The sequence below is a fragment of the Eurosta solidaginis genome, chromosome 4 (genome assembly GCF_040869045.1).
Source record: "Eurosta solidaginis isolate ZX-2024a chromosome 4, ASM4086904v1, whole genome shotgun sequence".
Classification (NCBI taxonomy): Eukaryota; Metazoa; Arthropoda; class Insecta; order Diptera; family Tephritidae; genus Eurosta; species Eurosta solidaginis.
Genome location: NC_090322.1, coordinates 83,369,236 through 83,441,324, shown reverse-complemented (window position 1 = coordinate 83,441,324; position 72,089 = coordinate 83,369,236).

Here is a 72,089-nt window from a genome sequence, read left to right as displayed (position 1 = left end):
GGATAGTTATTAAAACTGTTTAAAGGTTGTCAAACGTTGTTTCTCGTTGTATATCCTTTAATTCTAGAGTTAAATTGATAAATAACGTGTACGAATTTGTTTAACGCATTTGTTTTGGTTACTCGACGTCTCCGTTCTCGTGTAGCCTACATATTGCGTTTTTTTTTTGATTTGCTTACCGGGCTAAAGGTTAGCATGCTTAAAATACGTAAGTCGTTTTGTTCAACAAATTTAAGTAGATAACTCATCAGTTGTTTGCATCAGAGCGACAATTTTTGAGATAGTTATTAAAACTGTTTAAAGGTTGTCAAACGTTGTTTCTCGTTGTATATCCTTTAATTCTATAGTTAAATTGATAAATAACGTGTACGAATTTGTTTAACGCATTTGTTTTGGTTACTCGACGTCTCCGTTCTCGTGTAGCCTACATATTGCGTTTTTTTTTTAATTTGCTTACCGGACTAAAGGTTAGCATGCTTAAAATACGTAAGTCGTTTTGTTCAACAAATTTAAGTAGATAACTCATCAGTTGTTTGCATCAGAGCGACAATTTTTGAGATAGTTATTAAAACTGTTTAAAGGTTGTCAAACGTTGTTTCTCGTTTTATATCCTTTAATTCTAGAGTTAAATTGATAAATAACGTGTAGGAATTTGTTTAACGCATTTGTTTTGGTTACTCGACGTCTCCGTTCTCGTGTGGCCTACATATTGCGTTTTTTTTTTAATTTGCTTACCGGGCTAAAGGTTAGCATGCTTAAAATACGTAAGTCGTTTTGTTCAACAAATTTAAGTAGATAACTCATCAGTTGTTTGCATCAGAGCGACAATTTTTGAGATAGTTATTAAAACTGTTTAAAGGTTGTCAAACGTTGTTTCTCGTTGTATATCCTTTAATTCTAGAGTTAAATTGATAAATAACGTGTACGAATTTGTTTAACGCATTTGTTTTGGTTACTCGACGTCTCCGTTCTCGTGTAGCCTACATATTGCGTTTTTTTTTTTTAATTTGCTTACCGGGCTAAAGGTTAGCATGCTTAAAATACGTAAGTCGTTTTGTTCAACAAATTTAAGTAGATAACTCATCAGTTGTTTGCATCAGAGCGACAATTTTTGAGATAGTTATTAAAACTGTTTAAAGGTTGTCAAACGTTGTTTCTCGTTGTATATCCTTTAATTCTAGAGTTAAATTGATAAATAACGTGTACGAATTTGTTTAACGCATTTGTTTTGGTTACTCGACGTCTCCGTTCTCGTGTAGCCTACATATTGCGTTTTTTTTTTTAATTTGCTTACCGGGCTAAAGGTTAGCATGCTTAAAATACGTAAGTCGTTTTGTTCAACAAATTTAAGTAGATAACTCATCAGTTGTTTGCATCAGAGCGACAATTTTTGAGATAGTTATTAAAACTGTTTAAAGGTTGTCAAACGTTGTTTTTCGTTGTATATCCTTTAATTCTATAGTTAAATTGATAAATAACGTGTACGAATTTGTTTAACGCATTTGTTTTGGTTACTCGACGTCTCCGTTCTCGTGTAGCCTACATATTGCGTTTTTTTTTTATTTTGCTTACCGGACTAAAGGTTAGCATGCTTAAAATACGTAAGTCGTTTTGTTCAACAAATTTAAGTAGATAACTCATCAGTTGTTTGCATCAGAGCGACAATTTTTGAGATAGTTATTAAAACTGTTTAAAGGTTGTCAAACGTTGTTTCTCGTTGTATATCCTTTAATTCTAGAGTTAAATTGATAAATAACGTGTAGGAATTTGTTTAACGCATTTGTTTTGGTTACTCGACGTCTCCGTTCTCGTGTGGCCTACATATTGCGTTTTTTTTTTAATTTGCTTACCGGGCTAAAGGTTAGCATGCTTAAAATACGTAAGTCGTTTTGTTCAACAAATTTAAGTAGATAACTCATCAGTTGTTTGCATCAGAGCGACAATTTTTGAGATAGTTATTAAAACTGTTTAAAGGTTGTCAAACGTTGTTTCTCGTTGTATATCCTTTAATTCTAGAGTTAAATTGATAAATAACGTGTACGAATTTGTTTAACGCATTTGTTTTGGTTACTCGACGTCTCCGTTCTCGTGTAGCCTACATATTGCGTTTTTTTTTTAATTTGCTTACCGGGCTAAAGGTTAGCATGCTTAAAATACGTAAGTCGTTTTGTTCAACAAATTTAAGTAGATAACTCATCAGTTGTTTGCATCAGAGCGACAATTTTTGAGATAGTTATTAAAACTGTTTAAAGGTTGTCAAACGTTGTTTCTCGTTGTATATCCTTTAATTCTAGAGTTAAATTGATAAATAACGTGTACGAATTTGTTTAACGCATTTGTTTTGGTTACTCGACGTCTCCGTTCTCGTGTAGCCTACATATTGCGTTTTTTTTTTAATTTGCTTACCGGGCTAAAGGTTAGCATGCTTAAAATACGTAAGTCGTTTTGTTCAACAAATTTAAGTAGATAACTCATCAGTTGTTTGCATCAGAGCGACAATTTTTGAGATAGTTATTAAAACTGTTTAAAGGTTGTCAAACGTTGTTTCTCGTTGTATATCCTTTAATTCTAGAGTTAAATTGATAAATAACGTGTACGAATTTGTTTAACGCATTTGTTTTGGTTACTCGAAGTCTCCGCTCTCGTGTAGCCTACATATTGCGTTTTTTTTTTAATTTGCTTACCGGGCTAAAAGTTAGCATGCTTAAAATACGTAAGTCGTTTTGTTCAACAAATTTAAGTAGATAACTCATCAGTTGTTTGCATCAGAGCGACAATTTTTGAGATAGTTATTAAAACTGTTTAAAGGTTGTCAAACGTTGTTTCTCGTTGTATATCCTTTAATTCTAGAGTTAAATTGATAAATAACGTGTAGGAATTTGTTTAACGCATTTGTTTTGGTTACTCGACGTCTCCGTTCTCGTGTAGCCTACATATTGCGTTTTTTTTTTTTTATTTGCTTACCGGGCTAAAGGTTAGCATGTTTAAAATACGTAAGTCGTTTTGTTCAACAAATTTAAGTAGATAGCTCATCAGCTGTTTGCATCAGAGCGATAATTTTTGAGATAGTTATTAAAACTGTTTAAAGGTTGTCAAACGTTGTTTCTCGTTGTATATCCTTTAATTCTAGAGTTAAATTGATAAATAACGTGTACGAATTTGTTTAACGCATTTGTTTTGGTTACTCGACGTCTCCGTTCTCGTGTAGCCTACATATTGCGTTTTTTTTTTGATTTGCTTACCGGGCTAAAGGTTAGCATGCTTAAAATACGTAAGTCGTTTTGTTCAACAAATTTAAGTAGATAACTCATCAGTTGTTTGCATCAGAGCGACAATTTTTGAGATAGTTATTAAAACTGTTTAAAGGTTGTCAAACGTTGTTTCTCGTTGTATATCCTTTAATTCTAGAGTTAAATTGATAAATAACGTGTACGAATTTGTTTAACGCATTTGTTTTGGTTACTCGACGTCTCCGTTCTCGTGTAGCCTACATATTGCGTTTTTTTTTAATTTGCTTACCGGGCTAAAGGTTAGCATGCTTAAAATACGTAAGTCGTTTTGTTCAACAAATTTAAGTAGATAACTGATCAGTTGTTTGCATCAGAGCGACAATTTTTGAGATAGTTATTAAAACTGTTTAAAGGTTGTCAAACGTTGTTTCTCGTTGTATATCCTTTAATTCTAGAATTAAATTGATAAATAACGTGTACGAATTTGTTTAACGCATTTGTTTTGGTTACTCGACGTCTCCGTTCTCGTGTAGCCTACATATTGCGTTTTTTTTTTTTAATTTGCTTACCGGGCTAAAGGTTAGCATGCTTAAAATACGTAAGTCGTTTTGTTCAACAAATTTAAGTAGATAACTCATCAGTTGTTTGCATCAGAGCGACAATTTTTTAGATAGTTATTAAAACTGTTTAAAGGTTGTCAAACGTTGTTTCTCGTTGTATATCCTTTAATTCTAGAGTTAAATTGATAAATAACGTGTAGGAATTTGTTTAACGCATTTGTTTTGGTTACTCGACGTCTCCGTTCTCGTGTAGCCTACATATTGCGTTTTTTTTTTTTAATTTGCTTACCGGGCTAAAGGTTAGCATGCTTAAAATACGTAAGTCGTTTTGTTCAACAAATTTAAGTAGATAACTCATCAGTTGTTTGCATCAGAGCGACAATTTTTGAGATAGTTATTAAAACTGTTTAAAGGTTGTCAAACGTTGTTTCTCGTTGTATATCCTTTAATTCTAGAGTTAAATTGATAAATAACGTGTAGGAATTTGTTTAACGCATTTGTTTTGGTTACTCGTCGTCTCCGTTCTCGTGTAGCCTACATATTGCGTTTTTTTTTTAATTTGCTTACCGGGCTAAAGGTTAGCATGCTTAAAATACGTAAGTCGTTTTGTCCAACAAATTTAAGTAGATAACTCATCAGTTGTTTGCATCAGAGCGACAATTTTTGAGATAGTTATTAAAACTGTTTAAAGGTTGTCAAACGTTGTTTCTCGTTGTATATCCTTTAATTCTAGAGTTAAATTGATAAATAACGTGTAGGAATTTGTTTAACGCATTTGTTTTGGTTACTCGACGTCTCCGTTCTCGTGTAGCCTACATATTGCGTTTTTTTTTAATTTGCTTACAGGGCTAAAGGTTAGCATGCTTAAAATACGTAAGTCGTTTTGTTCAACAAATTTAAGTAGATAACTCATCAGTTGTTTGCATCAGAGCGACAATTTTTGAGATAGTTATTAAAACTGTTTAAAGGTTGTAAAACGTTGTTTCTCATTGTATATCCTTTAATTCTAGAGTTAAATTGATAAATAACGTGTACGAATTTGTTTAACGCATTTTTTTTTGGTTACTCGATGTCTCCGCTCTCGTGTAGCCTACATATTGCGTTTTTTTTTTTAATTTGCTTACCGGGCTAAAGGTTAGCATGCTTAAAATACGTAAGTTGTTTTGTTCAACAAATTTAAGTAGATAACTCATCAGTTGTTTGCATCAGAGCGACAATTTTTGAGATAGTTATTAAAACTGTTTAAAGGTTGTCAAACGTTGTTTCTCGTTGTATATCCTTTAATTCTAGAGTTAAATTGATAAATAACGTGTAGGAATTTGTTTAACGCATTTGTTTTGGTTACTCAACGTCTCCGTTCTCGTGTAGCCTACATATTGCGTTTTTTTTTTTAATTTGCTTACCGGGCTAAAGGTTAGCATGTTTAAAATACGTAAGTCGTTTTGTTCAACAAATTTAAGTAGATAACTCATCAGTTGTTTGCATCAGAGCGACAATTTTTGAGATAGTTATTAAAACTGTTTAAAGGTTGTCAAACGTTGTTTCTCGATGTATATCCTTTAATTCTAGAGTTAAATTGATAAATAACGTGAAGGAATTTGTTTAACGCATTTGTTTTGGTTACTCGACGTCTCCGTTCTCGTGTAGCCTACATATTGCGTTTTTTTTTTAATTTGCTTACCGGGCTAAAGGTTAGCATGCTTAAAATACGTAAGTCGTTTTGTTCAACAAATTTAAGTAGATAACTCATCAGTTGTTTGCATCAGAGCGACAATTTTTGAGATAGTTATTAAAACTGTTTAAAGGTTGTCAAACGTTGTTTCTCGTTGTATATCCTTTAATTCTAGAGTTAAATTGATAAATAACATATAGGAATTTGTTTAACGCATTTGTTTTGGTTACTCGAGGTCTCCGTTCTCGTGTAGCCTACATATTGCGTTTTTTTTTTAATTTGCTTACCGGGCTAAAGGTTAGCATGCTTAAAATACGTAAGTCGTTTTGTTCAACTTATTTTAGTAGATAACTCATCAGTTGTTTGCATCAGAGCGACAATTTTTGAGATAGTTATTAAAACTGTTTAAAGGTTGTCAAACGTTGTTTCTCGTTGTATATCCTTTAATTCTAGAGTTAAATTGATAAATAACGTGTAGGAATTTGTTTAACGCATTTGTTTTGGTTACTCGACGTCTCCGTTCTCGTGTAGCCTACATATTGCGTTTTTTTTTTAATTTGCTTACCGGGCTAAAGGTTAGCATGCTTAAAATACGTAAGTCGTTTTGTTCAACAAATTTAAGTAGATAACTCATCAGTTGTTTGCATCAGAGCGACAATTTTTGAGATAGTTATTAAAACTGTTTAAAGGTTGTCAAACGTTGTTTCTCGTTGTATATCCTTTAATTCTAGATTTAAATTGATAAATAACGTGTAGGAATTTGTTTAATGCATTTGTTTTGGTTACTCGTCGTCTCCGTTCTCGTGTAGCCTACATATTGCGTTTTTTTTTTTAATTTGCTTACCGGGCTAAAGGTTAGCATGCTTAAAATACGTAAGTCGTTTTGTTCAACAAATTTAAGTAGATAACTCATCAGTTGTTTGCATCAGAGCGACAATTTTTGAGATAGTTATTAAAACTGTTTAAAGGTTGGCAAACGTTGTTTCTCGTTGTATATCCTTTAATTCTAGAGTTAAATTGATAAATAACGTGTAGGAATTTGTTTAACGCATTTGTTTTGGTTACTCGACGTCTCCGTTCTCGTGTAGCCTACATATTGCGTTTTTTTTTAATTGGCTTACCGGGCTAAAGGTTAGCATGCTTAAAATACGTAAGTCGTTTTGTTCAACAAATTTAAGTAGATAACTCATCAGTTGTTTGCATCAGAGCGACAATTTTTGAGATAGTTATTAAAACTGTTTACAGGTTGTCAAACGTTGTTTCTCGTTGTATATCCTTTAATTCTAGAGTTAAATTGATAAATAACGTGTAGGAATTTGTTTAAAGCATTTGTTTTGGTTACTCGACGTCTCCGTTCTCGTGTAGCCTACATATTGCGTTTTTTTTTTTTAATTTGCTTTCCGGGCTAAAGGTTAGCATGCTTAAAATACGTAAGTCGTTTTGTTCAACAAATTTAAGTAGATAACTCATCAGTTGTTTGCATCAGAGCGACAATTTTTGAGATAGTTATTAAAACTGTTTAAAGGTTGTCAAACGTTGTTTCTCGTTGTATATCCTTTAATTCTAGAGTTAAATTGATAAATAACGTGTACGAATTTGTTTAACGCATTTTTTTTGGTTACTCGACGTCTCCGCTCTCGTGTAGCCTACATATTGCGTTTTTTTTTTAATTTGCTTACCGGGCTAAAGGTTAGCATGCTTAAAATACGTAAGTCGTTTTGTTCAACAAATTTAAGTAGATAACTCATCAGTTGTTTGCATCAGAGCGACAATTTTTGAGATAGTTATTAAAACTGTTTAAAGGTTGTCAAACGTTGTTTCTCGTTGTATATCCTTTAATTCTAGAGTTAAATTGATAAATAACGTGTAGGAATTTGTTTAACGCATTTGTTTTGGTTACTCAACGTCTCCGTTCTCGTGTAGCCTACATATTGCGTTTTCTTACTTTTTAATTTGCTTACCGGGCTAAAGGTTAGCATGCTTAAAATACGTAGGTCGTTTTGTTCAACAAATTTAAGTAGATAACTCATCAGTTGTTTGCATCAGAGCGACAATTTTTGAGATAGTTATTAAAACTGTTTAAAGGTTGTCAAACGTTGTTTCTCGTTGTATATCCTTTAATTCTAGAGTTAAATTGATAAATAACGTGAAGGAATTTGTTTAACGCATTTGTTTTGGTTACTCGACGTCTCCGTTCTCGTGTAGCCTACATATTGCGTTTTTTTTTTTAATTTGCTTACCGGGCTAAAGGTTAGCATGCTTAAAATACGTAAGTCGTTTTGTTCAACAAATTTAAGTAGATAACTCATCAGTTGTTTGCATCAGAGCGACAATTTTTGAGATAGTTATTAAAACTGTTTAAAGGTTGTCAAACGTTGTTTCTCGTTGTATATCCTTTAATTCTAGAGTTAAATTGATAAATAACATGTAGGAATTTGTTTAACGCATTTGTTTTGGTTACTCGACGTCTCCGTTCTCGTGTAGCCTACATATTGCGTTTTTTTTTTTAATTTGCTTACCGGGCTAAAGGTTAGCATGCTTAAAATACGTAAGTCGTTTTGTTCAACAAATTTAAGTAGATAACTCATCGGTTGTTTGCATCAGAGCGACAATTTTTGAGATAGTTATTAAAACTGTTTAAAGGTTGTCAAACGTTGTTTCTCGTTGTATATCCTTTAATTCTAGATTTAAATTGATAAATAACGTGTAGGAATTTGTTTAACGCATTTGTTTTGGTTACTCGACGTCTCCGTTCTCGTGTAGCCTACATATTGCGTTTTTTTTTTAATTTGCTTACCGGGCTAAAGGTTAGCATGCTTAAAATACGTAAGTTGTTTTGTTCAACAAATTTAAGTAGATAACTCATCAGTTGTTTGCATCAGAGCGACAATTTTTGAGATAGTTATTAAAACTGTTTAAAAGTTGTCAAACGTTGTTTCTCGTTGTATATCCTTTAATTCTAGAGTTAAATTGATAAATAACGTGTACGAATTTGTTTAACGCATTTGTTTTGGTTACTCGACGTCTCCGTTCTCGTGTAGCCTACATATTGCGTTTTTTTTTTAATTTGCTTACCGGGCTAAAGGTTAGCATGCTTAAAATACGTAAGTCGTTTTGTTCAACAAATTTAAGTAGATAACTCATCAGTTGTTTGCATCAGAGCGACAATTTTTGAGATAGTTATTAAAACTGTTTAAAGGTTGTCAAACGTTGTTTCTCGTTGTATATCCTTTAATTCTAGAGTTAAATTGATAAATAACGTGTAGGAATTTGTTTAACGCATTTGTTTTGGTTACTCGTCGTCTCCGTTCTCGTGTAGCCTACATATTGCGTTTTTTTTTTTAATTTGCTTACCGGGCTAAAGGTTAGCATGCTTAAAATACGTAAGTCGTTTTGTTCAACAAATTTAAGTAGATAACTCATCAGTTGTTTGCATCAGAGCGACAATTTTTGAGATAGTTATTAAAACTGTTTAAAGGTTGGCAAACGTTGTTTCTCGTTGTATATCCTTTAATTCTAGAGTTAAATTGATAAATAACGTGTAGGAATTTGTTTAACGCATTTGTTTTGGTTACTCGACGTCTCCGTTCTCGTGTAGCCTACATATTGCGTTTTTTTTTAATTTGCTTACCGGGCTAAAGGTTAGCATGCTTAAAATACGTAAGTCGTTTTGTTCAACAAATTTAAGTAGATAACTCATCAGTTGTTTGCATCAGAGCGACAATTTTTGAGATAGTTATTAAAACTGTTTACAGGTTGTCAAACGTTGTTTCTCGTTGTATATCCTTTAATTCTAGAGTTAAATTGATAAATAACGTGTAGGAATTTGTTTAACGCATTTGTTTTGGTTACTCGACGTCTCCGTTCTCGTGTAGCCTACATATTGCGTTTTTTTTTTAATTTGCTTACCGGGCTAAAGGTTAGCATGCTTAAAATACGTAAGTCGTTTTGTTCAACAAATTTAAGTAGATAACTCATCAGTTGTTTGCATCAGAGCGACAATTTTTGAGATAGTTATTAAAACTGTTTAAAGGTTGTCAAACGTTGTTTCTCGTTGTATATCCTTTAATTCTAGAGTTAAATTGATAAATAACGTGTACGAATTTGTTTAACGCATTTTTTTTGGTTACTCGACGTCTCCGCTCTCGTGTAGCCTACATATTGCGTTTTTTTTTTAATTTGCTTACCGGGCTAAAGGTTAGCATGCTTAAAATACGTAAGTCGTTTTGTTCAACAAATTTAAGTAGATAACTCATCAGTTGTTTGCATCAGAGCGACAATTTTTGAGATAGTTATTAAAACTGTTTAAAGGTTGTCAAACGTTGTTTCTCGTTGTATATCCTTTAATTCTAGAGTTAAATTGATAAATAACGTGTAGGAATTTGTTTAACGCATTTGTTTTGGTTACTCAATGTCTCCGTTCTCGTGTAGCCTACATATTGCGTTTTCTTACTTTTTAATTTGCTTACCGGGCTAAAGGTTAGCATGTTTAAAATACGTAAGTCGTTTTGTTCAACAAATTTAAGTAGATAACTCATCAGTTGTTTGCATCAGAGCGACAATTTTTGAGATAGTTATTAAAACTGTTTAAAGGTTGTCAAACGTTATTTCTCGTTGTATATCCTTTAATTCTAGAGTTAAATTGATAAATAACGTGTACGAATTTGTTTAACGCATTTGTTTTGGTTACTCGACGTCTCCGTTCTCGTGTAGCCTACATATTGCGTTTTTTTTTTAATTTGCTTACCGGGCTAAAGGTTAGCATGCTTAAAATACGTAAGTCGTTTTGCTCAACAAATTTAAGTAGATAACTCATCAGTTGTTTGCATCAGAGCGACAATTTTTGAGATAGTTATTAAAACTGTTTAAAGGTTGTCAAACGTTGTTTCTCGTTGTATATCCTTTAATTCTAAAGTTAAATTGATAAATAACGTGCAGAAATTTGTTTAACGCATTTGTTTTGGTTACTCGACGTCTCCGTTCTCGTGTAGCCTACATATTGCGTTTTTTTTTTAATTTGCTTACCGGGCTAAAGGTTAGCATGTTTAAAATACGTAAGTCGTTTTGTTCAACAAATTTGAGTAGATAACTCATCAGTTGTTTGCATCAGAGCGACAATTTTTGAGATAGTTATTAAAACTGTTTAAAGGTTGTCAAACGTTGTTTCTCGTTGTATATCCTTTAATTCTAGAGTTAAATTGATAAATAACGTGCACGAATTTGTTTAACGCATTTGTTTTGGTGACTCGACGTCTCCGTTCTCGTGTAGCCTACATATTGCGTTTTTTTTTTAATTTGCTTACCGGGCTAAAGGTTAGCATGCTTAAAATACGTAAGTCGTTTTGTTCAACAAATTTAAGTAGATAACTCATCAGTTGTTTGCATCAGAGCGACAATTTTTGAGATAGTTATTAAAACTGTTTAAAGGTTGTCAAACGTTGTTTCTCGTTGTATATCCTTTAATTCTAGAGTTAAATTGCTAAATAACGTGTACGAATTTGTTTAACGCATTTGTTTTGGTTACTCGACGTCTCCGTTCTCGTGTAGCCTACATATTGCGTTTTTTTTTTAATTTGCTTACCGGGCTAAAGGTTAGCATGCTTAAAATACGTAAGTCGTTTTGTTCAACAAATTTAAGTAGATAACTCATCAGTTGTTTGCATCAGAGCGACAATTTTTGAGATAGTTATTAAAACTGTTTAAAGGTTGTCAAACGTTGTTTCTCGTTGTATATCCTTTAATTCTATAGTTAAATTGATAAGTAACGTGTACGAATTTGTTTAACGCATTTGTTTTGGTTACTCGACGTCTCCGTTCTCGTGTAGCCTACATATTGCGTTTTTTTTTTTAATTTGCTTACCGGACTAAAGGTTAGCATGCTTAAAATACGTAAGTCGTTTTGTTCAACAAATTTAAGTAGATAACCCATCAGTTGTTTGCATCAGAGCGACAATTTTTGAGATAGTTATTAAAACTGTTTAAAGGTTGTCAAACGTTGTTTCTCGTTGTATATCCTTTAATTCTAGAGTTAAATTGATAAATAACGTGTAGGAATTTGTTTAACGCATTTGTTTTGGTTACTCGACGTCTCCGTTCTCGTGTGGCCTACATATTGCGTTTTTTTTTTAATTTGCTTACCGGGCTAAAGGTTAGCATGCTTAAAATACGTAAGTCGTTTTGTTCAACAAATTTAAGTAGATAACTCATCAGTTGTTTGCATCAGAGCGACAATTTTTGAGATAGTTATTAAAACTGTTTAAAGGTTGTCAAACGTTGTTTCTCGTTGTATATCCTTTAATTCTAGAGCTAAATTGATAAATAACGTGTACGAATTTGTTTAACGCATTTGTTTTGGTTACTCGACGTCTCCGTTCTCGTGTAGCCTACATATTGCGTTTTTTTTTTAATTTGCTTACCGGGCTAAAGGTTAGCATGCTTAAAATACGTAAGTCGTTTTGTTCAACAAATTTAAGTAGATAACTCATCAGTTGTTTGCATCAGAGCGACAATTTTTGAGATAGTTATTAAAACTGTTTAAAGGTTGTCAAACGTTGTTTCTCGTTGTATATCCTTTAATTCTAGAGTTAAATTGATAAATAACGTGTACGAATTTGTTTAACGCATTTGTTTTGGTTACTCGACGTCTCCGTTCTCGTGTAGCCTACATATTGCGTTTTTTTTTTTAATTTGCTTACCGGGCTAAAGGTTAGCATGCTTAAAATACGTAAGTCGTTTTGTTCAACAAATTTAAGTAGATAACTCATCAGTTGTTTGCATCAGAGCGACAATTTTTGAGATAGTTATTAAAACTGTTTAAAGGTTGTCAAACGTTGTTTCTCGTTGTATATCCTTTAATTCTAGAGTTAAATTGATAAATAACGTGTACGAATTTGTTTAACGCATTTGTTTTGGTTACTCGACGTCTCCGCTCTCGTGTAGCCTACATATTGCGTTTTTTTTTTAATTTGCTTACCGGGCTAAAGGTTAGCATGCTTAAAATACGTAAGTCGTTTTGTTCAACAAATTTAAGTAGATAACTCATCAGTTGTTTGCATCAGAGCGACAATTTTTGAGATAGTTATTAAAACTGTTTAAAGGTTGTCAAACGTTGTTTCTCGTTGTATATACTTTAATTCTAGAGTTAAATTGATAAATAACGTGTAGGAATTTGTTTAACGCATTTGTTTTGGTTACTCGACGTCTCCGTTCTCGTGTAGCCTACATATTGTGTTTTTTTTTTATTTGCTTACCGGGCTAAAGGTTAGCATGTTTAAAATACGTAAGTCGTTTTGTTCAACAAATTTAAGTAGATAACTCATCAGCTGTTTGCATCAGAGCGATAATTTTTGAGATAGTTATTAAAACTGTTTAAAGGTTGTCAAACGTTGTTTCTCGTTGTATATCCTTTAATTCTAGAGTTAAATTGATAAATAACGTGTACGAATTTGTTTAACGCATTTGTTTTGGTTACTCGACGTCTCCGTTCTCGTGTAGCCTACATATTGCGTTTTTTTTTTGATTTGCTTACCGGGCTAAAGGTTAGCATGCTTAAAATACGTAAGTCGTTTTGTTCAACAAATTTAAGTAGATAACTCATCAGTTGTTTGCATCAGAGCGACAATTTTTGAGATAGTTATTAAAACTGTTTAAAGGTTGTCAAACGTTGTTTCTCGTTGTATATCCTTTAATTCTAGAGTTAAATTGATAAATAACGTGTACGAATTTGTTTAACGCATTTGTTTTGGTTACTCGACGTCTCCGTTCTCGTGTAGCCTACATATTGCGTTTTTTTTTTAATTTGCTTACCGGGCTAAAGGTTAGCATGCTTAAAATACGTAAGTCGTTTTGTTCAACAAATTTAAGTAGATAACTCATCAGTTGTTTGCATCAGAGCGACAATTTTTGAGATAGTTATTAAAACTGTTTAAAGGTTGTCAAACGTTGTTTCTCGTTGTATATCCTTTAATTCTAGAGTTAAATTGATAAATAACGTGTACGAATTTGTTTAACGCATTTGTTTTGGTTACTCGACGTCTCCGTTCTCGTGTAGCCTACATATTGCGTTTTTTTTTAATTTGCTTACCGGGCTAAAGGTTAGCATGCTTAAAATACGTAAGTCGTTTTGTTCAACAAATTTAAGTAGATAACTGATCAGTTGTTTGCATCAGAGCGACAATTTTTGAGATAGTTATTAAAACTGTTTAAAGGTTGTCAAACGTTGTTTCTCGTTGTATATCCTTTAATTCTAGAATTAAATTGATAAAGAACGTGTACGAATTTGTTTAACGCATTTGTTTTGGTTACTCGACGTCTCCGTTCTCGTGTAGCCTACATATTGCGTTTTTTTTTTAATTTGCTTACGGGGCTAAAGGTTAGCATGCTTAAAATACGTAAGTCGTTTTGTTCAACAAATTTAAGTAGATAACTCATCAGTTCTTTGCATCAGAGCGACCATTTTTGAGATAGTTATTAAAACTGTTTAAAGGTTGTCAAACGTTGTTTCTCGTTGTATATCCTTTAATTCTAGAGTTAAATTGATAAATAACGTGTAGGAATTTGTTTAACGCATTTGTTTTGGTTACTCGACGTCTCCGTTCTCGTGTAGCCTACATATTGCGTTTTTTTTTTTTAATTTGCTTACCGGGCTAAAGGTTAGCATGCTTAAAATACGTAAGTCGTTTTGTTCAACAAATTTAAGTAGATAACTCATCAGTTGTTTGCATCAGAGCGACAATTTTTGAGATAGTTATTAAAACTGTTTAAAGGTTGTCAAACGTTGTTTCTCGTTGTATATCCTTTAATTCTAGAGTTAAATTGATAAATAACGTGTAGGAATTTGTTTAACGCATTTGTTTTGGTTACTCGTCGTCTCCGTTCTCGTGTAGCCTACATATTGCGTTTTTTTTTTAATTTGCTTACCGGGCTAAAGGTTAGCATGCTTAAAATACGTAAGTCGTTTTGTCCAACAAATTTAAGTAGATAACTCATCAGTTGTTTGCATCAGAGCGACAATTTTTGAGATAGTTATTAAAACTGTTTAAAGGTTGTCAAACGTTGTTTCTCGTTGTATATCCTTTAATTCTAGAGTTAAATTGATAAATAACGTGTAGGAATTTGTTTAACGCATTTGTTTTGGTTACTCGACGTCTCCGTTCTCGTGTAGCCTACATATTGCGTTTTTTTTTAATTTGCTTACAGGGCTAAAGGTTAGCATGCTTAAAATACGTAAGTCGTTTTGTTCAACAAATTTAAGTAGATAACTCATCAGTTGTTTGCATCAGAGCGACAATTTTTGAGATAGTTATTAAAACTGTTTAAAGGTTGTAAAACGTTGTTTCTCATTGTATATCCTTTAATTCTAGAGTTAAATTGATAAATAACGTGTACGAATTTGTTTAACGCATTTTTTTTGGTTACTCGACGTCTCCGCTCTCGTGTAGCCTACATATTGCGTTTTTTTTTTAATTTGCTTACCGGGCTAAAGGTTAGCATGCTTAAAATACGTAAGTCGTTTTGTTCAACAAATTTAAGTAGATAACTCATCAGTTGTTTGCATCAGAGCGACAATTTTTGAGATAGTTATTAAAACTGTTTAAAGGTTGTCAAACGTTGTTTCTCGTTGTATATCTTTTAATTCTAGAGTTAAATTGATAAATAACGTGTAGGAATTTGTTTAACGCATTTGTTTTGGTTACTCAACGTCTCCGTTCTCGTGTAGCCTACATATTGCGTTTTTTTTTTTAATTTGCTTACCGGGCTAAAGGTTAGCATGTTTAAAATACGTAAGTCGTTTTGTTCAACAAATTTAAGTAGATAACTCATCAGTTGTTTGCATCAGAGCGACAATTTTTGAGATAGTTATTAAAACTGTTTAAAGGTTGTCAAACGTTGTTTCTCAATGTATATCCTTTAATTCTAGAGTTAAATTGATAAATAACGTGAAGGAATTTGTTTAACGCATTTGTTTTGGTTACTCGACGTCTCCGTTCTCGTGTAGCCTACATATTGCGTTTTTTTTTTTAATTTGCTTACCGGGCTAAAGGTTAGCATGCTTAAAATACGTAAGTCGTTTTGTTCAACAAATTTAAGTAGATAACTCATCAGTTGTTTGCATCAGAGCGACAATTTTTGAGATAGTTATTAAAACTGTTTAAAGGTTGTCAAACGTTGTTTCTCGTTGTATATCCTTTAATTCTAGAGTTAAATTGATAAATAACATGTAGGAATTTGTTTAACGCATTTGTTTTGGTTACTCGACGTCTCCGTTCTCGTGTAGCCTACATATTGCGTTTTTTTTTTTAATTTGCTTACCGGGCTAAAGGTTAGCATGCTTAAAATACGTAAGTCGTTTTGTTCAACAAATTTAAGTAGATAACTCATCAGTTGTTTGCATCAGAGCGACAATTTTTGAGATAGTTATTAAAACTGTTTAAAGGTTGTCAAACGTTGTTTCTCGTTGTATATCCTTTAATTCTAGAGTTAAATTGATAAATAACGTGTAGGAATTTGTTTAACGCATTTGTTTTGGCTACTCGACGTCTCCGTTCTCGTGTAGCCTACATATTGCGTTTTTTTTTTAATTTGCTTACCGGGCTAAAGGTTAGCATGCTTAAAATACGTAAGTCGTTTTGTTCAACAAATTTAAGTAGATAACTCATCAGTTGTTTGCATCAGAGCGACAATTTTTGAGATAGTTATTAAAACTGTTTAAAGGTTGTCAAACGTTGTTTCTCGTTGTATATCCTTTAATTCTAGAGTTAAATTGATAAATAACGTGTAGGAATTTGTTTAACGCATTTGTTTTGGTTACTCGTCGTCTCCGTTCTCGTGTAGCCTACATATTGCGTTTTTTTTTTTAATTTGCTTACCGGGCTAAAGGTTAGCATGCTTAAAATACGTAAGTCGTTTTGTTCAACAAATTTAAATAGATAACTCATCAGTTGTTTGCATCAGAGCGACAATTTTTGAGATAGTTATTAAAACTGTTTAAAGGTTGGCAAACGTTGTTTCTCGTTGTATATCCTTTAATTCTAGAGTTAAATTGATAAATAACGTGTAGGAATTTGTTTAACGCATTTGTTTTGGTTACTCGACGTCTCCGTTCTCGTGTAGCCTACATATTGCGTTTTTTTTAATTTGCTTACCGGGCTAAAAGTTAGCATGCTTAAAATACGTAAGTCGTTTTGTTCAACAAATTTAAGTAGATAACTCATCAGTTGTTTGCATCAGAGCGACAATTTTTGAGATAGTTATTAAAACTGTTTACAGGTTGTCAAACGTTGTTTCTCGTTGTATATCCTTTAATTCTAGAGTTAAATTGATAAATAACGTGTAGGAATTTGTTTAACGCATTTCTTTTGGTTACTCGACGTCTCCGTTCTCGTGTAGCCTACATATTGCGTTTTTTTTTTTAATTTGCTTACCGGGCTAAAGGTTAGCATGCTTAAAATACGTAAGTCGTTTTGTTCAACAAATTTAAGTAGATAACTCATCAGTTGTTTGCATCAGAGCGACAATTTTTGAGATAGTTATTAAAACTGTTTAAAGGTTGTCAAACGTTGTTTCTCGTTGTATATCCTTTAATTCTAGAGTTAAATTGATAAATAACGTGTACGAATTTGTTTAACGCATTTTTTTTGGTTACTCGACGTCTCCGCTCTCGTGTAGCCTACATATTGCGTTTTTTTTTTAATTTGCTTACCGGGCTAAAGGTTAGCATGCTTAAAATACGTAAGTCGTTTTGTTCAACAAATTTAAGTAGATAACTCATCAGTTGTTTGCATCAGAGCGACAATTTTTGAGATAGTTATTAAAACTGTTTAAAGGTTGTCAAACGTTGTTTCTCATTGTATATCCTTTAATTCTAGAGTTAAATTGATAAATAACGTGTAGGAATTTGTTTAACGCATTTGTTTTGGTTACTCAACGTCTCCGTTCTCGTGTAGCCTACATATTGCGTTTTCTTACTTTTTAATTTGCTTACCGGGCTAAAGGTTAGCATGTTTAAAATACGTAAGTCGTTTTGTTCAACAAATTTAAGTAGATAACTCATCAGTTGTTTGCATCAGAGCGACAATTTTTAAGATAGTTATTAAAACTGTTTAAAGGTTGTCAAACGTTGTTTCTCGTTGTATATCCTTTAATTCTAGAGTTAAATTGATAAATAACGTGAAGGAATTTGTTTAACGCATTTGTTTTGGTTACTCGACGTCTCCGTTCTCGTGTAGCCTACATATTGCGTTTTTTTTTTTAATTTGCTTACCGGGCTAAAGGTTAGCATGCTTAAAATACGTAAGTCGTTTTGTTCAACAAATTTAAGTAGATAACTCATCAGTTGTTTGCATCAGAGCGACAATTTTTGAGATAGTTATTAAAACTGTTTAAAGGTTGTCAAACGTTGTTTCTCGTTGTATATTCTTTAATTCTAGAGCTAAATTGATAAATAACATGTAGGAATTTGTTTAACGCATTTGTTTTGGTTACTCGACGTCTCCGTTCTCGTGTAGCCTACATATTGCGTTTTTTTTTTTTAATTTGCTTACCGGGCTAAAGGTTAGCATGCTTAAAATACGTAAGTCGTTTTGTTCAACAAATTTAAGTAGATAACTCATCGGTTGTTTGCATCAGAGCGACAATTTTTGAGATAGTTATTAAAACTGTTTAAAGGTTGTCAAACGTTGTTTCTCGTTGTATATCCTTTAATTCTAGAGTTAAATTGATAAATAACGTGTACGAATTTGTTTAACGCATTTGTTTTGGTTACTCGACGTCTCCGTTCTCGTGTAGCCTACATATTGCGTTTTTTTTTTAATTTGCTTACCGGGCTAAAGGTTAGCATGCTTAAAATACGTAAGTCGTTTTGTTCAACAAATTTAAGTAGATAACTCATCAGTTGTTTGCATCAGAGCGACAATTTTTGAGATAGTTATTAAAACTGTTTAAAGGTTGTCAAACGTTGTTTCTCGTTGTATATCCTTTAATTCTAGAGTTAAATTGATAAATAACGTGTAGGAATTTGTTTAACGCATTTGTTTTGGTTACTCGTCGTCTCCGTTCTCGTGTAGCCTACATATTGCGTTTTTTTTTTTTAATTTGCTTACCGGGCTAAAGGTTAGCATGCTTAAAATACGTAAGTCGTTTTGTTCAACAAATTTAAGTAGATAACTCATCAGTTGTTTGCATCAGAGCGACAATTTTTGAGATAGTTATTAAAACTGTTTAAAGGTTGGCAAATGTTGTTTCTCGTTGTATATCCTTTAATTCTAGAGTTAAATTGATAAATAACGTGTAGGAATTTGTTTAACGCATTTGTTTTGGTTACTCGACGTCTCCGTTCTCGTGTAGCCTACATATTGCGTTTTTTTTTAATTTGCTTACCGGGCTAAAGGTTAGCATGCTTAAAATACGTAAGTCGTTTTGTTCAACAAATTTAAGTAGATAACTCATCAGTTGTTTGCATCAGAGCGACAATTTTTGAGATAGTTATTAAAACTGTTTAAAGGTTGTCAAACGTTGTTTCTCGTTGTATATCCTTTAATTCTAGAGTTAAATTGATAAAAAACGTGTACGAATTTGTTTAACGCATTTTTTTTGGTTACTCGACGTCTCCGCTCTCGTGTAGCCTACATATTGCGTTTTTTTTTTAATTTGCTTACCGGGCTAAAGGTTAGCATGCTTAAAATACGTAAGTCGTTTTGTTCAACAAATTTAAGTAGATAACTCATCAGTTGTTTGCATCAGAGCGACAATTTTTGAGATAGTTATTAAAACTGTTTAAAGGTTGTCAAACGTTGTTTCTCGTTGTATATCCTTTAATTCTAGAGTTAAATTGATAAATAACGTGTAGGAATTTGTTTAACGCATTTGTTTTGGTTACTCAACGTCTCCGTTCTCGTGTAGCCTACATATTGCGTTTTCTTACTTTTTAATTTGCTTACCGGGCTAAAGGTTAGCATGTTTAAAATACGTAAGTCGTTTTGTTCAACAAATTTAAGTAGATAACTCATCAGTTGTTTGCATCAGAGCGACAATTTTTGAGATAGTTATTAAAACTGTTTAAAGGTTGTCAAACGTTGTTTCTCGTTGTATATCCTTTAATTCTAGAGTTAAATTGATAAATAACGTGAAGGAATTTGTTTAACGCATTTGTTTTGGTTACTCGACGTCTCCGTTCTCGTGTAGCCTACATATTGGGTTTTTTTTTTTTTTAATTTGCTTACCGGGCTAAAGGTTAGCATGCTTAAAATACGTAAGTCGTTTTGTTCAACAAATTTAAGTAGATAACTCATCAGTTGTTTGCATCAGAGCGACAATTTTTGAGATAGTTATTAAAACTGTTTAAAGGTTATCAAACGTTGTTTCTCGTTGTATATCCTTTAATTCTAGAGTTAAATTGATAAATAACATGTAGGAATTTGTTTAACGCATTTGTTTTGGTTACTCGACGTCTCCGTTCTCGTGTAGCCTACATATTGCGTTTTTTTTTTTAATTTGCTTACCGGGCTAAAGGTTAGCATGCTTAAAATACGTAAGTCGTTTTGTTCAACAAATTTAAGTAGATAACTCATCAGTTGTTTGCATCAGAGCGACAATTTTTGAGATAGTTATTAAAACTGTTTAAAGGTTGTCAAACGTTGTTTCTCGTTGTATATCCTTTAATTCTAGATTTAAATTGATAAATAACGTTTAGGAATTTGTTTAACGCATTTATTTTGGTTACTCGACGTCTCCGTTCTCGTGTAGCCTACATATTGCGTTTTTTTTTTAATTTGCTTACCGGGCTAAAGGTTAGCATGCTTAAAATACGTAAGTCGTTTTGTTCAACAAATTTAAGTAGATAACTCATCAGTTGTTTGCATCAGAGCGACAATTTTTGAGATAGTTATTAAAACTGTTTAAAGGTTGTCAAACGTTGTTTCTCGTTGTATATCCTTTAATTCTAGAGTTAAATTGATAAATAACATGTACGAATTTGTTTAACGCATTTGTTTTGGTTACTCGACGTCTCCGTTCTCGTGTAGCCTACATATTGCGTTTTTTTTTTAATTTGCTTACCGGGCTAAAGGTTAGCATGCTTAAAATACGTAAGTCGTTTTGTTCAACAAATTTAAGTAGATAACTCATCAGTTGTTTGCATCAGAGCGACAATTTTTGAGATAGTTATTAAAACTGTTTAAAGGTTGTCAAACGTTGTTTCTCGTTGTATATCCTTTAATTCTAGAGTTAAATTGATAAATAACGTGTAGGAATTTGTTTAACGCATTTGTTTTGGTTACTCGACGTCTCCGTTCTCGTGTAGCCTACATATTGCGTTTTTTTTTTTATTTGCTTACCGGGCTAAAGGTTAGCATGCTTAAAATACGTAAGTCGTTTTGTTCAACAAATTTAAGTAGATAACTCATCAGTTGTTTGCATCAGAGGGACAATTTTTGAGATAGTTATTAAAACTATTTAAAGGTTGTCAAACGTTGTTTCTCGTTGTATATCCTTTAATTCTAGAGTTAAATTGATAAATAACGTGTAGGAATTTGTTTAACGCATTTGTTTTGGTTACTCGACGTCTCCGTTCTCCTGTAGCCTACATATTGCGTTTTTTTTTTTAATTTGCTTACCGGGCTAAAGGTTAGCATGCTTAAAATACGTAAGTCGTTTTGTTCAACAAATTTAAGTAGATAATTCATCAGTTGTTTGCATCAGAGCGACAATTTTTGAGATAGTTATTAAAACTGTTTAAAGGTTGTCAAACGTTGTTTCTCGTTGTATATCCTTTAATTCTAGAGTTAAATTGATAAATAACGTGTAGGAATTTGTTTAACGCATTTGTTTTGGTTACTCGACGTCTCCGTTCTCGTGTAGCCTACATATTGCGTTTTTTTTTTAAATTTGCTTACCGGGCTAAAGGTTAGCATGCTTAAAATACGTAAGTCGTTTTGTTCAACAAATTTAAGTAGATAACTCATCAGTTGTTTGCATCAGAGCGACAATTTTTGAGATAGTTATTAAAACTGTTTAAAGGTTGTCAAACGTTGTTTCTCGTTGTATATCCTTTAATTCTAGATTTAAATTGATAAATAACGTGTAGGAATTTGTTTAACGCATTTGTTTTGGTTACTCGACGTCTCCGTTCTCGTGTAGCCTACATATTGCGTTTTTTTTTTAATTTGCTTACCGGGCTAAAGGTTAGCATGCTTAAAATACGTAAGTCGTTTTGTTCAACAAATTTAAGTAGATAACTCATCAGTTGTTTGCATCAGAGCGACAATTTTTGAGATAGTTATTAAAACTGTTTAAAGGTTGTCAAACGTTGTTTCTCGTTGTATATCCTTTAATTCTAGAGTTAAATTGATAAATAACGTGTACGAATTTGTTTAACGCATTTGTTTTGGTTACTCGACGTCTCCGTTCTCGTGTAGCCTACATATTTCGTTTTTTTTTTAATTTGCTTACCGGGCTAAAGGTTAGCATGCTTAAAATACGTAAGTCGTTTTGTTCAACAAATTTAAGTAGATAACTCATCAGTTGTTTGCATCAGAGCGACAATTTTTGAGATAGTTATTAAAACTGTTTAAAGGTTGTCAAACGTTGTTTCTCGTTGTATATCCTTTAATTCTAGAGTTAAATTGATAAATAACATGTCCGAATTTGTTTAACGCATTTGTTTTGGTTACTCGACGTCTCCGTTCTCGTGTAGCCTACATATTGCGTTTTTTTTTTTTAATTTGCTTACCGGGCTAAAGGTTAGCATGCCTAAAATACGTAAGTCGTTTTGTTCAGAGCGACAATTTTTGAGATAGTTATTAAAACTGTTTAAAGGTTGTCGAACGTTGTTTCTCGTTGTATATCCTTTAATTCTAGAGTTAAATTGATAAATAACGTGTAGGAATTTGTTTAACGCATTTGTTTTGGTTACTCGACGTCTCCGTTCTCGTGTAGCCTACATATTGCGTTTTTTTTTTTAATTTGCTTACCGGGCTAAAGGTTAGCATGCTTAAAATACGTAAGTCGTTTTGTTCAACAAATTTAAGTAGATAACTCATCAGTTGTTTGCATCAGAGCGACAATTTTTGAGATAGTTATTAAAACTATTTAAAGGTTGTCAAACGTTGTTTCTCGTTGTATATCCTTTAATTCTAGAGTTAAATTGATAAATAACGTGTAGGAATTTGTTTAACGCATTTGTTTTGGTTACTCGACGTCTCCGTTCTCCTGTAGCCTACATATTGCGTTTTTTTTTTTTTTTTTTAATTTGCTTACCGGGCTAAAGGTTAGCATGCTTAAAATACGTAAGTCGTTTTGTTCAACAAATTTAAGTAGATAACTCATCAGTTGTTTGCATCAGAGCGACAATTTTTGAGATAGTTATTAAAACTGTTTAAAGGTTGTCAAACGTTGTTTCTCGTTGTATATCCTTTAATTCTAGACTTAAATTGATAAATAACGTGTAGGAATTTGTTTAACGCATTTATTTTGGTTACTCGACGTCTCCGTTCTCGTGTAGCCTACATATTGCGTTTTTTTTTTTAATTTGCTTACCGGGCTAAAGGTTAGCATGCTTAAAATACGTAAGTCGTTTTGTTCAACAAATTTAAGTAGATAACTCATCAGTTGTTTGCATCAGAGCGACAATTTTTGAAATAGTTATTAAAACTGTTTAAAGGTTTTCAAACGTTGTTTCTCGTTGTATATCCTTTAATTCTAGAGTTAAATTGATAAATAACGTGTACGAATTTGTTTAACGCATTTGTTTTGGTTACTCGACGTCTCCGCTCTCGTGTAGCCTACATATTGCGTTTTTTTTTTAATTTGCTTACCGGGCTAAAGGTTAGCATGCTTAAAATACGTAAGTCGTTTTGTTCAACAAATTTAAGTAGATAACTCATCAGTTGTTTGCATCAGAGCGACAATTTTTGAGATAGTTATTAAAACTGTTTAAAGGTTGTCAAACGTTGTTTCTCGTTGTATATCCTTTAATTCTAGAGTTAAATTGATAAATAACGTGTAGGAATTTGTTTAACGCATTTGTTTTGGTTACTCGACGTCTCCGTTCTCGTGTAGCCTACATATTGCGTTTTTTTTTAATTTGCTTACCGGGCTAAAGGTTAGCATGTTTAAAATACGTAAGTCGTTTTGTTCAACAAATTTAAGTAGATAACTCATCAGTTGTTTGCATCAGAGCGACAATTTTTGAGATAGTTATTAAAACTGTTTAAAGGTTGTCAAACGTTGTTTCTCGTTGTATATCCTTTAATTCTAGAGTTAAATTGATAAATAACGTGTACGAATTTGTTTAACGCATTTGTTTTGGTTACTCGACGTCTCCGTTCTCGTGTAGCCTACATATTGCGTTTTTTTTTTAATTTGCTTACCGGGCTAAAGGTTAGCATGCTTAAAATACGTAAGTCGTTTTGTTCAACAAATTTAAGTAGATAACTCATCAGTTGTTTGCATCAGAGCGACAATTTTTGAGATAGTTATTAAAACTGTTTAAAGGTTGTCAAACGTTGTTTCTCGTTGTATATCCTTTAATTCTAGAGTTAAATTGATAAATAACGTGTACGAATTTGTTTAACGCATTTGTTTTGGTTACTCGACGTCTCCGTTCTCGTGTAGCCTACATATTGCGTTTTTTTTTTTTAATTTGCTTACCGGGCTAAAGGTTAGCATGCTTAAAATACGTAAGTCGTTTTGTTCAACAAATTTAAGTAGATAACTCATCAGTTGTTTGCATCAGAGCGACAATTTTTGAGATAGTTATTAAAACTGTTTAAAGGTTGTCAAACGTTGTTTCTCGTTGTATATCCTTTAATTCTAGAGTTAAATTGATAAATAACGTGCACGAATTTGTTTAACGCATTTGTTTTGGTTACTCGACGTCTCCGTTCTCGTGTAGCCTACATATTGCGTTTTTTTTTTAATTTGCTTACCGGGCTAAAGGTTAGCATGCTTAAAATACGTAAGTCGTTTTGTTCAACAAATTTAAGTAGATAACTCATCAGTTGTTTGCATCAGAGCGACAATTTTTGAGATAGTTATTAAAACTGTTTAAAGGTTGTCAAACGTCGTTTCTCGTTGTATATCCTTTAATTCTAGAGTTAAATTGATAAATAACGTGTAGGAATTTGTTTAACGCATTTGTTTTGGTTACTCGACGTCTCCGTTCTCGTGTAGCCTACATATTGCGTTTTTTTTTTAATTTGCTTACCGGGCTAAAGGTTAGCATGCTTAAAATACGTAAGTCGTTTTGTTCAACAAATTTGAGTAGATAACTCATCAGTTGTTTGCATCAGAGCGACAATTTTTGAGATAGTTATTAAAACTGTTTAAAGGTTGTCAAACGTTGTTTCTCGTTGTATATCCTTTAATTCTAGAGTTAAATTGATAAATAACGTGTACGAATTTGTTTAACGCATTTCTTTTGGTTACTCGACATCTCCGTTCTCTTGTAGCCTACATATTGCGCTTTTTTTTAATTTGCTTACCGGGCTAAAGGTTAGCATGCTTAAAATACGTAAGTCGTTTTGTTCAACAAATTTAAGTAGATAACTCATCAGTTGTTTGCATCAGAGCGACAATTTTTGAGATAGTTATTAAAACTGTTTAAAGGTTGTCAAACGTTGTTTCTCGTTGTATATCCTTTAATTCTAGAGTTAAATTGATAAATAACGTGTACGAATTTGTTTAACGCATTTGTTTTGGTTACTCGACGTCTCCGTTCTCGTGTAGCCTACATATTGCGTTTTTTTTTTTAATTTGCTTACCGGGCTAAAGGTTAGCATGCTTAAAATACGTAAGTCGTTTTGTTCAACAAATTTAAGTAGATAACTCATCAGTTGTTTGCATCAGAGCGACAATTTTTGAGATAGTTATTAAAACTGTTTAAAGGTTGTCAAACGTTGTTTCTCGTTGTATATCCTTTAATTCTACAGTTAAATTGATAAATAACGTGTACGAATTTGTTTAACGCATTTGTTTTGGTTACTCGACGTCTCCGTCCTCGTGTAGCCTACATATTGCGTTTTTTTTTAATTTGCTTATCGGGCTAAAGGTTTGCATGCTTAAAATACGTAAGTCGTTTTGTTCAACAAATTTAAGTAGATAACTCATCAGTTGTTTGCATCAGAGCGACAATTTTTGAGATAGTTATTAAAACTGTTTAAAGGTTGTCAAACGTTGTTTCTCGTTGTATATCCTTTAATTCTAGAGTTAAATTGATAAATAACGTGTAGGAATTTGTTTAACGCATTTGATTTGGTTACTCGACGTCTCCGTTCTCGTGTAGCCTACATATTGCGTTTTTTTTTTAATTTGCTTACCGGGCTAAAGGTTAGCATGCTTAAAATACGTAAGTCGTTTTGTTCAACAAATTTGAGTAGATAACTCAGCAGTTGTTTCCATCAGAGCGACAATTTTTGAGATAGTTATTAAAACTATTTAAAGGTTGTCAAACGTTGTTACTCGTTGTATATCCTTTAATTCTAGAGTTAAATTGATAAATAACGTGTAGGAATTTGTTTAACGCATTTGTTTTGGTTACTCGACGTCTCCGTTCTCGTGTAGCCTACATATTGCGTTTTTTTTTAATTTGCTTACCAGGCTAAAGGTTAGCATACTTAAAATACGTAAGTCGTTTTGTTCAACAAATTTGAGTAGATAACTCAGCAGTTGTTTCCATCAGAGCGACAATTTTTGAGATAGTTATTAAAACTATTTAAAGGTTGTCAAACGTTGTTTCTCGTTGTATATCCTTTAATTCTGGAGTTAAATTGATAAATAACGTGTAGGAATTTGTTTAACGCATTTGTTTTAGTTACTCGACGTCTCCGTTCTCGTGTAGCCTACATATTGCGTTTTTTTTTTTAAATTTGCTTACCGGGCTAAAGGTTAGCATGCTTAAAATACGTAAGTCGTTTTGTTCAACAAATTTAAGTAGATAACTCATCAGTTGTTTGCATCAGAGCGACAATTTTTGAGATAGTTATTAAAACTGTTTAAAGGTTGTCAAACGTTGTTTCTCGTTGTATATCCTTTAATTCTAGAGTTAAATTGATAAATAACGTGTACGAATTTGTTTGACGCATTTGTTTTGGTTACTCGACGTCTCCGTTCTCGTGTAGCCTACATATTGCGTTTTTTTTTTAAATTTGCTTACCGGGCTAAAGGTTAGCATGCTTAAAATACGTAAGTCGTTTTGTTCAACAAATTTAAGTAGATAACTCATCAGTTGTTTGCATCAGAGCGACAATTTTTGAGATAGTTATTTAAACTGTTTAAAGGTTCTCAAACGTTGTTTCTCGTTGTATATCCTTTAATTCTAGAGTTAAATTGATAAATAACGTGTAGGAATTTGTTTAGCGCATTTGTTTTGGTTACTCGACGTCTCCGTTCTCGTGTAGCCTACATATTGCATTTTTTTTTTTAATTTGCTTACCGGGCTAAAGGTTAGCATGCTTAAAATACGTAAGTCGTTTTGTTCAACAAATTTAACTCATCAGTTGTTTGCATCAGAGCGACAATTTTTGAGATAGTTATTTAAACTGTTTAAAGGTTGTCAAACGTTGTTTCTCGTTGTATATCCTTTAATTCTAAAGTTAAATTGATAAATAACGTGTACGAATTTGTTTAACGCATTTGTTTTGTTTACTCGACGTCTCCGTTCTCGTGTAGCCTACATATTGCGTTTTTTTTTTTAATTTGCTTACCGGGCTAAAGGTTAGCATGTTTAAAATACGTAAGTCGTTTTGTTCAACAAATTTGAGTATATAACTCATCAGTTGTTTGCATCAGAGCGACAATTTTTGAGATAGTTATTAAAACTGTTTAAAGGTTGTCAAACGTTGTTTCTCGTTGTATATCCTTTAATTCTAGAGTTAAATTGATAAATAACGTGTACGAATTTGTTTAACGCATTTGTTTTGGTAATCGACGTCTCCGTTCTCGTGTAGCCTACATATTGCGTTTTTTTTTAATTTGCTTACCGGGCTAAAGGTTAGCATGTTTAAAATACGTAAGTCGTTTTGTTCAACAAATTGGAGTAGATAACTCATCAGTTGTTTGCATCAGAGCGACAATTTTTGAGATAGTTATTAAAACTGTTTAAAGGTTGTCAAACGTTGTTTCTCGTTGTATATCCTTTAATTCTAGAGTTAAATTGATAAATAACGTGCACGAATTTGTTTAACGCATTTGTTTTGGTGACTCGACGTCTCCGTTCTCGTGTAGCCTACATATTGCGTTTTTTTTTTTAAATTTGCTTACCGGGCTAAAGGTTAGCATGCTTAAAATACGTAAGTCGTTTTGTTCAACAAATTTAAGTAGATAACTCATCAGTTGTTTGCATCAGAGCGACAATTTTTGAGATAGTTATTAAAACTGTTTAAAGGTTGTCAAACGTTGTTTCTCGTTGTATATCCTCAACAAATTTAAGTAGATAACTCTTCAGTTGTTTGCATCAGAGCGGCAATTTTTGAGATAGTTATTAAAACTGTTTAAAGGTTGTCAAACTTTGTTTCTCGTTGTATATCCTTTAATTCTAGAGTTAAATTGATAAATAACGTGTAGGAATTTGTTTAACGCATTTGTTTTGGTTACTCGACGTCTCCGTTCTCGTGTAGCCTACATATTGCGTTTTTTTTTTAATTTGCTTACCGGGCTAAAGGTTAGCATGCTTAAAATACGTAAGTCGTTTTGTTCAACAAATTTAAGTAGATAATTCATCAGTTGTTTGCATCAGAGCGACAATTTTTGAGATAGTTATTAAAACTGTTTAAAGGTTGTCAAACGTTGTTTCTCGTTGTATATCCTTTAATTCTAGAGTTAAATTGATAAATAACGTGTAGGAATTTGTTTAACGCATTTGTTTTGGTGACTCGACGTCTCCGTTCTCGTGTAGCCTACATATTGCGTTTTTTTTTTAATTTGCTTACCGGGCTAAAGGTTAGCATGCTTAAAATACGTAAGTCGTTTTGTTCAACAAATTTAAGTAGATAACTCATCAGTTGTTTGCATCAGAGCGACAATTTTTGAGATAGTTATTAAAACTGTTTAAAGGTTGTCAAACGTTGTTTCTCGTTGTATATCCTTTAATTCTAGAGTTAAATTGATAAATAACGTGTACGAATTTGTTTAACGCATTTGTTTTGGTTACTCGACGTCTCCGCTCTCGTGTAGCCTACATATTGCGTTTTTTTTTTAATTTGCTTACCGGTCTAAAGGTTAGCATGTTTAAAATACGTAAGTCGTTTTGTTCAACAAATTTAAGTAGATAACTCATCAGTTGTTTGCATCAGAGCGACAATTTTTGAGATAGTTATTAAAACTGTTTAAAGGTTGTCAAACGTTGTTTCTCGTTGTATATCCTTTAATTGTAGAGTTAAATTGATAAATAACGTGCAGGAATTTGTTTAACGCATTTGTTTTGGTTACTCGACGTCTCCGTTCTCGTGTAGCCTACATATTGCGTTTTTTTTTTAATTTGCTTAACGGGCTAAAGGTTAGCATGTTTAAAATACGTAAGTCGTTTTGTTCAACAAATTTAAGTAGATAACTCATCAGTTGTTTGCATCAGAGCGACAATTTTTGAGATAGTTATTAAAACTGTTTAAAGGTTGTCAAACGTTGTTTCTCGTTGTATATCCTTTAATTCTAGAGTTAAATTGATAAATAACGTGTACGAATTTGTTTAACGCATTTGTTTTAGTTACTCGACGTCTCCGTTCTCGTGTAGCCTACATATTGCGTTTTTTTTTTAATATGCTTACCGGGCTAAAGGTTAGCATGCTTAAAATACGTAAGTCGTTTTGTTCAACAAATTTGAGTAGATAACTCAGCAGTTGTTTGCATCAGAGCGACAATTTTTGAGATAGTTATTAAAACTGTTTAATGGTTGTCAAACGTTGTTTCTCGTTGTATATCCTTTAATTCTAGAGTTACATTGATAAATAACGTGCACGAATTTGTTTAACGCATTTGTTTTGGTTACTCGACGTCTCCGTTCTCGTGTAGCCTACATATTGCGTTTTTTTTTTAATTTGCTTACCGGGCTAAAGGTTAGCATGCTTAAAATACGTAAGTCGTTTTGTTCAACAAATTTGAGTAGATAACTCATCAGTTGTTTGCATCAGAGCGACAATTTTTGAGATAGTTATTAAAACTGTTTAAAGGTTGTCAAACGTTGTTTCTCGTTGTATATCCTTTAATTCTAGAGTTAAATTGATAAATAGCGTGTAGGAATTTGTTTAACGCATTTGTTTTGGTTACTCGACGTCTCCGTTCTCGTGTAGCCTACATATTGCGTTTTTTTTTAATTTGCTTACCGGGCTAAAGGTTAGCATGCTTAAAATACGTAAGTCGTTTTGTTCAACAAATTTAAGTAGATAACTCATCAGTTGTTTGCATCAGAGCGACAATTTTTGAGATAGTTATTAAAACTGTTTAAAGGTTGTCAAACGTTGTTTCTCGTTGTATATCCTTTAATTCTAGAGTTAAATTGATAAATAACGTGTACGAATTTGTTTAACGCATTTGTTTTGGTTACTCGACGTCTCCGCTCTCGTGTAGCCTACATATTGCGTTTTTTTTTAATTTGCTTACCGGTCTAAAGGTTAGCATGTTTAAAATACGTAAGTCGTTTTGTTCAACAAATTTAAGTAGATAACTCATCAGTTGTTTGCATCAGAGCGATAATTTTTGAGATAGTTATTAAAACTGTTTAAAGGTTGTCAAACGTTGTTTCTCGTTGTATATCCTTTAATTCTAGAGTTAAATTGATAAATAACGTACACGAATTTGTTCAACGCATTTGTTTTGGTGACTCGACGTCTCCGTTCTCGTGTAGCCGACATATTGCGTTTTTTTTTTAATTTGCTTACCGGGCTAAAGGTTAGCATGCTTAAAATACGTAAGTCGTTTTGTTCAACAAATTTAAGTAGATAACTCATCAGTTGTTTGCATCAGAGCGACAATTTTTGAGATAGTTATTAAAACTGTTTAAAGGTTGTCAAACGTTGTTTCTCGTTGTATATCCTTTAATTCTAGAGTTAAATTGATAAATAACGCGTACGAATTTGTTTAACGCATTTGTTTTGGTTACTCGACGTATCCGCTGTCGTGTAGCCTACATATTGCGTTTTTTTTTTTAATTTGCTTACCGGGCTAAAGGTTAGCATGCTTAAAATACGTAAGTCGTTTTGTTCAAAAAATTTAAGTAGATAACTCATCAGTTGTTTGCATCAGAGCGACAATTTTTGAGATAGTAATTAAAACTGTTTAAAGGTTGTCAAACGTTGTTTCTCGTTGTATATCCTTTAATTCTAGAGTTAAATTGATAAATAACGTGTACGAATTTGTTTAACGCATTTGTTTTGGTTACCCGACGTCTCCGTTCTCGTGTAGCCTACATATTGCGTTTTTTTTTTTTAATTTGCTTACCGGGCTAAAGGTTAGCATGCTTAAAATACGTAAGTCGTTTTGTTCAACAAATTTAAGTAGATAACTCATCAGTTGTTTGCATCAGAGCGACAATTTTTGAGATAGTTATTAAAACTGTTTAAAGGTTGTCAAACGTTGTTTCTCGTTGTATATCCTTTAATTCTAGAGTTAAATTGACAAATAACGTGTACGAATTTGTTTAACGCATTTGTTTTGGTTACTCGACGTCTCCGTTCTCGTGTAGCCTACATATTGCGTTTTTTTTTTTAATTTGCTTACCGGGCTAAAGGTTAGCATGCTTAAAATGCGTAAGTCGTTTTGTTCAAAAAATTTAAGTAGATAACTCATCAGTTGTCTGCATCAGAGCGACAATTTTTGAGATAGTAATTAAAACTGTTTAAAGGTTGTCAAACGTTGTTTCTCGTTGTATATCCTTTAATTCTAGAGTTAAATTGATAAATAACGTGTACGAATTTGTTTAACGCATTTGTTTTGGTTACCCGACGTCTACGTTCTCGTGTAGCCTACATATTGCGTTTTTTTTTTTTATTTGCTTACCGGGCTAAAGGTTAGCATGCTTAAAATACGTAAGTCGTTTTGTTCAACAAATTTAAGTAGATAACTCATCAGTTGTTTGCATCAGAGCGACAATTTTTGAGATAGTTATTAAAACTGTTTAAAGGTTGTCAAACGTTGTTTCTCGTTGTATATCCTTTAATTCTAGAGTTAAATTGATAAATAACGTGCACGAATTTGTTCAACGCATTTGTTTTGGTGACTCGACGTCTCCGTTCTCGTGTAGCCGACATATTGCGTTTTTTTTTTTAATTTGCTTACCGGGCTAAAGGTTAGCATGCTTAAAATACGTAAGTCGTTTTGTTCAACAAATTTAAGTAGATAACTCATCAGTTGTTTGCATCAGAGCGACAATTTTTGAGATAGTTATTAAAACTGTTTAAAGGTTGTCAAACGTTGTTTCTCGTTGTATATCCTTTAATTCTAGAGTTAAATTGATAAATAACGTGTAGGAATTTGTTTAACGTATTTGTTTTGGTTACTCGACGTCTCCGTTCTCGTGTAGCCTACATATTGCGTTTTTTTTTTTTTAATTTGCTTACCGGGCTAAAGGTTAGCATGCTTAAAATACGTAAGTCGTTTTGTTCAACAAATTTAAGTAGATAACTCATCAGTTGTTTGCATCAGAGCGACAATTTTTGAGATAGTTATTAAAACTGTTTAAAGGTTGTCAAACGTTGTTTCTCGTTGTATATCCTTTAATTCTAGAGTTAAATTGATAAATAGCGTGTAGGAATTTGTTTAACGCATTTGTTTTGGTTACTCGACGTCTCCGCTCTCGTGTAGCCTACATATTGCGTTTTTTTTTAATTTGCTTACCGGTCTAAAGGTTAGCATGTTTAAAATACGTAAGTCGTTTTGTTCAACAAATTTAAGTAGATAACTCATCAGTTGTTTGCATCAGAGCGACAATTTTTGAGATAGTTATTAAAACTGTTTAAAGGTTGTCAAACGTTGTTTCTCGTTGTATATCCTTTAATTCTAGAGTTAAATTGATAAATAACGTACACGAATTTGTTCAACGCATTTGTTTTGGTGACTCGACGTCTCCGTTCTCGTGTAGCCGACATATTGCGTTTTTTTTTTAATTTGCTTACCGGGCTAAAGGTTAGCATGCTTAAAATACGTAAGTCGTTTTGTTCAACAAATTTAAGTAGATAACTCATCAGTTGTTTGCATCAGAGCGACAATTTTTGAGATAGTTATTAAAACTGTTTAAAGGTTGTCAAACGTTGTTTCTCGTTGTATATCCTTTAATTCTAGAGTTAAATTGATAAATAACGTGTAGGAATTTGTTTAACGTATTTGTTTTGGTTACTCGACGTCTCCGTTCTCGTGTAGCCTACATATTGCGTTTTTTTTTTTTTAATTTGCTTACCGGGCTAAAGGTTAGCATGCTTAAAATACGTAAGTCGTTTTGTTCAACAAATTTAAGTAGATAACTCATCAGTTGTTTGCATCAGAGCGACAATTTTTGAGATAGTTATTAAAACTGTTTAAAGGTTGTCAAACGTTGTTTCTCGTTGTATATCCTTTAATTCTAGAGTTAAATTGATAAATAACGTGTACGAATTTGTTTAACGCATTTGTTTTGGTTACTCGACGTCTCCGCTCTCGTGTAGCCTACATATTGCGTTTTTTTTTAATTTGCTTACCGGTCTAAAGGTTAGCATGTTTAAAATACGTAAGTCGTTTTGTTCAACAAATTTAAGTAGATAACTCATCAGTTGTTTGCATCAGAGCGATAATTTTTGAGATAGTTATTAAAACTGTTTAAAGGTTGTCAAACGTTGTTTCTCGTTGTATATCCTTTAATTCTAGAGTTAAATTGATAAATAACGTACACGAATTTGTTCAACGCATTTGTTTTGGTGACTCGACGTCTCCGTTCTCGTGTAGCCGACATATTGCGTTTTTTTTTTAATTTGCTTACCGGGCTAAAGGTTAGCATGCTTAAAATACGTAAGTCGTTTTGTTCAACAAATTTAAGTAGATAACTCATCAGTTGTTTGCATCAGAGCGACAATTTTTGAGATAGTTATTAAAACTGTTTAAAGGTTGTCAAACGTTGTTTCTCGTTGTATATCCTTTAATTCTAGAGTTAAATTGATAAATAACGCGTACGAATTTGTTTAACGCATTTGTTTTGGTTACTCGACGTATCCGCTGTCGTGTAGCCTACATATTGCGTTTTTTTTTTTTAATTTGCTTACCGGGCTAAAGGTTAGCATGCTTAAAATACGTAAGTCGTTTTGTTCAAAAATTTTAAGTAGATAACTCATCAGTTGTTTGCATCAGAGCGACAATTTTTGAGATAGTAATTAAAACTGTTTAAAGGTTGTCAAACGTTGTTTCTCGTTGTATATCCTTTAATTCTAGAGTTAAATTGATAAATAACGTGTACGAATTTGTTTAACGCATTTGTTTTGGTTACCCGACGTCTCCGTTCTCGTGTAGCCTACATATTGCGTTTTTTTTTTTTAATTTGCTTACCGGGCTAAAGGTTAGCATGCTTAAAATACGTAAGTCGTTTTGTTCAACAAATTTAAGTAGATAACTCATCAGTTGTTTGCATCAGAGCGACAATTTTTGAGATAGTTATTAAAACTGTTTAAAGGTTGTCAAACGTTGTTTCTCGTTGTATATCCTTTAATTCTAGAGTTAAATTGACAAATAACGTGTACGAATTTGTTTAACGCATTTGTTTTGGTTACTCGACGTCTCCGTTCTCGTGTAGCCTACATATTGCGTTTTTTTTTTAATTTGCTTACCGGGCTAAAGGTTAGCATGCTTAAAATGCGTAAGTCGTTTTGTTCAAAAAATTTAAGTAGATAACTCATCAGTTGTCTGCATCAGAGCGACAATTTTTGAGATAGTAATTAAAACTGTTTAAAGGTTGTCAAACGTTGTTTCTCGTTGTATATCCTTTAATTCTAGAGTTAAATTGATAAATAACGTGTACGAATTTGTTTAACGCATTTGTTTTGGTTACCCGACGTCTACGTTCTCGTGTAGCCTACATATTGCGTTTTTTTTTTAATTTGCTTACCGGGCTAAAGGTTAGCATGCTTAAAATACGTAAGTCGTTTTGTTCAACAAATTTAAGTAGATAACTCATCAGTTGTTTGCATCAGAGCGACAATTTTTGAGATAGTTATTAAAACTGTTTAAAGGTTGTCAAACGTTGTTTCTCGTTGTATATCCTTTAATTCTAGAGTTAAATTGATAAATAACGTGCACGAATTTGTTCAACGCATTTGTTTTGGTGACTCGACGTCTCCGTTCTCGTGTAGCCGACATATTGCGTTTTTTTTTTAATTTGCTTACCGGGCTAAAGGTTAGCATGCTTAAAATACGTAAGTCGTTTTGTTCAACAAATTTAAGTAGATAACTCATCAGTTGTTTGCATCAGAGCGACAATTTTTGAGATAGTTATTAAAACTGTTTAAAGGTTGTCAAACGTTGTTTCTCGTTGTATATCCTTTAATTCTAGAGTTAAATTGATAAATAACCTGTAGGAATTTGTTTAACGTATTTGTTTTGGTTACTCGACGTCTCCGTTCTCGTGTAGCCTACATATTGCGTTTTTTTTTTTTAATTTGCTTACCGGGCTAAAGGTTAGCATGCTTAAAATACGTAAGTCGTTTTGTTCAACAAATTTAAGTAGATAACTCATCAGTTGTTTGCATCAGAGCGACAATTTTTGAGATAGTTATTAAAACTGTTTAAAGGTTGTCAAACGTTGTTTCTCGTTGTATATCCTTTAATACTAGAGTTAAAGTGATAAATAACGTGTAGGAATTTGTTTAACGCATTTGTTTTGGTTACTCAACGTCTCCGTTCTCGTGTAGCCTACATTTTGCGTTTTTTTTTTTAATTTGCTTACCGGGCTAAAGGTTAGCATGCTTAAAATACGTAAGTCGTTTTGGTCAACAAATTTAAGTAGATAACTCATCAGTTGTTTGCATCAGAGCGACAATTTTTGAGATAGTTATTAAAACTGTTTAAAGGTTGTCAAACGTTGTTTCTCGTTGTATATCCTTTAATTCTAGAGTTAAATTGATAAATAACGTGTAGGAATTTGTTTAACGCATTTGTTTTGGTTACTCGACGTCTCCGTTCTCGTGTAGCCTACATATTGCGTTTTTTTTTTAATTTACTTACCGGGCTAAAGGTTAGCATGCTTAAAATACGTAAGTCGTTTTGTTCAACAAATTTAAGTAGATAACTCATCAGTTGTTTGCATCAGAGCGACAATTTTTGAGATAGTTATTAAAACTGTTTAAAGGTTGTCAAACGTTGTTTCTCGTTGTATATCCTTTAATTCTAGAGTTAAATTGATAAATAACGTGCACGAATTTGTTTAACGCATTTGTTTTGGTTACTCGACGTCTCCGTTCTCGTGTAGCCTACATATTGCGTTTTTTTTTTTAATTTGCTTACCGGGCTAAAGGTCAGCATGTTTAAAATACGTAAGTCGTTTTGTTCAACAAATTTAAGTAGATAACTCATCAGTTGTTTGCATCAGAGCGACAATTTTTGAGATAGTTATTAAAACTGTTTAAAGGTTGTCAAACGTTGTTTCTCGTTGTATATCCTTTAATTCTAGAGTTAAATTGATAAATAACGTGTACGAATTTGTTTAACGCATTTGTTTTGGTTACTCGACGTATCCGCTGTCGTGTAGCCTACATATTGCGTTTTTTTTTTAATTTGCTTACCGGGCTAAAGGTTAGCATGCTTAAAATACGTAAGTCGTTTTGTTCAAAAAATTTAAGTAGATAACTCATCAGTTGTTTGCATCAGAGCGACAATTTTTGAGATAGTAATTAAAACTGTTTAAAGGTTGTCAAACGTTGTTTCTCGTTGTATATCCTTTTATTCTAGAGTTAAATTGATAAATAACGTGTACGAATTTGTTTAACGCATTTGTTTTGGTTACTCGACGTCTCCGTTCTCGTGTAGCCTACATATTGCGTTTTTTTTTTTTTAATTTGCTTACCGGGCTAAAGGTTAGCATGCTTAAAATACGTAAGTCGTTTTGTTCAACAAATTTAAGTAGATAACTCATCAGTTGTTTGCATCAGAGCGACAATTTTTGAGATAGTTATTAAAACTGTTTAAAGGTTGTCAAACGTTGTTTCTCGTTGTATATCCTTTAATTCTAGAGTTAAATTGACAAATAACGTGTACGAATTTGTTTAACGCATTTGTTTTGGTTACTCGACGTCTCCGTTCTCGTGTAGCCTACATATTGCGTTTTTTTTTAATTTGCTTACCGGGCTAAAGGTTAGCATGCTTAAAATACGTAAGTCGTTTTGTTCAACAAATTTAAGTAGATAACTCATCAGTTGTTTGCATCAGAGCGAAAATTTTTGAGATAGTTATTAAAACTGTTTAAAGGTTGTCAAACGTTGTTTCTCGTTGTATATCCTTTAATTCTAGAGTTAAATTGATAAATAACGTGTAGGAATTTGTTTAACGTATTTGTTTTGGTTACTCGACGTCTCCGTTCTCGTGTAGCCTACATATTGCGTTTTTTTTTTTTAATTTGCTTACCGGGCTAAAGGTTAGCATGCTTAAAATACGTAAGTCGTTTTGTTCAACAAATTTAAGTAGATAACTCATCAGTTGTTTGCATCAGAGCGACAATTTTTGAGATAGTTATTAAAACTGTTTAAAGGTTGTCAAACGTTGTTTCTCGTTGTATATCCTTTAATTCTAGAGTTAAATTGATAAATAACGTGTAGGAATTTGTTTAACGCATTTGTTTTGGTTACTCAACGTCTCCGTTCTCGTGTAGCCTACATTTTGCGTTTTTTTTTTAATTTGCTTACCGGGCTAAAGGTTAGCATGCTTAAAATACGTAAGTCGTTTTGGTCAACAAATTTAAGTAGATAACTCATCAGTTGTTTGCATCAGAGCGACAATTTTTGAGATAGTTATTAAAACTGTTTAAAGGTTGTCAAACGTTGTTTCTCGTTAAATATCCTTTAATTCTAGAGTTAAATTGATAAATAACGTGTAGGAATTTGTTTAACGCATTTGTTTTGGTTACTCGACGTCTCCGTTCTCGTGTAGCCTACATATTGCGTTTTTTTTTTTAATTTGCTTACCGGGCTAAAGGTTAGCATGCTTAAAATACGTAAGTCGTTTTGTTCAACAAATTTAAGTAGATAACTCATCAGTTGTTTGCATCAGAGCGACAATTTTTGAGATAGTTATTAAAACTGTTTAAAGGTTGTCAAACGTTGTTTCTCGTTGTATATCCTTTAATTCTAGAGTTAAATTGATAAATAACGTGCACGAATTTGTTTAACGCATTTGTTTTGGTTACTCGACGTCTCCGTTCTCGTGTAGCCTACATATTGAGTTTTTTTTTTAATTTGCTTACCGGGCTAAAGGTCAGCATGTTTAAAATACGTAAGTCGTTTTGTTCAACAAATTTAAGTAGATAACACATCAGTTGTTTGCATCAGAGCGACAATTTTTGAGATAGTTATTAAAACTGTTTAAAGGTTGTCAAACGTTGTTTCTCGTTGTATTTCCGGGCTAAAGGTTAGCATGCTTAAAATACGTAAGTCGTTTTGTTCAACAAATTTAAGTAGATAACTCATCGGTTGTTTGCATCAGAGCGACAATTTTTGAGATAGTTATTAAAACTGTTTAAAGGTTGTCAAACGTTGTTTCTCGTTGTATATCCTTTAATTCTAGAGTTAGATTGATAAATAACGTGCACGAATTTGTTTAACGCATTTGTTTTGGTTACTCGATGTCTCCGTTCTCGTGTAGCCTACATATTGCGTTTTTTTTTTAATTTGCTTACCGGGCTAAAGGTTAGCATGTTTAAAATACGTAAGTCGTTTTGTTCAACAAATTTAAGTAGATAACTCATCAGTTGTTTGCATCAGAGCGACAATTTTTGAGATAGTTATTAAAACTGTTTAAAGGTTGTCAAACGTTGTTTATAGTTGTATTTCCTTTAATTCTAGTGTTAAATTGATAAATAACGTGTAGGAATTTGTTTAACGCATTTGTTTTGGTTACTCGACGTCTCCGTTCTCGTGTAGCCTACATATTGCGTTTTTTTTTTTAATTTGCTTACCGGGCTAAAGGTTAGCATGCTTAAAATACGTAAGTCGTTTTGTTCAACAAATTTAAGTAGATAACTCATCAGTTGTTTGCATCAGAGCGACAATTTTTGAGATAGTTATTAAAACTGTTTAAAGGTTGTCAAACGTTGTTTTTCGTTGTATATCCTTTAATTCTAGAGTTAAATTGATAAATAACGTGTACGAATTTGTTTAACGCATTTGTTTTGGTTACTCGACGTCTCCGTTCTCGTGTAGCCTATATATTGCGTTTTTTTTTAATTTGCTTACCGGGCTAAAGGTTAGCATGCTTAAAATACGTAAGTCGTTTTGTTCAACAAATTTAAGTAGATAACTCATCAGTTGTTTGCATCAGAGCGACAATTTTTGAGATAGTTATTAAAACTGTTTAAAGGTTTTCAAACGTTGTTTTTCGTTGTATATCCTTTAATTCTAGAGTTAAATTGATAAATAACGTGTACGAATTTGTTTAACGCATTTGTTTTGGTTACTCGACGTCTCCGTTCTCGTGTAGCCTACATATTGCGTTTTTTTTTTAATTTGCTTACCGGGCTAAAGGTTAGCATGCTTAAAATACGTAAGTCGTTTTGTTCAACAAATTTAAGTAGATAACTCATCAGTTGTTTGCATCAGAGCGACAATTTTTGAGATAGTTATTAAAACTGTTTAAAGGTTGTCAAACGTTGTTTCTCGTTGTATATCCTTTATTTCTAGAGTTAAATTGATAAATAACGTGTAGGAATTTGTTTAACGCATTTGTTTTGGTTACTCGACGTCTCCGTTCTCGTGTAGCCTACATATTGCGTTTTTTTTTTAATTTGCTTACCGGGCTAAAGGTTAGCATGCTTAAAATACGTAAGTCGTTTTGTTCAACAAATTTAAGTAGATAACTCATCAGTTGTTTGCATCAGAGCGACAATTTTTGAGATAGTTATTAAAACTGTTTAAAGGTTGTCAAACGTTGTTTCTCGTTGTGTATCCTTTAATTCTAGAGTTAAATTGATAATTAACGTGCACGAATTTGTTTAACGCATTTGTTTTGGTTACTCGACGTCTCCGTTCTCGTGTAGCCTACATATTGCGTTTTTTTTTTAATTTGCTTACCGGGCTAAAGGTTAGCATGTTTAAAATACGTAAGTCGTTTTGTTCAACAAATTTAAGTAGATAACTCATCAGTTGTTTGCATCAGAGCGACAATTTTTGAGATAGTTATTAAAACTGTTTAAAGGTTGTCAAACGTTGTTTTTCGTTGTATATCCTTTAATTCTAGAGTTAAATTGATAAATAACGTGTACGAATTTGTTTAAAGCATTTGTTTTGGTTACTCGACGTCTCCGTTCTCGTGTAGCCTATATATTGCGTTTTTTTTTTAATTTGCTTACCGGGCTAAAGGTTAGCATGCTTAAAATACGTAAGTCGTTTTGTTCAACAAATTTAAGTAGATAACTCATCAGTTGTTTGCATCAGAGCGACAATTTTTGAGATAGTTATTAAAACTGTTTAAAGGTTGTCAAACGTTGTTTCTCGTTGTATATCCTTTAATTCTAGAGTTAAATTGATAAATAACGTGTAGGAATTTGTTTAACGCATTTGTTTTGGTTACTCGACGTCTCCGTTCTCGTGTAGCCTACATATTGCGTTTTTTTTTAATTTGCTTACCGGGCTAAAGGTTAGCATGTTTAAAATACGTAAGTCGTTTTGTTCAACAAATTTAAGTAGATAACTCATCAGTTGTTTGCATCAGAGCGACAATTTTTGAGATAGTTATTAAAACTGTTTAAAGGTTGTCAAACGTTGTTTTTCGTTGTATATCCTTTAATTCTAGAGTTAAATTGATAAATAACGTGTACGAATTTGTTTAAAGCATTTGTTTTGGTTACTCGACGTCTCCGTTCTCGTGTAGCCTATATATTGCGTTTTTTTTTAATTTGCTTACCGGGCTAAAGGTTAGCATGCTTAAAATACGTAAGTCGTTTTGTTCAACAAATTTAAGTAGATAACTCATCAGTTGTTTGCATCAGAGCGACAATTTTTGAGATAGTTATTAAAACTGTTTAAAGGTTGTCAAACGTTGTTTCTCGTTGTATATCCTTTAATTCTAGAGTTAAATTGATAAATAACGTGTAGGAATTTGTTTAACGCATTTGTTTTGGTTACTCGACGTCTCCGTTCTCGTGTAGCCTACATATTGCGTTTTTTTTTTAATTTGCTTACCGGGCTAAAGGTTAGCATGCTTAAAATACGTAAGTCGTTTTGTTCAACAAATTTAAGTAGATAACTCATCAGTTGTTTGCATCAGAGCGACAATTTTTGAGATAGTTATTAAAACTTTTAAAGGTTGTCAAACGTTGTTTCTCGTTGTATATCCTTTAATTCTAGAGTTAAATTGATAAATAACGTGTAGGAATTTGTTTAACGCATTTGTTTTGGTTACTCGACGTCTCCGTTCTCGTGTAGCCTACATATTGCGTTTTTTTTTAATTTGCTTACCGGGCTAAAGGTTAGCATGTTTAAAATACGTAAGTCGTTTTGTTCAACAAATTTAAGTAGATAACTCATCAGTTGTTTGCATTAGAGCGAAAATTTTTGAGATAGTTATTAAAACTGTTTAAAGGTTGTCAAACGTTGTTTCTCGTTGTATATCCTTTAATTCTAGAGTTAAATTGATAAATAACGTGTAGGAATTTGTTTAACGCATTTGTTTTGGTTACTCGACGTCTCCGTTCTCGTGTAGCCTACATATTGCGTTTTTTTTTTTAATTTGCTTACCGGGCTAAAGGTTAGCATGTTTAAAATACGTAAGTCGTTTTGTTCACAAATTTAAGTAGATAACTCATCAGTTGTTTGCATCAGAGCGACAATTTTTGAGATAGTTATTAAAACTGTTTAAAGGTTGTCAAACCTTGTTTCTCGTTGTATATCCTTTAATTCTAGAGTTAAATTGATAAATAACGTGTACGAATTTGTTTAACGCATTTGTTTTGGTTACTCGACGTCTCCGTTCTCGTGTAGCCTACATATTGCGTTTTTTTTCTTAATTTGCTTACCGGGCTAAAGGTTAGCATGTTTAAAATACGTAAGTCGTTTTGTTCAACAAATTTAAGTAGATAACTCATCAGTTGTTTGCATCAGAGCGACAATTTTTGAGATAGTTATTAAAACTGTTTAAAGGTTGTCAAACGTTGTTTCTCGTTGTATATCCTTTAATTCTAGAGTTAAATTGATAAATAACGTGTACGAATTTGTTTAACGCATTTGTTTTGGTTACTCGACGTCTCCGCTCTCGTGTAGCCTACATATTGCGTTTTTTTTTAATTTGCTTACCGGGCTAAAGGTTAGCATGTTTAAAATACGTAAGTCGTTTTGTTCAACAAATTTAAGTAGATAACTCATCAGTTGTTTGCATCAGAGCGACAATTTTTGAGATAGTTATTAAAACTGTTTAAAGGTTGTCAAACGTTGTTTCTCGTTGTATATCCTTTAATTCTAGAGTTAAATTGATAAATAACGTGTACGAATTTGTTTAACGCATTTGTTTTGGTTACTCGACGTCTCCGTTCTCGTGGAGCCTACATATTGCGTTTTTTTTTTAATTTGCTTACCGGGCTAAAGGTTAGCATGTTTAAAATACGTAAGTCGTTTTGTTCAACAAATTTAAGTAGATAACTCATCAGTTGTTTGCATCAGAGCGACAATTTTTGAGATAGTTATTAAAACTGTTTAAAGGTTGTCAAACGTTGTTTCTCGTTGTATATCCTTTAATTCTAGAGTTAAATTGATAAATAACGTGTAGGTATTTGTTTAACGCATTTATTTTGGTTACTCGACATCTCCGTTCTCGTGTAGCCTACATATAGCGTTTTTTTTTTAATTTGCTTACCGGGCTAAAGGTTAGCATGCTTAAAATACGTAACTCGTTTTGTTCAACAAATTTAAGTAGATAACTCATCAGTTGTTTGCATCAGAGCGACAATTTTTGAGATAGTTATTAAAACTGTTTAAAGGTTGTCAAACGTTGTTTCTCGTTGTATATCCTTTAATTCTAGAGTTAAATTGATAAATAACGTGTACGAATTTGTTTAACGCATTTGTTTTGGTTACTCGACGTCTCCGTTCTCGTGTAGCCTACATATTGCGTTTTTTTTTTAATTTGCTTACCGGGCTAAAGGTTAGCATGCTTAAAATACGTAACTCGTTTTGTTCAACAAATTTAAGTAGATAACTCATCAGTTGTTTGCATCAGAGCGACAATTTTTGAGATAGTTATTAAAACTGTTTAAAGGTTGTCAAACGTTGTTTCTCGTTGTATATCCTTTAATTCTAGAGTTAAATTGATAAATAACGTGTACGAATTTGTTTAACCCATTTGTTTTGGTTACTCGACGTCTCCGTTCTCGTGTAGCCTACATATTGCGTTTTTTTTTTAAGCTTACCGGGCTAAAGGTTAGCATGTTTAAAATACGTAAGTCGTTTTGTTCAACAAATTTAAGTAGATAACTCATCAGTTGTTTGCATCAGAGCGACAATTTTTGAGATAGTTATTAAAACTGTTTAAAGGTTGTCAAACGTTGTTTCTCGTTGTATATCCTTTAATTCTAGAGTTAAATTGATAAATAACGTGTACGAATTTGTTTAACGCATTTGTTTTGGTTACTCGACGTCTCCGTTCTCGTGTAGCCTACATATTGCGTTTTTTTTTTTTAATTTGCTTACCGGGCTAAAGGTTAGCATGCTTAAAATACGTAACTCGTTTTGTTCAACAAATTTAAGTAGATAACTCATCAGTTGTTTGCATCAGAGCGACAATTTTTGAGATAGTTATTAAAACTGTTTAAAGGTTGTCAAACGTTGTTTCTCGTTGTATTTCCTTTAATTCTAGAGTTAAATTGATAAATAACGTGTAGGAATTTGTTTAACGCATTTATTTTGGTTACTCGACGTCTCCGTTCTCGTGTAGCCTACATATTGCGTTTTTTTTTTTTAATTTGCTTACCGGGCTAAAGGTTAGCATGCTTAAAATACGTAAGTCGTTTTGTTCAACAAATTTAAGTAGATAACTCATCAGTTGTTTGCATCAGAGCGAAAATTTTTGAGATAGTTATTAAAACTGTTTAAAGGTTGTCAAACGTTGTTTCTCGTTGTATATCCTTTAATTCTAGAGTTAAATTGATAAATAACGTGTAGGTATTTGTTTAACGCATTTATTTTGGTTACTCGACATCTCCGTTCTCGTGTAGCCTACATATTGCGTTTTTTTTTAATTTGCTTACCGGGCTAAAGGTTAGCATGCTTAAAATACGTAAGTCGTTTTGTTCAACAAATTTAAGTAGATAACTCATCAGTTGTTTGCATCAGAGCGACAATTTTTGAGATAGTTATTAAAACTGTTTAAAGGTTGTCAAACGTTGTTTTTCGTTGTATATCCTTTAATTCTAGAGTTAAATTGATAAATAACGTGTACGAATTTGTTTAACGCATTTGTTTTGGTTACTCGACGTCTCCGTTCTGGTGTAGCCTACATATTGCGTTTTTTTTTTTTAATTTGCTTACCGGGCTAAAGCTTAGCATGCTTAAAATACGTAAGTCGTTTTGTTCAACAAATTTAAGTAGATAACTCATCAGTTGTTTGCATCAGAGCGACAATTTTTGAGATAGTTATTAAAACTGTTTAAAGGTTGTCAAACGTTGTTTCTCGTTGTATATCCTTTAATTCTAGAGTTAAATTGATAAATAACGTGTAGGAATTTGTTTAACGCATTTGTTTTGGTTACTCGACGTCTCCGTTCTCGTGTAGCCTACATATTGCGTTTTTTTTTTAATTTGCTTACCGGGCTAAAGGTTAGCATGTTTAAAATACGTAAGTCGTTTTGTTCAACAAATTTAAGTAGATAACTCATCAGTTGTTTGCATTAGAGCGAAAATTTTTGAGATAGTTATTAAAACTGTTTAAAGGTTGTCAAACGTTGTTTCTCGTTGTATATCCTTTAATTCTAGAGTTAAATTGATAAATAACGTGTAGGAATTTGTTTAACGCATTTGTTTTGGTTACTCGACGTCTCCGTTCTCGTGTAGCCTACATATTGCGTTTTTTTTTTTTAATTTGCTTACCGGGCTAAAGGTTAGCATGTTTAAAATACGTAAGTCGTTTTGTTCAACAAATTTAAGTAGATAACTCATCAGTTGTTTGCATCAGAGCGACAATTTTTGAGATAGTTATTAAAACTGTTTAAAGGTTGTCAAACGTTGTTTCTCGTTGTATATCCTTTAATTCTAGAGTTAAATTGATAAATAACGTGTACGAATTTGTTTAACGCATTTGTTTTGGTTACTCGACGTCTCCGTTCTCGTGTAGCCTACATATTGCGTTTTTTTTTTAATTTGCTTACCGGGCTAAAGGTTAGCATGTTTAAAATACGTAAGTCGTTTTGTTCAACAAATTTAAGTAGATAACTCATCAGTTGTTTGCATCAGAGCGACAATTTTTGAGATAGTTATTAAAACTGTTTAAAGGTTGTCAAACGTTGTTTCTCGTTGTATATCCTTTAATTCTAGAGTTAAATTGATAAATAACGTGTACGAATTTGTTTAACGCATTTGTTTTGGTTACTCGACGTCTCCGCTCTCGTGTAGCCTACATATTGCGTTTTTTTTTAATTTGCTTACCGGGCTAAAGGTTAGCATGTTTAAAATACGTAAGTCGTTTTGTTCAACAAATTTAAGTAGATAACTCATCAGTTGTTTGCATCAGAGCGACAATTTTTGAGATAGTTATTAAAACTGTTTAAAGGTTGTCAAACGTTGTTTCTCGTTGTATATCCTTTAATTCTAGAGTTAAATTGATAAATAACGTGTACGAATTTGTTTAACGCATTTGTTTTGGTTACTCGACGTCTCCGTTCTCGTGTAGCCTACATATTGCGTTTTTTTTTAATTTAATTACCGGGCTAAAGGTTAGCATGCTTAAAATACGTAACTCGTTTTGTTCAACAAATTTAAGTAGATAACTCATCAGTTGTGTGCATCAGAGCGACAATTTTTTAGATAGTTATTAAAACTGTTTAAAGGTTGTCAAACGTTGTTTCTCGTTGTATATCCTTTAATTCTAGAGTTAAATTGATAAATAACGTGTACGAATTTGTTTAACGCATTTGTTTTGGTTACTCGACGTCTCCGTTCTCGTGTAGCCTACATATTGCGTTTTTTTTTTTAATTTGCTTACCGGGCTAAAGGTTAGCATGTTTAAAATACGTAAGTCGTTTTGTTCAACAAATTTAAGTAGATAACTCATCAGTTGTTTGCATTAGAGCGAAAATTTTTGAGATAGTTATTAAAACTGTTTAAAGGTTGTCAAACGTTGTTTCTCGTTGTATATCCTTTAATTCTAGAGTTAAATTGATAAATAACGTGTAGGAATTTGTTTAACGCATTTGTTTTGGTTACTCGACGTCTCCGTTCTCGTGTAGCCTACATATTGCGTTTTTTTTTTTTAATTTGCTTACCGGGCTAAAGGTTAGCATGTTTAAAATACGTAAGTCGTTTTGTTCAACAAATTTAAGTAGATAACTCATCAGTTGTTTGCATCAGAGCGACAATTTTTGAGATAGTTATTAAAACTGTTTAAAGGTTGTCAAACGTTGTTTCTCGTTGTATATCCTTTAATTCTAGAGTTAAATTGATAAATAACGTGTACGAATTTGTTTAACGCATTTGTTTTGGTTACTCGACGTCTCCGTTCTCGTGTAGCCTACATATTGCGTTTTTTTTTTTAATTTGCTTACCGGGCTAAAGGTTAGCATGTTTAAAATACGTAAGTCGTTTTGTTCAACAAATTTAAGTAGATAACTCATCAGTTGTTTGCATCAGAGCGACAATTTTTGAGATAGTTATTAAAACTGTTTAAAGGTTGTCAAACGTTGTTTCTCGTTGTATATCCTTTAATTCTAGAGTTAAATTGATAAATAACGTGTACGAATTTGTTTAACGCATTTGTTTTGGTTACTCGACGTCTCCGCTCTCGTGTAGCCTACATATTGCGTTTTTTTTTAATTTGCTTACCGGGCTAAAGGTTAGCATGTTTAAAATACGTAAGTCGTTTTGTTCAACAAATTTAAGTAGATAACTCATCAGTTGTTTGCATCAGAGCGACAATTTTTGAGATAGTTATTAAAACTGTTTAAAGGTTGTCAAACGTTGTTTCTCGTTGTATATCCTTTAATTCTAGAGTTAAATTGATAAATAACGTGTACGAATTTGTTTAACGCATTTGTTTTGGTTACTCGACGTCTCCGTTCTCGTGTAGCCTACATATTGCGTTTTTTTTTTAATTTGCTTACCGGGCTAAAGGTTAGCATGCTTAAAATACGTAACTCGTTTTGTTCAACAAATTTAAGTAGATAACTCATCAGTTGTTTGCATCAGAGCGACAATTTTTGAGATAGTTATTAAAACTGTTTAAAGGTTGTCAAACGTTGTTTCTCGTTGTATATCCTTTAATTCTAGAGTTAAATTGATAAATAACGTGTACGAATTTGTTTAACGCATTTGTTTTGGTTACTCGACGTCTCCGTTCTCGTGTAGCCTACATATTGCGTTTTTTTTTTTAATTTGCTTACCGGGCTAAAGGTTAGCATGCTTAAAATACGTAAGTCGTTTTGTTCAACAAATTTAAGTAGAAAACTCATCAGTTGTTTGCATCAGAGCGACAATTTTTGAGATAGTTATTAAAACTATTTAAAGGTTGTCAAACGTTGTTTCTCGTTGTATATCCTTTAATTCTAGAGTTAAATTGATAAATAACGTGCACGAATTTGTTTAACGCATTTGTTTTGGTTACTCGACGTCTCCGTTCTCGTGTAGCCTACATATTGCGTTTTTTTTTTATTTGCTTACCGGGCTAAATGTTAGCATGCTTAAAATACGTAAGTCGTTTTGTTCAACAAATTTAAGTAGATAACTCATCAGTTGTTTGCATCAGAGCGACAATTTTTGAGATAGTTATTAAAACTGTTTAAAGGTTGTCAAACGTTGTTTCTCGTTGTATATCCTTTAATTCTAGAGTTAAATTGATAAATAACGTGTAGGAATTTGTTTAACGCATGTGTTTTGGTTACTCGACGTCTCCGTTCTCGTGTAGCCTACATATTGCGTTTTTTTTTTAATTTGCTTACCGGGCTAAAGGTTAGCATGCTTAAAATACGTAAGTCGTTTTGTTCAACTAAGTTAAGTAGATAACTCATCAGTTGTTTGCATCAGAGCGACAATTTTTGAGATAGTTATTAAAACTGTTTAAAGGATGTCAAACGTTGTTTCTCGTTGTATATCCTTTAATTCTAGAGTTAAATTGATAAATAACGTGTAGGAATTTGTTTAACGCATTTGTTTTGGTTACTCGACGTCTCCGTTATCGTGTAGCCTACATATTGCGTTTTTTTTTTTAATTTGCTTACCGGGCTAAAGGTTAGCATGCTTAAAATACGTAAGTCGTTTTGTTCAACAAATTTGAGTAGATAACTCAGCAGTTGTTTCCATCAGAGCGACAATTTTGAGATAGTTATTAAAACTATTTAAAGGTTGTCAAACGTTGTTACTCGTTGTATATCCTTTAATTCTAGAGTTAAATTGATAAATAACGTGTAGGAATTTGTTTAACGCATTTGTTTTGGTTACTCGACGTCTCCGTTCTCGTGTAGCCTACATATTACGTTTTTTTTTTTAATTTGCTTACCGGGCTAAAGGTTAGCATACTTAAAATACGTAAGTCGTTTTGTTCAACAAATTTGAGTAGATAACTCAGCAGTTGTTTCCATCAGAGCGACAATTTTTGAGATAGTTATTAAAACTATTTAAAGGTTGTCAAACGTTGTTTCTCGTTGTATATCCTTTAATTCTGGAGTTAAATTGATAAATAACGTGTAGGAATTTGTTTAACGCATTTGTTTTAGTTACTCGACGTCTCCGTTCTCGTGTAGCCTACATATTGCGTTTTTTTTTTAAATTTGCTTACCGGGCTAAAGGTTAGCATGCTTAAAATACGTAAGTCGTTTTGTTCAACAAATTTAAGTAGATAACTCATCAGTTGTTTGCATCAGAGCGACAATTTTTGAGATAGTTATTAAAACTGTTTAAAGGTTGTCAAACGTTGTTTCTCGTTGTATATCCTTTAATTCTAAAGTTAAATTGATAAATAACGTGTACGAATTTGTTTAACGCATTTGTTTTGGTTACTCGACGTCTCCGTTCTCGTGTAGCCTACATATTGCGTTTTTTTTTTAATTTGCTTACCGGGCTAAAGGTTAGCATGCTTAAAATACGTAACTCGTTTTGTTCAACAAATTTAAGTAGATAACTCATCAGTTGTTTGCATCAGAGCGACAATTTTTGAGATAGTTATTAAAACTGTTTAAAGGTTGTCAAACGTTGTTTCTCGTTGTATATCCTTTAATTCTAGAGTTAAATTGATAAATAACGTGTACGAATTTGTTTAACGCATTTGTTTTGGTTACTCGACGTCTCCGTTCTCGTGTAGCCTACATATTGCGTTTTTTTTTTAATTTGCTTACCGGGCTAAAGGTTAGCATGCTTAAAATACGTAAGTCATTTTGTTCAACAAATTTAAGTAGATAACTCATCAGTTGTTTGCATCAGAGCGACAATTTTTGAGATAGTTATTAAAACTATTTAAAGGTTGTCAAACGTTGTTTCTCGTTGTATATCCTTTAATTCTAGAGTTAAATTGATAAATAACGTGCACGAATTTGTTTAACGCATTTGTTTTGGTTACTCGACGTCTCCGTTCTCGTGTAGCCTACATATTGCGTTTTTTTTTTATTTGCTTACCGGGCTAAAGGTTAGCATGCTTAAAATACGTAAGTCGTTTTGTTCAACAAATTTAAGTAGATAACTCATCAGTTGTTTGCATCAGAGCGACAATTTTTGAGATAGTTATTAAAACTGTTTAAAGGTTGTCAAACGTTGTTTCTCGTTGTATATCCTTTAATTCTAGAGTTAAATTGATAAATAACGTGTAGGAATTTGTTTAACGCATTTGTTTTGGTTACTCGACGTCTCCGTTCTCGTGTAGCCTACATATTGCGTTTTTTTTTTAATTTGCTTACCGGGCTAAAGGTTAGCATGCTTAAAATACGTAAGTCGTTTTGTTCAACAAATTTAAGTAGATAACTCATCAGTTGTTTGCATCAGAGCGACAATTTTTGAGATAGTTATTAAAACTGTTTAAAGGTTGTCAAACGTTGTTTCTCGTTGTATATCCTTTAATTCTAGAGTTAAATTGATAAATAACGTGTACGAATTTGTTTAACGCATTTGTTTTGGTTACTCGACGTCTCCGTTCTCGTGTAGCCTACATATTGCGTTTATTTTTTAATTTGCTTACCGGGCTAAAGGTTAGCATGCTTAAAATACGTAAGTCGTTTTGTTCAACAAATTTAAGTAGATAACTCATCAGTTGTTTGCATCAGAGCGACAATTTTTGAGATAGCTATTTAAACTGTTTAAAGGTTGTCAAACGTTGTTTCTCGTTGTATATCCTTTAATTCTAGAGTTCAATTGATAAATAACGTGTAGGAATTTGTTTAACTCATTTGTTTTGGTTACTCGACGTCTCCGTTCTCGTGTAGCCTACATATTGCATTTTTTTTAAATTTGCTTACCGGGCTAAAGGTTAGCATGCTTAAAATACGTAAGTCGTTTTGTTCAACAAATTTAAGTAGATAACTCATCAGTTGTTTGCATCAGAGCGACAATTTTTGAGATAGCTATTTAAACTGTTTAAAGGTTGTCAAACGTTGTTTCTCGTTGTATATCCTTTAATTCTAGAGTTCAATTGATAAATAACGTGTAGGAATTTGTTTAACTCATTTGTTTTGGTTACTCGACGTCTCCGTTCTCGTGTAGCCTACATATTGCATTTTTTTTTAAATTTGCTTACCGGGCTAAAGGTTAGCATGCTTAAAATACGTAAGTCGTTTTGTTCAACAAATTTAAGTAGATAACTCATCAGTTGTTTGCATCAGAGCGACAATTTTCGAGATAGTTATTAAAACTGTTTAAAGGTTGTCAAACGTTGTTTCTCGTTGTATATCCTTTAATTCTAGAGTTAAATTGATAAATAACGTGTAGGAATTTGTTCAACGCATTTGTTTTGGTTACTCGACGTCTCCGTTCTCGTGTAGCCTACATATTGCGTTTTTTTTTTAATTTGCTTACCGGGCTAAAGGTTAGCATGTTTAAAATACGTAAGTCGTTTTGTTCAACAAATTTAAGTAGATAACTCATCAGTTGTTTGCATCAGAACGACAATTTTTGAGATAGTTATTAAAACTGTTTAAAGGTTGTCAAACGTTGTTTCTCGTTGTATATCCTTTAATTCTAAAGTTAGATTGATAAATAACGTGTACGAATTTGTTTAACGCATTTGTTTTGGTTACTCGACGTCTCCGTTCTCGTGTAGCCTACATATTGCGTTTTTTTTTTTAATTTGCTTACCGGGCTAAAGGTTAGCATGCTTAAAATACGTAAGTCGTTTTGTTCAACAAATTTAAGTAGATAACTCATCAGTTGTTTGCATCAGAGCGACAATTTTTGAGATAGTTATTAAAACTGTTTAAAGGTTGTCAAACGTTGTTTCTCGTTGTATATCCTTTAATTCTAGAGTTAAATTGATAAATAACGTGTACGAATTTGTTTAACGCATTTGTTTTGGTTACTCGACGTCTCCGTTCTCGTGTAGCCTACATATTGCGTTTATTTTTTAATTTGCTTACCGGGCTAAAGGTTAGCATGCTTAAAATACGTAAGTCGTTTTGTTCAACAAATCTAAGTAGATAACTCATCAGTTGTTTGCATCAGAGCGACAATTTTTGAGATAGTTATTAAAACTGTTTAAAGGTTGTCAAACGTTGTTTCTCGTTGTATATCCTTTAATTCTAGAGTTAAATTGATAAATAACGTGTAGGAATTTGTTTAACGCATTTGTTTTGGTTACTCGACGTCTCCGTTCTCGTGTAGCCTACATATTACGTTTTTTTTTTTAATTTGCTTACCGGGCTAAAGGTTAGCATACTTAAAATACGTAAGTCGTTTTGTTCAACAAATTTGAGTAGATAACTCAGCAGTTGTTTCCATCAGAGCGACAATTTTTGAGATAGTTATTAAAACTATTTAAAGGTTGTCAAACGTTGTTTCTCGTTGTATATCCTTTAATTCTGGAGTTAAATTGATAAATAACGTGTAGGAATTTGTTTAACGCATTTGTTTTAGTTACTCGACGTCTCCGTTCTCGTTCTCGACGTCTCCGTTCTCGTGTAGCCTACATATTGCGTTTTTTTTTTTTAATTTGCTTACTGGGCTAAAGGTTAGCATGCTTAAAATACGTAAGTCGTTTTGTTCAACAAATTTAAGTAGATAACTCATCAGTTGTTTGCATCAGAGCGACAATTTTTGAGATAGTTATTAAAACTGTTTAAAGGTTGTCAAACGTTGTTTCTCGTTGTATATCCTTTAATTCTAGAGTTAAATTGATAAATAACGTGTACGAATTTGTTTAACGCATTTGTTTTGGTTACTCGACGTCTCCGTTCTCGTGTAGCCTACATATTGCGTTTATTTTTTAATTTGCTTACCGGGCTAAAGGTTAGCATGCTTAAAATACGTAAGTCGTTTTGTTCAACAAATTTAAGTAGATAACTCATCAGTTGTTTGCATCAGAGCGACAATTTTTGAGATAGCTATTTAAACTGTTTAAAGGTTGTCAAACGTTGTTTCTCGTTGTATATCCTTTAATTCTAGAGTTCAATTGATAAATAACGTGTAGGAATTTGTTTAACTCATTTGTTTTGGTTACTCGACGTCTCCGTTCTCGTGTAGCCTACATATTGCATTTTTTTTAAATTTGCTTACCGGGCTAAAGGTTAGCATGCTTAAAATACGTAAGTCGTTTTGTTCAACAAATTTAAGTAGATAACTCATCAGTTGTTTGCATCAGAGCGACAATTTTTGAGATAGCTATTTAAACTGTTTAAAGGTTGTCAAACGTTGTTTCTCGTTGTATATCCTTTAATTCTAGAGTTCAATTGATAAATAACGTGTAGGAATTTGTTTAACTCATTTGTTTTGGTTACTCGACGTCTCCGTTCTCGTGTAGCCTACATATTGCATTTTTTTTTAAATTTGCTTACCGGGCTAAAGGTTAGCATGCTTAAAATACGTAAGTCGTTTTGTTCAACAAATTTAAGTAGATAACTCATCAGTTGTTTGCATCAGAGCGACAATTTTCGAGATAGTTATTAAAACTGTTTAAAGGTTGTCAAACGTTGTTTCTCGTTGTATATCCTTTAATTCTAGAGTTAAATTGATAAATAACGTGTAGGAATTTGTTCAACGCATTTGTTTTGGTTACTCGACGTCTCCGTTCTCGTGTAGCCTACATATTGCGTTTTTTTTTTAATTTGCTTACCGGGCTAAAGGTTAGCATGTTTAAAATACGTAAGTCGTTTTGTTCAACAAATTTAAGTAGATAACTCATCAGTTGTTTGCATCAGAACGACAATTTTTGAGATAGTTATTAAAACTGTTTAAAGGTTGTCAAACGTTGTTTCTCGTTGTATATCCTTTAATTCTAAAGTTAGATTGATAAATAACGTGTACGAATTTGTTTAACGCATTTGTTTTGGTTACTCGACGTCTCCGTTCTCGTGTAGCCTACATATTGCGTTTTTTTTTTAATTTGCTTACCGGGCTAAAGGTTAGCATGCTTAAAATACGTAAGTCGTTTTGTTCAACAAATTTAAGTAGATAACTCATCAGTTGTTTGCATCAGAGCGACAATTTTTGAGATAGTTATTAAAACTGTTTAAAGGTTGTCAAACGTTGTTTCTCGTTGTATATCCTTTAATTCTAGAGTTAAATTGATAAATAACGTGTACGAATTTGTTTAACGCATTTGTTTTGGTTACTCGACGTCTCCGTTCTCGTGTAGCCTACATATTGCGTTTATTTTTTAATTTGCTTACCGGGCTAAAGGTTAGCATGCTTAAAATACGTAAGTCGTTTTGTTCAACAAATTTAAGTAGATAACTCATCAGTTGTTTGCATCAGAGCGACAATTTTTGAGATAGTTATTAAAACTGTTTAAAGGTTGTCAAACGTTGTTTCTCGTTGTATATCCTTTAATTCTAGAGTTAAATTGATAAATAACGTGTAGGAATTTGTTTAACGCATTTGTTTTGGTTACTCGACGTCTCCGTTCTCGTGTAGCCTACATATTACGTTTTTTTTTTTAATTTGCTTACCGGGCTAAAGGTTAGCATACTTAAAATACGTAAGTCGTTTTGTTCAACAAATTTGAGTAGATAACTCAGCAGTTGTTTCCATCAGAGCGACAATTTTTGAGATAGTTATTAAAACTATTTAAAGGTTGTCAAACGTTGTTTCTCGTTGTATATCCTTTAATTCTGGAGTTAAATTGATAAATAACGTGTAGGAATTTGTTTAACGCATTTGTTTTAGTTACTCGACGTCTCCGTTCTCGTTCTCGACGTCTCCGTTCTCGTGTAGCCTACATATTGCGTTTTTTTTTTTTAATTTGCTTACTGGGCTAAAGGTTAGCATGCTTAAAATACGTAAGTCGTTTTGTTCAACAAATTTAAGTAGATAACTCATCAGTTGTTTGCATCAGAGCGACAATTTTTGAGATAGTTATTAAAACTGTTTAAAGGTTGTCAAACGTTGTTTCTCGTTGTATATCCTTTAATTCTAGAGTTAAATTGATAAATAACGTGTACGAATTTGTTTAACGCATTTGTTTTGGTTACTCGACGTCTCCGTTCTCGTGTAGCCTACATATTGCGTTTTTTTTATAATTTGCTTACCGGGCTAAAGGTTAGCATGTTTAAAATACGTAAGTCGTTTTGTTCAACAAATTTAAGTAGATAACTCATCAGTTGTTTGCATCAGAGCGACAATTTTTGAGATAGTTATTAAAACTGTTTAAAGGTTGTCAAACGTTGTTTCTCGTTGTATATCCTTTAATTCTAGAGTTAAATTGATAAATAACGTGTACGAATTTGTTTAACGCATTTGTTTTGGTAATCGACGTCTCCGTTCTCGTGTAGCTTACATATTGCGTTTTTTTTTTAATTTGCTTACCGGGCTAAAGGTTAGCATGCTTAAAATACGTAAGTCGTATTGTTCAACAAATTTAAGTAGATAACTCATCAGTTGTTTGCATCAGAGCGACAATTTTTGAGATAGTTATTAAAACTGTTTAAAGGTTGTCAAACGTTGTTTCTCGTTGTATATCCTTTAATTCTAGAGTTAAATTGATAAATAACGTGTAAGAATTTGTTTAACGCATTTGTTTTGGTTACTCGACGTCTCCGCTCTCGTGTAGCCTACATATTGCGTTTTTTTTTAATTTGCTTACCGGGCTAAAGGTTAGCATGCTTAAAATACGTAAGTCGTTTTGTTCAACAAATTTAAGTAGATAACTCATCAGTTGTTTGCATCAGAGCGACAATTTTTGAGATAGTTATTAAAACTGTTTAAAGGTTGTCAAACGTTGTTTCTCGTTGTATATCCTTTAATTCTAGAGTTAAATGGATAAATAACGTGTACGAATTTGTTTAACGCATTTGTTTTGGTAATCGACGTCTCCGTTCTCGTGTAGCCTACATATTGCGTTTTTTTTTTTAATTTGCTTACCGGGCTAAAGGTTAGCATGTTTAAAATACGTAAGTCGTTTTGTTCAACAAATTTGAGTAGATAACTCATCAGTTGTTTGCATCAGAGCGACAATTTTTGAGATAGTTATTAAAACTGTTTAAAGGTTGTCAAACGTTGTTTCTCGTTGTATATCCTTTAATTCTAGAGTTAAATGGATAAATAACGTGTACGAATTTGTTTAACGCATTTGTTTTGGTAATCGACGTCTCCGTTCTCGTGTAGCCTACATATTGCGTTTTTTTTTTAATTTGCTTACCGGGCTAAAGGTTAGCATGTTTAAAATACGTAAGTCGTTTTGTTCAACAAATTTGAGTAGATAACTCATCAGTTGTTTGCATCAGAGCGACAATTTTTGAGATAGTTATTAAAACTGTTTAAAGGTTGTCAAACGTTGTTTCTCGTTGTATATCCTTTAATTCTAGAGTTAAATTGATAAATAACGTGCACGAATTTGTTTAACGCATTTGTTTTGGTGACTCGACGTCTCCGTTCTCGTGTAGCCTACATATAGCGTTTTTTTTTTAATTTGCTTACCGGGCAAAAGGTTAGCATGCTTAAAATACGTAAGTCGTTTTGTTCAACAAATTTAAGTAGATAACTCATCAGTTGTTTGCATCAGAGCGACAATTTTTGAGATAGTTATTAAAACTGTTTAAAGGTTGTCAAACGTTGTTTCTCGTTGTATATCCTTTAATTCTAGAGTTAAATTTATAAATAACGTGTAGGAATTTGTTTATCGCATTTGTTTTGGTTACTCGACGTCTCCGTTCTCGTGTAGCCTACATATTGCGTTTTTTTTTTTTAATTTGCTTACCGGGCTAAAGGTTAGCATGCTTAAAATACGTAAGGCGTTTTGTTCAACAAATTTAAGTAGATAACTCATCAGTTGTTTGCATCAGAGCGACAATTTTTGAGATAGTTATTAAAACTGTTTAAAGGTTGTCAAACGTTGTTTCTCGTTGTATATCCTTTAATTCTAGAGTTAAATTGATAAATAACGTGTAGGAATTTGTTTAACTCATTTGTTTTGGTTACTCGACGTCTCCGTTCTCGTGTAGCCTACATATTGCATTTTTTTTTAAATTTGCTTACCGGGCTAAAGGTTAGCATGCTTAAAATACGTAAGTCGTTTTGTTCAACAAATTTAAGTAGATAACTCATCAGTTGTTTGCATCAGAGCGACAATTTTTGAGATAGTTATTAAAACTGTTTAAAGGTTGTCAAACGTTGTTTCTCGTTGTATATCCTTTAATTCTAGAGTTAAATTGATAAATAACGTGTAGGAATTTGTTTAACGCATTTGTTTTGGTTACTCGACGTCTCCGTTCTCGTGTAGCCTACATATTGCGTTTTTATACTCAGTTGAGCAGAGCTCACAGAGTATATTAAGTTTGATTGGATAACGGTTGGTTGTACATATATAAAGGAATCGAGATAGATATAGACTTCCATATATCAAAATAATCAGGATCGAAAAAAAATTTGATTGAGCCATGTCCGTCCGTTAACACGATAACTTGAGTAAATTTTGAGGTATCTTGATGAAATTTGGTATGTAGGTTCCTGAGCACTCATCTCAGATCGCTATTTAAAATGAACGATATCGGACTATAACCACGCCTACTTTTTCGATATCGAAAATATCGAAAAACCGAAAAAGTGCGATAATTCATTACAAAAGACCGATAACGCGACGAAACTTGGTAGATGAGTTGAACTTATGACGCAAAATAGAAAATTAGTAAAATCTTGGACAATGGGCGTGGCACCGCCCACTTTTAAAAGAAGGTAATTTAAAACTTTTGCAAGTTGTAATTTGGCAGTCTTTGAAGATATCATGATGAAATTTGGCAGGAACGTTACTTTTATTACTATATGTACGCTTAATAAAAATTAGCAAAATCGGAGAAGGACCACGCCCACTTTTAAAAAAAATGTTTTTTAAAAGTAAAATTTTAACAAAAAATTTAATATCTTTACAGTATATAAGTAAATTATGTCAAGATTCAACTCCAGTAATGATATGGTGCAACAAAATACAAAAATAAAAGAAAATTTAAAAATGGGCGTGGCTCCGCCCTTTTTCATTTAATTTGTCTAGGATACTTTTAACGCCATAAGTCGAACAAAAATTAACCAATCCTTTTGAAATTTGGTAGGGGCATAGATTTTATGGCGTTAACTGTTTTCTGTGAAAATGGGCGAAATCGGTTGATGCCACGCCCAGTTTTTATACACAGTCGTCCGTCTGTCCTTCCGCATGGCCGTTAACACGATAACTTGAGCAAAAATCGATATATCTTTACTAAACTCAGTTCACGTACTTATCTGAACTCACTTTATCTTGGTATGAAAAATGAGCGAAATCCGACTATGACCACGCCCACTTTTTCCATATCGAAAATTACGAAAAATGAAAAAAATGCCATAATTCTATACCAAATACGAAAAAAGGGATGAAATATGGTAAGGTAATTGGATTGTTTTATTGACGCGAAATATAACTTTAGAAAAAACTTTATAAAATGATTGTGACACCTACCATATTAAGTAGAAGAAAATGAAAAAGTTCTGCAGGGCGAAATAAAAAACCCTTAAAATCTTGGCAGGTATTACATATATAAATAAATTAGCGGTATCCAACAGATGATGTTCTGGGTCACCCTGGTCCACATTTTGGTCGATATCTGGAAAACGCCTTCACATATACAACTACCACCACTCCCTTTTAAAACTCTCATTAATCCTTTAATTTGATACCCATATCGTAGAAACTCATTCTAGAGTCACCCCTGGTCCAGCTTTATGGCGATATTTCGAAAAGGCGAACACCTATAGAACAAGGGAACACTCCCTTTTAAAAATACTCATTAACACCTTTCATTTGATACCCATATCGTACAAACAAAGTCTAGAGTCAACCCTGGTCTAGAAAGGCCCACTCCCTCTTAAAATACTCATTAACTCCTTTCGTTTGATACCCATATTGCACAAACGAATTCTAGGGTCACCCCTGGTCCACCTTTATGGCGATATCTCGAAACGGCGTTCACCTATGGAACTAAGGATTACTCCCTTTTAAAATACTCATTAACACCTTTCATTTGATACCCATATCGTACAAACGCATTCTAGAGTCACACCTGGTCCATCTTTATGGCGATATCTCGAAAAGGCGTCCACTTATAGAACTAAGGCCCACTCCCTCTTAAAATACTCATTAACTCCTTTCGTTTGATACCCATATTGCACAAACGAATTCTAGAGTCACCCCTGGTCCACCTTTATGGCGATATCTCGAAAAGGGGTCCACCTATAGAACTAAGCCCCACGCCCTTTTAAAATAATCATTAACACCTTTCATTTGATACCCATATCATACACACAAATTCTAAAGTCACCCCTGGTCCACCTTTATGGCGATATCTCGAAAAGGCGAACACCTATAAAACGAAGGCCCACTCCCTTTTAAAAATACTCATTAACACCTTTCATTTGATACCCATATCGTACAAAAAAAGTCTAGAGTCACCCCTGGTCCACCTTTATTGCGATACCTCGAAAATGCGTCCACCTATAGAACTAAGGCCCACTCCCTCTTAAAATACTCATTAACTCCTTTCGTTTGATACCCATATCGTACAAACGCATTCTAGAGTCACCCCTGGTCCATCTTTACGGCGATATCTCGAAAAGGCGTCCATCTATAGTACTTAGGTCCACGCCTTTTTAAAATACTCATTAATACCTTTCATTTGATACCCATATCGTACAAACGCATTCTAGAGTCAACCCTGATCCACCTTTATGGCTATATCCCTAAATGGCGTCCACCTATAGAACTATGGCCCACTCCCTCATAAAATACTCTTTAATGCCTTTCATTTGATACACATGTCATACAAACACATTCCAGGGTCTCTCTCGGTTCATTTTCCTACATGGTTATTTTCCCTTATGTTGTCACCATAGCTCTCAACTGAGTATGTAATGTTCGGTTATACCCGAACTTAACCTTCCTTACTTGTTTTTTTTTTAATTTGCTTACCGGGCTAAAGGTTAGCATGCTTAAAATACGTAAGTCGTTTTGTTCAACAAATTTAAGTAGATAACTCTTCAGTTGTTTGCATCAGAGCGACAATTTTTGAGATAGTTATTAAAACTGTTTAAAGGTTGTCAAACGTTGTTTCTCGTTGTATATCCTTTAATTCTAGAGTTAAATTGATAAATAACGTGTAGGAATTTGTTTAACGCATTTGTTGTGGTTACTCGACGTCTCCGTTCTCGTGTAGCCTACATATTGCGTTTTTTTTTTAATTTGCTTACCGGGCTAAAGGTTAGCATGCTTAAAATACGTAAGTCGTTTTGTTCAACAAATTTAAGTAGATAATTCATCAGTTGTTTGCATCAGAGCGACAATTTTTGAGATAGTTATTAAAACTGTTTAAAGGTTGTCAAACGTTGTTTCTCGTTGTATATCCTTTAATTCTAGAGTTAAATTGATAAATAACGTGTAGGAATTTGTTTAACGCATTTGTTTTGGTGACTCGACATCTCCGTTCTCGTGTAGCCTACATATTGCGTTTTTTTTTTAATTTGCTTACCGGGCTAAAGGTTAGCATGCTTAAAATACGTAAGTCGTTTTGTTCAACAAATTTAAGTAGATAACTCATCAGTTGTTTGCATCAGAGCGACAATTTTTGAGATAGTTATTAAAACTGTTTAAAGGTTGTCAAACGTTGTTTCTCGTTGTATATCCTTTAATTCTAGAGTTAAATTGATAAATAACGTGTACGAATTTGTTTAACGCATTTGTTTTGGTTACTCGACGTCTCCGTTCTCGTGTAGCCTACATATTGCGTTTTTTTTTTAATTTGCTTACCGGGCTAAAGGTTAGCATGCTTAAAATACGTAAGTCGTTTTGTTCAACAAATTTAAGTAGATAACTCATCAGTTGTTTGCATCAGAGCGACAATTTTTGAGATAGTTATTAAAACTGTTTAAAGGTTGTCAAACGTTGTTTCTCGTTGTATATCCTTTAATTCTAGAGTTAAATTGATAAATAACGTGTACGAATTTGTTTAACGCATTTATTTTGGTTACTCGACGTCTCCGCTCTCGTGTAGCCTACATATTGCGTTTTTTTTAATTTGCTTACCGGGCTAAAGGTTAGCATGTTTAAAATACGTAAGTCGTTTTGTTCAACAAATTTAAGTAGATAACTCATCAGTTGTTTGCATCAGAGCGACAATTTTTGAGATAGTTATTAAAACTGTTTAAAGGTTGTCAAACGTTGTTTCTCGTTGTATATCCTTTAATTCTAGAGTTAAATTGATAAATAACGTGTAGGAATTTGTTTAACGCATTTATTTTGGTTACTCGACGTCTCCGTTCTCGTGTAGCCTACATATTGCGTTTTTTTTTTAATTTGCTTACCGGGCTAAAGGTTAGCATGCTTAAAATACGTAAGTCGTTTTGTTCAACAAATTTAAGTAGATAACTCATCAGTTGTTTGCATCAGAGCGACAATTTTTGAGATAGGTATTAAAACTGTTTAAAGGTTGTCAAACGTTGTTTCTCGTTGTATATCCTTTAATTCTAGAGTTAAATTGATAAATAACGTGTAGGAATTTGTTTAACGCATTTGTTTTGGTTACTCGACGTCTCCGTTCTCGTGTAGCCTACATATTGCGTTTTTTTTTAATTTGCTTACCGGGCTAAAGGTTAGCATGTTTAAAATACGTAAGTCGTTTTGTTCAACAAATTTAAGTAGATAACTCATCAGTTGTTTGCATCAGAGCGACAATTTTTGAGATAGTTATTAAAACTGTTTAAAGGTTGTCAAACGTTGTTTCTCGTTGCATATCCTTTAATTCTAGAGTTAAATTGATAAATAACGTGTACGAATTTGTTTAACGCATTTGTTTTAGTTACTCGACGTCTCCGTTCTCGTGTAGCCTACATATTGCGTTTTTTTTTTAATATGCTTACCGGGCTAAAGGTTAGCATGCTTAAAATACGTAAGTCGTTTTGTTCAACAAATTTGAGTAGATAACTCAGCAGTTGTTTGCATCAGAGCGACAAATTTTGAGATAGTTATTAAAACTTTTTAAAGGTTGTCAAACGTTGTTTCTCGTTGTATATCCTTTAATTCTAGAGTTAAATTGATAAATAACGTGCACGAATTTGTTTAACGCATTTGTTTTGGTTACTCGACGTCTCCGTTCTCGTGTAGCCTGCATATTGCGTTTTTTTTTTAATTTGCTTACCGGGCTAAAGGTTAGCATGCTTAAAATACGTAAGTCGTTTTGTTCAACAAATTTGAGTAGATAACTCATCAGTTGTTTGCATCAGAGCGACAATTTTTGAGATAGTTATTAAAACTGTTTAAAGGTTGTCAAACGTTGTTTCTCGTTGTATATCCTTTAATTCTAGAGTTAAATTGATAAATAGCGTGTAGGAATTTGTTTAACGCATTTGTTTTGGTTACTCGACGTCTCCGTTCTCGTGTAGCCTACATATTGTGTTTTTTTTTTTAATTTGCTTACCGGGCTAAAGGTTAGCATGTTTAAAATACGTAAGTCGTTTTGTTCAACAAATTTGAGTAGATAACTCATCAGTTGTTTGCATCAGAGCGACAATTTTTGAGATAGTTATTAAAACTGTTTAAAGGTTGTCAAACGTTGTTTCTCGTTGTATATCCTTTAATTCTAGAGTTAAATTGATAAATAACGTGTACGAATTTGTTTAACGCATTTGTTTTGGTTACTCGACGTCTCCGTTCTCGTGTAGCCTACAAAATGCGTTTTTTTTTTAATTTGCTTACCGGGCTAAAGGTTAGCATGCATAAAATACGTAAGTCGTTTTGTTCAACAAATTTAAGTAGATAACTCATCAGTTGTTTGCATCAGAGCGACAATTTTTGAGATAGTTATTAAAACTGTTTAAAGGTTGTCAAACGTTGTTTCTCGTTGTATATCCTTTAATTCTAGAGTTAAATTGATAAATAACGTGCACGAATTTGTTTAACGCATTTGTTTTAGTTACTCGACGTCTCCGTTCTCGTGTAGCCTACATATTGCGTTTTTTTTTTAAATTTGCTTACCGGGCTAAAGGTTAGCATGCTTAAAATACGTAAGTCGTTTTGTTCAAGAAATTTAAGTAGATAACTCATCAGTTGTTTGCATCAGAGCGACAATTTTTGAGATAGTTATTAAAACTGTTTAAAGGTTGTCAAACGTTGTTTCTCGTTGTATATCCTTTAATTCTAGAGTTAAATGGATAAATAACGTGTACGAATTTGTTTAACGCATTTGTTTTGGTAATCGACGTCTCCGTTCTCGTGTAGCCTACATATTGCGTTTTTTTTTTAATTTGCTTACCGGGCTAAAGGTTAGCATGTTTAAAATACGTAAGTCGTTTTGTTCAACAAATTTGAGTAGATAACTCATCAGTTGTTTGCATCAGAGCGACAATTTTTGAGATAGTTATTAAAACTGTTTAAAGGTTGTCAAACGTTGTTTCTCGTTGTATATCCTTTAATTCTAGAGTTAAATTGATAAATAACGTGCACGAATTTGTTTAACGCATTTGTTTTGGTGACTCGACGTCTCCGTTCTCGTGTAGCCTACATATAGCGTTTTTTTTTTAATTTGCTTACCGGGCAAAAGGTTAGCATGCTTAAAATACGTAAGTCGTTTTGTTCAACAAATTTAAGTAGATAACTCATCAGTTGTTTGCATCAGAGCGACAATTTTTGAGATAGTTATTAAAACTGTTTAAAGGTTGTCAAACGTTGTTTCTCGTTGTATATCCTTTAATTCTAGAGTTAAATTTATAAATAACGTGTAGGAATTTGTTTATCGCATTTGTTTTGGTTACTCGACGTCTCCGTTCTCGTGTAGCCTACATATTGCGTTTTTTTTTTTTTAATTTGCTTACCGGGCTAAAGGTTAGCATGCTTAAAATACGTAAGGCGTTTTGTTCAACAAATTTAAGTAGATAACTCATCAGTTGTTTGCATCAGAGCGACAATTTTTGAGATAGTTATTAAAACTGTTTAAAGGTTGTCAAACGTTGTTTCTCGTTGTATATCCTTTAATTCTAGAGTTAAATTGATAAATAACGTGTAGGAATTTGTTTAACGCATTTGTTTTGGTTACTCGACGTCTCCGTTCTCGTGTAGCCTACATATTGCGTTTTTATACTCAGTTGAGCAGAGCTCACAGAGTATATTAAGTTTGATTGGATAACGGTTGGTTGTACATATATAAAGGAATCGAGATAGATATAGACTTCCATATATCAAAATAATCAGGATCGAAAAAAAATTTGATTGAGCCATGTCCGTCCGTTAACACGATAACTTGAGTAAATTTTGAGGTATCTTGATGAAATTTGGTATGTAGGTTCCTGAGCACTCATCTCAGATCGCTATTTAAAATGAACGATATCGGACTATAACCACGCCTACTTTTTCGATATCGAAAATATCGAAAAACCGAAAAAGTGCGATAATTCATTACAAAAGACCGATAACGCGACGAAACTTGGTAGATGAGTTGAACTTATGACGCAAAATAGAAAATTAGTAAAATTTTGGACAATGGGCGTGGCACCGCCCACTTTTAAAAGAAGGTAATTTAAAACTTTTGCAAGTTGTAATTTGGCAGTCTTTGAAGATATCATGATGAAATTTGGCAGGAACGTTACTTTTATTACTATATGTACGCTTAATAAAAATTAGCAAAATCGGAGAAGGACCACGCCCACTTTTAAAAAAAATGTTTTTTAAAAGTAAAATTTTAACAAAAAATTTAATATCTTTACAGTATATAAGTAAATTATGTCAAGATTCAACTCCAGTAATGATATGGTGCAACAAAATACAAAAATAAAAGAAAATTTAAAAATGGGCGTGGCTCCGCCCTTTTTCACTTAATTTGTCTAGGATACTTTTAACGCCATAAGTCGAACAAAAATTAACCAATCCTTTTGAAATTTGGTAGGGGCATAGATTTTATGGCGTTAACTGTTTTCTGTGAAAATGGGCGAAATCGGTTGATGCCACGCCCAGTTTTTATACACAGTCGTCCGTCTGTCCTTCCGCATGGCCGTTAACACGATAACTTGAGCAAAAATCGATATATCTTTACTAAACTCAGTTCACGTACTTATCTGAACTCACTTTATCTTGGTATGAAAAATGAGCGAAATCCGACTATGACCACGCCCACTTTTTCCATATCGAAAATTACGAAAAATGAAAAAAATGCCATAATTCTATACCAAATACGAAAAAAGGGATGAAATATGGTAAGGTAATTGGATTGTTTTATTGACGCGAAATATAACTTTAGAAAAAACTTTATAAAATGATTGTGACACCTACCATATTAAGTAGAAGAAAATGAAAAAGTTCTGCAGGGCGAAATAAAAAACCCTTAAAATCTTGGCAGGTATTACATATATAAATAAATTAGCGGTATCCAACAGATGATGTTCTGGGTCACCCTGGTCCACATTTTGGTCGATATCTGGAAAACGCCTTCACATATACAACTACCACCACTCCCTTTTAAAACTCTCATTAATCCTTTAATTTGATACCCATATCGTAGAAACTCATTCTAGAGTCACCCCTGGTCCAGCTTTATGGCGATATTTCGAAAAGGCGAACACCTATAGAACAAGGGAACACTCCCTTTTAAAAATACTCATTAACACCTTTCATTTGATACCCATATCGTACAAACAAAGTCTAGAGTCAACCCTGGTCTAGAAAGGCCCACTCCCTCTTAAAATACTCATTAACTCCTTTCGTTTGATACCCATATTGCACAAACGAATTCTAGGGTCACCCCTGGTCCACCTTTATGGCGATATCTCGAAACGGCGTTCACCTATGGAACTAAGGATTACTCCCTTTTAAAATACTCATTAACACCTTTCATTTGATACCCATATCGTACAAACGCATTCTAGAGTCACACCTGGTCCATCTTTATGGCGATATCTCGAAAAGGCGTCCACTTATAGAACTAAGGCCCACTCCCTCTTAAAATACTCATTAACTCCTTTCGTTTGATACCCATATTGCACAAACGAATTCTAGAGTCACCCCTGGTCCACCTTTATGGCGATATCTCGAAAAGGGGTCCACCTATAGAACTAAGCCCCACGCCCTTTTAAAATAATCATTAACACCTTTCATTTGATACCCATATCATACACACAAATTCTAAAGTCACCCCTGGTCCACCTTTATGGCGATATCTCGAAAAGGCGAACACCTATAAAACGAAGGCCCACTCCCTTTTAAAAATACTCATTAACACCTTTCATTTGATACCCATATCGTACAAAAAAAGTCTAGAGTCACCCCTGGTCCACCTTTATTGCGATACCTCGAAAATGCGTCCACCTATAGAACTAAGGCCCACTCCCTCTTAAAATACTCATTAACTCCTTTCGTTTGATACCCATATCGTACAAACGCATTCTAGAGTCACCCCTGGTCCATCTTTACGGCGATATCTCGAAAAGGCGTCCATCTATAGTACTTAGGTCCACGCCTTTTTAAAATACTCATTAATACCTTTCATTTGATACCCATATCGTACAAACGCATTCTAGAGTCAACCCTGATCCACCTTTATGGCTATATCCCTAAATGGCGTCCACCTATAGAACTATGGCCCACTCCCTCATAAAATACTCTTTAATGCCTTTCATTTGATACACATGTCATACAAACACATTCCAGGGTCTCTCTCGGTTCATTTTCCTACATGGTTATTTTCCCTTATGTTGTCACCATAGCTCTCAACTGAGTATGTAATGTTCGGTTATACCCGAACTTAACCTTCCTTACTTGTTTTTTTTTTAATTTGCTTACCGGGCTAAAGGTTAGCATGCTTAAAATACGTAAGTCGTTTTGTTCAACAAATTTAAGTAGATAACTCTTCAGTTGTTTGCATCAGAGCGACAATTTTTGAGATAGTTATTAAAACTGTTTAAAGGTTGTCAAACGTTGTTTCTCGTTGTATATCCTTTAATTCTAGAGTTAAATTGATAAATAACGTGTAGGAATTTGTTTAACGCATTTGTTGTGGTTACTCGACGTCTCCGTTCTCGTGTAGCCTACATATTGCGTTTTTTTTTTAATTTGCTTACCGGGCTAAAGGTTAGCATGCTTAAAATACGTAAGTCGTTTTGTTCAACAAATTTAAGTAGATAACTCATCAGTTGTTTGCATCAGAGCGACAATTTTTGAGATAGTTATTAAAACTGTTTAAAGGTTGTCAAACGTTGTTTCTCGTTGTATATCCTTTAATTCTAGAGTTAAATTGATAAATAACGTGTACGAATTTGTTTAACGCATTTGTTTTGGTTACTCGACGTCTCCGTTCTCGTGTAGCCTACATATTGCGTTTTTTTTTTAATTTGCTTACCGGGCTAAAGGTTAGCATGCTTAAAATACGTAAGTCGTTTTGTTCAACAAATTTAAGTAGATAACTCATCAGTTGTTTGCATCAGAGCGACAATTTTTGAGATAGTTATTAAAACTGTTTAAAGGTTGTCAAACGTTGTTTCTCGTTGTATATCCTTTAATTCTAGAGTTAAATTGATAAATAACGTGTACGAATTTGTTTAACGCATTTATTTTGGTTACTCGACGTCTCCGCTCTCGTGTAGCCTACATATTGCGTTTTTTTTAATTTGCTTACCGGGCTAAAGGTTAGCATGTTTAAAATACGTAAGTCGTTTTGTTCAACAAATTTAAGTAGATAACTCATCAGTTGTTTGCATCAGAGCGACAATTTTTGAGATAGTTATTAAAACTGTTTAAAGGTTGTCAAACGTTGTTTCTCGTTGTATATCCTTTAATTCTAGAGTTAAATTGATAAATAACGTGTAGGAATTTGTTTAACGCATTTATTTTGGTTACTCGACGTCTCCGTTCTCGTGTAGCCTACATATTGCGTTTTTTTTTTAATTTGCTTACCGGGCTAAAGGTTAGCATGCTTAAAATACGTAAGTCGTTTTGTTCAACAAATTTAAGTAGATAACTCATCAGTTGTTTGCATCAGAGCGACAATTTTTGAGATAGGTATTAAAACTGTTTAAAGGTTGTCAAACGTTGTTTCTCGTTGTATATCCTTTAATTCTAGAGTTAAATTGATAAATAACGTGTAGGAATTTGTTTAACGCATTTGTTTTGGTTACTCGACGTCTCCGTTCTCGTGTAGCCTACATATTGCGTTTTTTTTTAATTTGCTTACCGGGCTAAAGGTTAGCATGTTTAAAATACGTAAGTCGTTTTGTTCAACAAATTTAAGTAGATAACTCATCAGTTGTTTGCATCAGAGCGACAATTTTTGAGATAGTTATTAAAACTGTTTAAAGGTTGTCAAACGTTGTTTCTCGTTGCATATCCTTTAATTCTAGAGTTAAATTGATAAATAACGTGTACGAATTTGTTTAACGCATTTGTTTTAGTTACTCGACGTCTCCGTTCTCGTGTAGCCTACATATTGCGTTTTTTTTTTAATATGCTTACCGGGCTAAAGGTTAGCATGCTTAAAATACGTAAGTCGTTTTGTTCAACAAATTTGAGTAGATAACTCAGCAGTTGTTTGCATCAGAGCGACAAATTTTGAGATAGTTATTAAAACTTTTTAAAGGTTGTCAAACGTTGTTTCTCGTTGTATATCCTTTAATTCTAGAGTTAAATTGATAAATAACGTGCACGAATTTGTTTAACGCATTTGTTTTGGTTACTCGACGTCTCCGTTCTCGTGTAGCCTGCATATTGCGTTTTTTTTTTAATTTGCTTACCGGGCTAAAGGTTAGCATGCTTAAAATACGTAAGTCGTTTTGTTCAACAAATTTGAGTAGATAACTCATCAGTTGTTTGCATCAGAGGGACAATTTTTGAGATAGTTATTAAAACTGTTTAAAGGTTGTCAAACGTTGTTTCTCGTTGTATATCCTTTAATTCTAGAGTTAAATTGATAAATAGCGTGTAGGAATTTGTTTAACGCATTTGTTTTGGTTACTCGACGTCTCCGTTCTCGTGTAGCCTACATATTGTGTTTTTTTTTTTAATTTGCTTACCGGGCTAAAGGTTAGCATGTTTAAAATACGTAAGTCGTTTTGTTCAACAAATTTGAGTAGATAACTCATCAGTTGTTTGCATCAGAGCGACAATTTTTGAGATAGTTATTAAAACTGTTTAAAGGTTGTCAAACGTTGTTTCTCGTTGTATATCCTTTAATTCTAGAGTTAAATTGATAAATAACGTGTACGAATTTGTTTAACGCATTTGTTTTGGTTACTCGACGTCTCCGTTCTCGTGTAGCCTACAAAATGCGTTTTTTTTTTAATTTGCTTACCGGGCTAAAGGTTAGCATGCTTAAAATACGTAAGTCGTTTTGTTCAACAAATTTAAGTAGATAACTCATCAGTTGTTTGCATCAGAGCGACAATTTTTGAGATAGTTATTAAAACTGTTTAAAGGTTGTCAAACGTTGTTTCTCGTTGTATATCCTTTAATTCTAGAGTTAAATTGATAAATAACGTGCACGAATTTGTTTAACGCATTTGTTTTAGTTACTCGACGTCTCCGTTCTCGTGTAGCCTACATATTGCGTTTTTTTTTTAAATTTGCTTACCGGGCTAAAGGTTAGCATGCTTAAAATACGTAAGTCGTTTTGTTCAAGAAATTTAAGTAGATAACTCATCAGTTGTTTGCATCAGAGCGACAATTTTTGAGATAGTTATTAAAACTGTTTAAAGGTTGTCAAACGTTGTTTCTCGTTGTATATCCTTTAATTCTAGAGTTAAATTGATAAATAACGTGTAGGAATTTGTTTAACGCATTTGTTTTGGTTACTCGACGTCTCCGTTCTCGTGTAGCCTGCATATTGCGTTTTTTTTTAATTTGCTTACCGGGCTAAAGGTTAGCATGTTTAAAATACGTAAGTCGTTTTGTTCAACAAATTTAAGTAGATAACTCATCAGTTGTTTGCATCAGAGCGACAATTTTTGAGATAGTTATTAAAACTGTTTAAAGGTTGTCAAACGTTGTTTCTCGTTGTATATCCTTTAATTCTAGAGTTAAATTGATAAATAACGTGTACGAATTTGTTTAACGCATTTGTTTTAGTTACTCGACGTCTCCGTTCTCGTGTAGCCTACATATTGCGTTTTTTTTTAATATGCTTACCGGGCTAAAGGTTAGCATGCTTAAAATACGTAAGTCGTTTTGTTCAACAAATTTGAGTAGATAACTCAGCAGTTGTTTGCATCAGAGCGACAATTTTTGAGATAGTTATTAAAACTGTTTAAAGGTTGTCAAACGTTGTTTCTCGTTGTATATCCTTTAATTCTAGAGTTAAATTGATAAATAACGTGCACGAATTTGTTTAACGCATTTGTTTTGGTTACTCGACGTCTCCGTTCTCGTGTAGCCTACATATTGCGTTTTTTTTTAATTTGCTTACCGAGCTAAAGGTTAGCATGCTTAAAATACGTAAGTCGTTTTGTTCAACAAATTTGAGTAGATAACTCATCAGTTGTTTGCATCAGAGCGACAATTTTTGAGATAGTTATTAAAACTGTTGAAAGGTTGTCAAACGTTGTTTCTCGTTGTATATCCTTTAATTCTAGAGTTAAATTGATAAATAGCGTGTAGGAATTTGTTTAACGCATTTGTTTTGGTTACTCGACGTCTCCGTTCTCGTGTAGCCTACATATTGCGTTTTTTTTTTAATTTGCTTACCGGGCTAAAGGTTAGCATGTTTAAAATACGTAAGTCGTTTTGTTCAACAAATTTGAGTAGATAACTCATCAGTTGTTTGCATCAGAGCGACAATTTTTGAGATAGTTATTAAAACTGTTTAAAGGTTGTCAAACGTTGTTTCTCGTTGTATATCCTTTAATTCTAGAGTTAAATTGATAAATAACGTGTACGAATTTGTTTAACGCATTTGTTTTGGTTACTCGACGCCTCCGTTCTCGTGTAGCCAACATATTGCGTTTTTTTTTTAATTTGCTTACCGGGCTAAAGGTTAGCATGCTTAAAATACGTAAGTCGTTTTGTTCAACAAATTTAAGTAGATAACTCATCAGTTGTTTGCATCAGAGCGACAATTTTTGAGATAGTTATTAAAACTGTTTAAAGGTTGTCAAACGTTGCTTCTCGTTGTATATCCTTTAATTCTAGAGTTAAATTGATAAATAACGTGCACGAATTTGTTTAACGCATTTGTTTTAGTTACTCGACGTCTCCGTTCTCGTGTAGCCTACATATTGCGTTTTTTTTTTAAATTTGCTTACCGGGCTAAAGGCTAGCATGCTTAAAATACGTAAGTCGTTTTGTTCAACAAATTTAAGTAGATAACTCATCAGTAGTTTGCATCAGATCGACAATTTTTGAGATAGTTATTAAAACTGTTTAAAGGTTGTCAAACGTTGTTTCTCGTTGTATATCCTTTAATTCTAGAGTTAAATTGATAAATAACGTGTACGAATTTGTTTAACGCATTTGTTTTGGTTACTCGACGTCTCCGTTCTCGTGTAGCCTACATATTGCGTTTTTTTTTAATTTGCTTACCGGGCTAAAGGTTAGCATGCTTAAAATACGTAAGTCGTTTTGTTCAACAAATTTAAGTAGATAACTCATCAGTTGTTTGCATCAGAGCGACAATCTTTGAGATAGTTATTAAAACTGTTTAAAGGTTGTCAAACGTTGTTTCTCGTTGTATATCCTTTAATTCTAGAGTTAAATTGATAAATAACGTGCACGAATTTGTTTAACGCATTTGTTTTGGTGACTCGACGTCTCCGTTCTCGTGTAGCCTACATATTGCGTTTTTTTTTTTTAATTTGCTTACCGGGCTAAAGGTTAGCATGCTTAAAATACGTAAGTCGTTTTGTTCAACAAATTTATGTAGATAACTCATCAGTTGTTTGCATCAGAGCGACAATTTTTGAGATAGTTATTAAAACTGTTTAAAGGTTGTCAAACGTTGTTTCTCGTTGTATATCCTTTAATTCTAGAGTTAAATTGATAAATAACGTGTAGGAATTTGTTTAACGCATTTGTTTTGGTTACTCGACGTCTCCGTTCTCGTGTAGCCTACATTTTGCGTTTTTTTTTTAATTTGCTTACCGGGCTAAAGGTTAGCATGCTTAAAATACGTAAGTCGTTTTGGTCAACAAATTTAAGTAGATAACTCATCAGTTGTTTGCATCAGAGCGACAATTTTTGAGATAGTTATTAAAACTGTTTAAAGGTTGTCAAACGTTGTTTCTCGTTGTATATCCTTTAATTCTAGAGTTAAATTGATAAATAACGTGTACGAATTTGTTTAACGCATTTGTTTTGGTTACTCGACGTCTCCGTTCTCGTGTAGCCTACATATTGCGTTTTTTTTTTAATTTGCTTACCGGGCTAAAGGTTAGCATGTTTAAAATACGTAAGTCGTTTTGTTCAACAAATTTAAGTAGATAACTCATCAGTTGTTTGCATCAGAGCGACAATTTTTGAGATAGTCATTAAAACTGTTTAAAGGTTGTCAAACGTTGTTTCTCGTTGTATATCCTTTAATTCTAGAGTTAAATTGATAAATAACGTGTACGAATTTGTCTAACGCATTTGTTTTGGTTACTCGACGTCTCCGTTCTCGTGTAGCCTACATATTGCGTTTTTTTTTTTTAATTTGCTTACCGGGCTAAAGGTTAGCATGCTTAAAATACGTAAGTCGTT